We start from the raw sequence: 61921 nt of genomic DNA, 5'->3' as shown, positions 1-61921 counted from the left end.
CCTCGTGCTTAGGTTTTGATTTATTAATTATCTGAAGTTGCAGGAAGGAAGAGACGGATATAAATACGCTCCTTTCGAGAGGAAGCGAGCGCTTGCATCAAAGAGTCTCGTGCTGGAGGTGGTCTGAACTCTCCGAAAAGTTGATTTTATTTTAGTGTTTTTACTTCAGTGCTGGAGCTGCGGAAAGTTTTGCTGGAGTTGGGCGCTCAGGAGGAAAGAAACACGCAAAACAAACGAGCTTTCTAGAAATGATAAAAAATCCACCCATGAATGAACAAGTGATGCTCCCCTTGGTGTGGAGCCGTGTGGGGGTGTCGGGAGACGCCAAAGCAGAGGGAAAGCCAGGCATGTGCACGGGGCCGGAGCCCAGCAGGGACCTAAATTAGCTCCTGACGTAATGCATCCCCCCCCAAATGTTTGCCCGGATCCTCTCCACTTGTTAAATTAGGGATTGTATTAGAGGGAAGGAATGCAGCAGCCGCAGCGCCGGGGGAGAGGGGATGGTGCTCCCCGGGGGGCTCAGCCCCAACGCTCCCCTCCCCGGGATGGTCAAGACCTGTGGATATTCCAGCTGTTGCCTTCCCATTCCCCTTGGCTTTTGTCGCCCAGCCAAGCTATACGTATTTAGTTCCTTTTAATCTTCCTGCGTGTCAGCTCTTCCAGCCCTCTCATTATTTTTATGGCTCTTCTTTGAGCTCCTGCCAGTTTATCGGGGTCGGGTTTAGCGGAGCGGGGTGGGACGGGACTCGCTCCTCGTCCTCCCGTGCTCCTCAATGCCTTCCTTCATCCAGCCTCTGCGCTGCCTCGGCTCCAGATAAATTAATTTTGCAATTTTTCCACGTTGAAACCCTTCCCCTGCATTTTTAACCTGTTCCTCCCCGCCGTTCCTCTGTCCCTTCCTTATTTTAACAATTCCCAGCGTTAAAAAAATTACGTCTTGCCAAGCAGATTTTTTTTCTGTGAGTTTTAAGGAAATTTCCTAAAAATAAAGCTGCCTTGCAGTTCTGGGTTTCCCTGTGAGATCTCCTATGAACTTAAACGTTGCGGGGGGAGGAGGGAAGGGAGTCTGTGCCTTGGGCAGGGGTTAGCCTGCTCCACCTCTTAGGATAAATCCTGAAGGTTTTGTGCTGCCAGAGGGCAGGGAAAGGAGATTCCTGTGGCCTGCCTGGAGTTTCACTGAAGTTTTGGACATTGCTGGGAATTTGCAGCCAGTCTCTGGTTGTAGGATGCTGGTAGAAGCTCTTCAGCCATTAGTGAGCAGGGGGAAAAATGCCTCCCCTCCTCCCAGCAGCAAGGAGAGCTTGGAAAAAGGAAAAAAAAAAAATCTAGATTTACATCAGTATTTTCTGATGCTTGTAGGATTGCAGTAAATACCTCTTTGCCTTGGGGAGAGTTGGGATGAAACAGAAACACAGCAAAGTCTCTCCTCCTTAATTGTGAGGCTGCAGGTATCCATAAATCCTATGGACTCAGTCCTTGCCTGCACAGAGCGACTGCGGTCGGATTGTTTGGGAATAGGCAATTAAAATCTGTCTCTAATGCAGGCAGGGATTGGAAAAAGCCCAAGCAGCAGATAGGGATTCTGGTTACTCAAGTGAATTGCAATGACCTGTTGGCTCCCCTGTTATTCATCACCCGCTGGATTAAGCCACTTCGTTAATTGAGCCGTGCCAAGTTCTTGGCAAAGTCATCCCTGAAAAATAGGGAAAAAACTGCTGAGGTTTGAAGAGCAGTAGCACTCTAGTTGCTCCACACGGGTTGGGGTCTGTACTGGAAACACCCTGGTGCTCACCCAGGGTTTTTTAGGAATTTTGCCACTATTGACTTAAAAACAAACAAAAAAAAATGAGGCTTAAAATCACTGGGAGCAGAGGAAGGAAGGAAGTGAACGCAGCTTATTGTTGTTGTCAACTTAAGGCTGTTTTAAACACATGGAAGAAAAAAAAATCCTGCTGTTTCTAAATGTGCTAGGGAGGAGCTCTGTGGGATATGTGGAATTCTGTGGGATATATGAGTTTGGGGGATGTTCTGTATGGTCGTGGGAATAAAAGAATAGCTGACAGAAACAGGGCAGGGGGGACAAATGGTGTCTGGCAGAGGAGCAGCTTAAGACAGATGACCTAAATGTGCACTGAGCAGATTCAGAAGGTCTGTGGATGGAAGTTTTGTGATGGAAATGTGGATTTCTCTCCATGATTCTTTTACAGGCAGTGTAGGGGTGGCAGCCAGCTCCAGTTCTGGGGGCTTGCTGGGAACACTGGGAGAGGACTGAGCACCTTTAGGGGCTTGTACCTGAGGAAAAGAGATAAGTGAATGAAAAAAGCCCAGCTAGGTTTAGAATTAGAGCAGTCCTTCTGACCAAAAGGTGTTTGGGAGGTGCTGCCCTGTGACATGGTGACATCTGTATTTTATTGAGGTGGGATGGGCAGGAGGGCTGACATGGATACAAAGCAAACCCTCAGCCCTGAAAGAGAGTGACTGATAATGGCAGACAGTGATGACATCTAAGGCCTTGGGTTTTCTGTGAATCACAGCTTGGATAAGGGTTTGGGCAACTGGTTTAACTCCACTGTTCCCTTTGGCAGCTCCTCTGCTATCTCTTTTCCATCACTTCGGAGAGGGTGGGATGTCACCTGAGGACTGGCACAGGAGTTGTCCCATGCAAAGTGTTTTGTTTCTAGCACTTTAAGCTCTTTCTTTTTGTAGTTTTAGTCTGCAAATGTGTCTGGGATTCACCCCAGGGGCTCTTTTCACCATCAAATGGACTTTACTGTGTTATCTTTGAAGGATTTCAGCTCTACTCCTGGCAAGATCAATTATGAATATTAGTGTTCTTCTCCCTGTGAAGTCTCCTTTCCTTAATGGACCCCTGAAAGGGTTATGAATAAAACACCAACAAAGTGCAGCGTCATTGATTTGCCCAGGTTTGTGTTTGAGGTTTTGCAGTGCTTATAAACACTACAAGCCCTCGTGAGAGTTGCTGGGGAAATTCTTTGCCTTTAAACTGGAATGAACCCTTTGCAACAGCTTAAGGCTATGAGAGAGAAATTCAGAGTCCTTGTCCCAGCTCATTTCTGTTGTAAACCCAAGGCAGGATGAGGCTGCAGGGCTTGTCTTGCAGGTGGCTTGCTCCTTGTGCTTTGGACTTTGCTGGAATGCTGCATCCAGCTCTGGGGTCTCCACCACAGGAAGGACATGGACCTGTTGGAGCAAGTCCAGAGGAGGCCACAAAGGTGCTCTGAGGGCTGGAGCCAGGCTGGGAGAGCTGGGGGTGTTCACCTGGAGAAGAGAACGATCTGGGGAGACCTGAAAACCCCTTCCAGTGCCTGAAGGGGCTCCAAGAGAGCTGGAGAGGGAGTTTGGGCAAGGGATGGAGTGACAGGACAAGGGGGAATGGCTTCAAACTGCCAGAGCACAGGATTAGATGGGATATTGGGAAGAAATTCCTGGCTGGGAGGGTGGTGAGGCCCTGGCACAGGTTGGGTAGAGAAACTGTGGCTGCCCCTGGATCCCTGGAAATGTCCAAGGCCAGTTTGGACGGGGCTTGGAGCAACCTGGTCCAGTGGAAGGTGTCCCTGCCCATGGCAGGGGGTTGGAATGAGCTGATCTTGAAGGTCCCTTCCAACCCAAACCATTCCATGACTGTATGATCATAGCCACGCTTTCCAAAATTACTGATCTGATCATCAGTACTTGGTGCCAGGCCTGTGGTTGGGACCTTTCTCTGGTCGGTGCTGCCACGGTGGCACCTGAGCACCTTCCCCTGCGAGCTCTGCAGCCGCTCGTCTGTCCTCCGGTTGTCAGATGAGACAAGAGGGACGTTTCCTTTCAAAATCAGCACTCTTGTCACTCCTCAGTGTTGCTTTTCAGGCACGAGATGTTCACGAGAGGGCTCTGAGGGCCCTCCAGTCCGCCGGGAGCTGTTTGTGTTCCCTCAGGCTGGGTGGTGAGAGCTCATCTGGAATAACCTGATAAATGGTGGTGGTGTCTGCTGCTGAGGGTGGCTCAGGCTGCCGTGCTTTGGGCAGGCAGGACTCCTCTGATGCTTCACACTGACCCCGCTCCAGATTTCCCTGGAAAACTCCTTTCCAAGCTTTTGAACAGCAAAACTTACCCCGCCAGCGGGAGGTGGGATGGAGTGGGATCTGACACTCTGCTGAGCACCAAAGTCCTCCTGCTCCAGAAGCAGGCAGGATTCTGGGCCATTTCAAGTTGGAATTGGTACCCTGGAAGCTGCTGGATGCTGCCCAGCAGGGATGCTCCCAGCAGAGTTGCTCCCACTTCAGCAGCATCCTCAGGGAGACCTTCTAACGTGCCCTGCATTTCCATACTGACACTTGATTAATACCTTTTCTAGTGGGCTGTGCTGAATCCTGATTGTCCAGATAAGACATTTTTAGTGACATTTAGTGACATGCCAGTGCCTGTTAACACACACTCTGGCCATTCACATTGATCCACGTGGGGCCGACTCGTTTCTTTACGTCCAGCTTTGGACCCCAGGAAGCCTCTTCGTAGTAGGCTCACACCAAATTGCAAGATCATGGCTCAAATAATGTCTTCTTTGTGAGCCTAAGTGGAATATTCAGCTGAACTGCCAAAGACCAGCGGAATTTGGGGTGGGGGGGAGGCAAGAGCCATATAGAGGCAGCTCCACGCTGCAGTCACAGCAATTAATATTTACACTCAGAGCGGTGATGACTCTGAAAGAGCAAAAAAAAAAGAAAAAATTAGATTTTATTTTTATTTAATTTTTTTTTTTAATTTCTGTCACTGTGCAGTGATATGTTTCTGATTTGGCTTGAAAGAGCCCGGCCAAAGACACAGATCCCGCTCGGAGGGGAAGGAGAGCGGGGTGGGAGGCGGCGACGGCGTTCCCGCGGATACCAGAGCCTGGGTTTGTCATACCACAGACAGGAAATTGTTGGGTTTGCTGCTCCCACCCAGCCCAAATCAGTAGTTTCCTCTTCCAGCTCCCTCAGGTTTCGGTTTGACATAAGGCACGTGGGGAAGCTGTGTCCACGTCACTCTGAGGGAGCTAAAAACCATGGAAATCATCACATTCACACACTTCCCTTTTTTTTTTTCCTGTTCCTTTCGTTTTCCCTACTGTTCTCCATCAGGGCTTGTGTTGCAAGCATCTGGATGTGTCTGTCTCAACCATGTAAAAACTCAAATTGTATTCAAAATAGAATCCCTGGAAGTGTTCAAAGCCAGGTTGGATGGGGCTTGGAGCAACCTGTTCTGGTGGAAGGTGTCCCTGCCCATGGCAGGAGGTTGGAATGAGCTGATATTTAAGGTCCCTTCCAACCCAAACCATCCTGAGACTCCATGATTCAGCAAACCAGGCACCTGGATTTTAACCCTTGGTCTTTGATGGGATAAATAAAAAAAAAAAAAAGGATAACTACATGGAATTGTGGATGTGGGGAGTGTTTGCTGAGTTGGGAAAGGCAGGAGGGAGTATTTGCACTGCAAACTTTGGTTGTTTCAACATCACAGGTGACACCGACACCGCCAGCTCCTGGTTTGGGTGTTTGGGGGATTTTTTTTAGTGGTGTTTTTTCTCACAGACAAGAGGAAGGAAGGAGATTTACAGCCCTGGTGGAGCTCTTGGCTCACTTCAGCCCAGCATCCAACCCCCTGAGCAGGTTTGGGGGAAGAGTCTTGTAGTCCTAAAACATCTTAGAGAAGCTGCATTTCTTTGTTCTCATTCTGAAATGTGAATTAACTGATCACTTAGGAAGGGGCAGAGAAACAAAATCAAGGAAAACTCATCTGGTGGGATTTGGTTCTGAACATTCTCAGTGGTTTTCAGGGGTTTTCAGGTGTATAATTTGGAAAAATACTGAGAACCCCAAATTCCAACTGAACAGAGAAATGATGAGGTTGAGCAGAGTTGCTGTAACTTAGTTTTCCTACCCAGTTTTGCTTTTGACACTTTGGTCTTGTTGTCCAGGCCAGGGTTTCCACCAGGTAGAACTGATGGGACAGGGGATAAGAAATTCCCAGAAAACCAAAAGAAGGTCTTTTTGGTTTATTTTTTATTTTTGGAGAACTGCTCTCCTCAGTTTTTCTTGCACTCACCCATTTCCCAACGAGGTTGCAACACCTCTGGGTGCAGCTCACACTCTGTGGCCAGTCAGATATGAACCTCCTCTGGGAGCTGTGTGCAGGGCACATCCCTGTGTCAGCACTGATCCCTCTCTTCCAGACCAGGTGGGATCTTAGAGACCCCTAGTTTCTGGCAAAACGTGGCTGAATTTGGCCAACAGGCTGAGAATAGCACATAAAAACAAAGCCTGATTAAACCTTCCCCTTGATAACCTCAGCCGATTTTTAGCTTGCAGAACAGCTCGACAGCAACCCAAAAATCCATCTTGCCAGTGATTGCATTTTAAATCTCTTCCCAGCCCTTTATACGTGCTTGTTTGGTGGTTGTTTTCTCCTATTTTCCCCTCCTCCCTGCAGGCAGATGTACTTTTGGAAGGGTTAATTGCTGAAACTCCAAACTCAATTAGAAAGTCTGTTCTTCATGAAGTTGCCTGGAAGGAGCTCTGTCCCCGTCTTGCTCAGCTTCCCTTCCTCGGTGATGCTGCACAGAGCTTTGCTCGACACCATGTCCAGCTCCAGGGCATCTGCAGCAGGAATTGTCCCCACTGCCATCCCTCATGTCGTGCCCCGCAGCTTTAGTGCCTGGGCTTGGGCTGAGGTAGACCCGAGGTCAAGCTTAGAGGTGTTAAAAGCCTTTGAAAGTGTGTCGTGTTCGTCAGTGAGTTTGGGCCAACAGGCAGAAGCTAAAAATGATCACGGAATGACAGACTGGTTTGGGTTGGAAGGGATTTTAAAGATCATCCAGTTCCACCCCCTGCCATGGGCAGGGACACCTTCCACTATCCCAGGTTGCTCCAAGCACCGTCCAACCTGACCTTTAACACTCCAGGGATCCAGGGGCAGCCACAGCTTCTCTGGGCAACCTGTGCCAGTGCCCTCTTCTTGAGACCACAGTCCCATCTGCATCTGCAGGAGAGGGACCAACACTGGCTCACAGGTTTGGGATGGAAATGATGCTGCCCCAGGCATCCTGAGGGATCCTGAGGGCTCAAACCCTCACTTTCCAGGGGATTAAGCTTTAAACAGAGATTAAACATTGTTAAGGCACTTGGGGAGTTGCCTGGTGAGAGTTTGGGAATTCAGATTGCCCATGGTTCTCCTTTATCTGCCTTATGCATCCATCCTGATACACGTTGTCCTCTGGCTCCCATACTGGGAATGATGTCTTCTTGGCAGGGACCAGCTGCCTGTGGCACATTCCTTGGGGATGAGTCAGGACTGCAGCCTGCTGTCACTGTCACCCTGGGACACTTGTCCTTCCTGGAGAGGGAAGGAAGCCTGATCCAGAGTTGGAGGGTGAGGGAGGCTGGGCTGGTTGTCAAGGCAGATGAGTGCTCCCTGGGGAAGTGGTTTTCCTTCCTTCCTTCCTTCCTTCCTTCCTCTGCTGCTGCGTTTGTGTCCAATGCTTCCGATTTTGTGCTGGATGAATCATGGAAACCACCTTCCTTAATTGAGTTTTCTGCCATTTCTCACGATTCCATGGAGGCTGGAGCAGCCAGTGAAAGGGAGTGGGGAGGGAACAGTCAGTAAAATCAGGTGGTAAAGATCCTGTTTCAAAATAAATTAAATTAAAAAAATAATAATCCACCTTTGCTTTTGTTTATTCCCTTCTGTAGAAAAATGAGCAATCCAAATTTCTCAGGGGTGCTGGTGCAGGGATTTAAAGGAGTTCTGCACTGGCAAAGACCCTCCTGAGCCCATCAGTGCTGGGAGTGTTGGGGAGCTGAGGTGTCCCCAGCTTTCGACTCCTGGAGAGTTTCCTGGCATTCCAGCTGGGTTCAGCATCGCTGGAAAACTTCTCTTCCTGCTCAGGGGTTTAAACAGGGTTGGGTATGGCTGTGCAAGCATTTAAATGGAGCATAAAGCCACCAAATATCTGAACAGCTAAAAATTACAGGGAAAATTTTACAGGAAATCTTGATGCCCCTGGATCCCTGGAAGTGTTCCAGGCCTGGTTGGATGGGGCTTGGAGCAACGTGGCCTAGTGGAAGGTGTCCCTGCCCATGGCAGGGGGTGGAATGAGATGGGCTTTTAAAGTCCCTTCCAACCCCAACCATTCTGGGATTCTATGGTATATGTATAATAAATGTATTTGGTTTACACCTGTGGTATCCCACAAACACAAAAAGGGAATTTTGCTGTTCTTCCCACAGGTCAGTGGATGTTCAGGGTGAAGGTACTGGTGGGTGCGACCAGCATGACATAAATCATTTCAGGCTGAGGAGGAGATACTCGTGTTTCAATACTCGTGTTTCAATACTCACAGTGCAAGGATTAGATTCTGTGGGGGCACCTTAATGAATTAAACTTCCAAGTTAGTAAATTCAGTCCAAGTTAGGAAATTTTCAAGTGCCGGTTGAGTCATCCTGTTACCACTGAAAAGAGCTTCCTTCCTAGAGTTTACTTTAGAAAAACGGTAACTTTCAGGCCTGTTGGGATTTGCTCTTTTCCCTGATGCCTGTGTGTGGACCTGGCTCTGGAAGAGATTCTCCAAAGCTCGGTTATCCCCTGGGTTGAGCATCTCAAGCACAGCCCTGCCCTGGCAGGGGCAGCATTTTGGGGGTATTTGGGTTTGATGTATCAGCTCTTCACTGCTTCACTTCCCACCCCTGCCTCATCACGACGTGGACTTTCCATTGCCAACGTCACTTAGAATCCCAATAAAAGGCCGCTTCTTTTCCCGGCACGTCCCCTCATTAGCGGGAGACGCTCCGTAATTCTTCTGAGCAAGGACACATGGAACATCCACATGCAGCACTGCATCCCAATGTGCTCGCTCAGTGTCCTCCACGGGCTTTTTTTCTCCCCCTCCTCCTTTTTTTTCCTTGCTCTTGAATCACTCTCTGGGACAACACGGGGCCTTTGACGTCAGGACTCACGGCGACGATCCATGAACGTGTTCCCTGGCACGCCGGGACGAGAGGGAGGTCTCCTGCACTGGGTTGTGCTCATGGAATCACAGCATTGGGAACAAGGTGCCTTTTGTCCGTGGCTTTTTTTTTTTTTTTTTTTTTATTTTAATAAGTCAAACCATTTTTCGTGCAAGAAACATTCTTCTTAAATTTGAATTCCAGCACAGGTCCGCCCTGTTTTGGACTCCTCCGCGGGGGTGTGTGTAGATGTTCTCCTGAACGTTTTGTTTTCCTGAAAATAGGGTAGGATAAGATTTTTTTGCACGGGCAGATAAGGATAGGAAAAAGGGGGAGTGGTTTTAAACTGAAGGAGGGGAAATTTTTTCATTTCTGTTGTAAACACAAGGCAGGATGAGGCTGCAGGACTTGTCTTGCAGGTAATTTGCTCCTTGTGCTTTGGACTTTGCTGGAATGCTGCATCCAGCTCTGGGGTCCTCAGCACAGGAAGGACATGGACCTGTTGGAGCAAGTCCAGGGGAAGCCACAAAGATGCTCTGAGGGCTGGAGCAGCTCTGCTCTGGAGCCAGGCTGGGAGAGCTGGGGGTGTTCACTTGGAGAAGGGAAGGCTCCAGGGAGACCTGAGAGCCCCTTCCAGTTCCTAAAGGGGCTCCAAGAGAACTGGAGAGGGACTTTGGACAAGGAATGGAGAGACAGGACAAGGGGGAATGGCTTCAAACTGCCAGAGCACAGGGTTAAATGGGATATTGGGAAGAAATTCCTGGTTGTGAGGGTGGTGAGGCCCTGGCACAGGTTTTCCAGAGAAGCTGTGGCTGCCCCATCCCTGGATCCCTGGAAGTGTTGGAGGCCAGGTTGGACAGGGCTTGAAGCAACCTTGGAGTGGAAAGTCCCCCTTCCCATGGCAGGAGGTGGAACTGAATGATCTTAAAGCTCCCTTCCAACCCAAACCATTCCATGGTTCTATGAAAACAGTGGTGATAGTTTCCCATGGTGGCAGCTACAGGAGAATTTGAGGTTCCACTTTGTGTTTCTCCGTGGATAAAAGCCCTTTCTGCAGGTGGTTTCTGCAGAGTGGCTCCTGTGGATTGTATTTCCCACAGCATGGAAATGTCACATTCATATGGGAGGTGCCATTAAAACCCCTCTTAACTCCCATTAGCTCCGGGAGCATCAGCTTGTCGTGGCTACAGCTTTATTACACCAGTCTGATAATAATTTTATAGGCTGTTTATTGTCCTCTTTCAAAGTATCATTTTTCAAGAGTCTTGACCAGGGGCTGGGAGGATTTTTGTTCCGTTTTGAACTTTGCTCTGCAATTAAATCCCCTCTGGGGGATGGAGGGGACTCTGCTCTGGTGCACTCCATACCCCAAAAGACTCATATTTTCATTAAATCGCAGATTCTGCCCCAAGACAGAGACTGGCACCCAGCAAAACACATCAGCAATTCTGTTGGACTCGAGATAAATGAAAATAGCTCTGGTTTAACATTTTTTGTCTCTGTAATTATCGTGGAAGGAGTGGCTTTGGCATGTTTAAAGGAATCTGGGTTTCCAGAGGTCAGTGGGAGCAGCAAGAAGGCTGAAGGGAGCCTTCCTTGGGAACAGTAGGTTCAACTATAAAGATGTGTGTGTGTATGTGTTTGTACATATGCATTTATAAAATATACAGTTATATAAAATAAATATATGGACAAATATGTATAAAAATCATTTTTTTTAGATATAAATGTAATGAAAAGTCTTCAGCGTCTTTGAGACCCTCATCAACTCTCTTGGCTATGGGGCTGTCTCTTGGCAGGGCCAGGAGTTGGACTTGATGATCCTTGTGGATCCTCCTGGATCCCTACCAACATGGGGTATCCCTTCCCTTCCCTTTCCTTCCCTTTCCAAACCTTCCCAAACCTTCCCAAACCTTCCCTTCCCTCACCCCTGTTTTCCCTTCCCTTTTCCCTCTTCTCTATTCTTGCCCTCCCCCAGCACCACTGCTCTGCTCCATGCACCAAATTAGCCATTTTTTGGCACTTCTGAATGTTTTGGGAATATTTGCCGTATTCTCTGATTTCATTGGTGCTGTGAAGCTGTGCCTTCATCCCTCCTGGACACATGGAAAAGGAAAACCCACCAAAGCAACCAGAGTTGGTTCTCTGCAGTGATTTTTGGTGGTCGGTTTCTCTTTTTTCACTCGTAGTCCTGATTTTCTCTCCTTTTCAAGTTTTTAAATGTTTTTTTTTCCTTGTTTTCCATGCATGGTGGCCATGCACTGCATCCTGAGGGAGATGGAGGAGAGGGTCCATCCCATCCCTGAGCTCACCCAGGGCACTTCCCAGCTATTTCTGGCTGGAAGTCTCTTCTCTGAGGGACTTTTCCTCCCCCTCCAGCTTCCCAGGAGGGGCTGGGATCCAGCCAACACCCATCCTCTGGCTTGGAGAGCTCCTGGCAACTCCTTGGAGCTGGGAGTGCTGGATTAAGGTGTTATCAGCAGGAATTTAAGCTTAAAGGTACTTTAGCACCCCTCTTGAGCTGTCAGCTGCCTGCACTCGGGGGGTTGTCCACGTCTGTATTTTTTCAGTTAAATGTGGATTTCATATTAATTTTGAAATTAAAAAATAACAAATAATAATGTCAACCACTTTTTTTTATTATTATTATTATTTTCCTATAAAAACCCTTGGGCAGTTTCAGCCCCTCTGCACCAAACTCATTGAAAAGCTGGAAATGTTTGGGTTGTTGTTTTTTTTTTTTCCTAGGTAGATTATAGGGTAAAAATTCACTTTTTGCAGGAAGAAATGCCTGGTTTGTGAGTTATTTTGAGTCCTTGCACTGTATCTTGGATATATAGCATTTATATATGTGTATATATCTGTGTATGTGATGTATATATGCACATTTATTTTATATATGCATATATTTTCTGTGTTTATATATTATGTGTGCATATAATTTGGTTTTGTCTATATTATATATGCATATATGTTATATATATGTATATATATGGTGGAAATGTATATATATGTGTGTTTACATGCCTAATATTTAAATATAAACATATCTTTATATTATGTATTATGTAATTATATGACATACATTACTTATAATTATAATATATGACATATATATAGTGTATCAATATAATATGTACTTATAATGTGTATTTTATATTATATTTATATATATAAATATTAGGCATATAAACATGCATATATACACATTTACATTGCATGTATATATACATATAAAATATATAATAATATTATATATTTTTTATGTATATATAAAATAATATATATATATATAAAAATTTGAGGGATGGTGTAATGGAAAGCCATTTTTCCATGTCAGCTTCCCAAGCTTTTACTAGACCAGAGCAGGGATGATCCTCATTAAACCCACCTCTGATGGGTTTAATCATTTGGAAAGAGCCAGGACCAGCTAATTCAGCTCCTATGGAAAAACACCCAGTGGGATGGATGGCCTTTGGTTCTGCCACGTTTTATTCCGGAGGAGGAGGATCCTTTTGGATTGCTCCTGTGGGAATGCTGGAGGCTTGAATCCTGTTGCTCTAAAAGCCATCATTTATAATTAAGGAATGAGCTGAAACCTCTGCTGTGGCTGCATCCGCTGCTGCTCCGAAGGTGGAGAGTATTGCAGGCAAACCAGCTTCAGCTGCAAATCTTTTGTCTCCAAAAATCCATCAGAAATCCATGATCCAGCCCAGGCAGGCCTGCAGAATTCCCTCTGTACCTACTCAGGCTTATGCAGGAGATTTTTAGTAATCTGTCTCCAGTGTTAATGTGGTGGAGGGTGTTTGTAGGCTCTTTGCTCTCCTGTGGATTTAATCCTGGACGTGTGTGTGAAAAGGAGTCTGGTCCTACCCTGCAGAAGCCTTTCCCAAAGGTGGAGACCACCCCTGCCCTCCAGATATCCATCCAGTGGGGTTTAACTGCACACTGGGGATGGGGAAAAAAAGAGATTTATTCGGTGTATCAGGGCTCCATTGTCCTGAGTGCAGGGAAGGAGAGCCCATCTGCAGTAGGGGATATCCCAAAATAACAAGGAAAATACAGTGTTTATACAACGCTGGAGACTTGTATACTACTGCTGCTGAGTCCTAAGCTCGCCCGGAGAGCTGCCAAGTGTCGGGAGTGCTCCTGGAGGAAGGAGCTGCAGTAGCTGCTGGAGCAGCAGAGCAGAAAAGGGACTTTTAAAAACCATGGATTGGCAGGGGGAAAAGCATTTGGAGCTCTGGCTCCTGGGATAAATGGGATAAGTGGGCTATCAGACGGGGCGGATGGGGCTGCCTCGGTTTCCTTTGCCCTTCGCCCAAATTCAGCTTTGTTGCTTGAGTGGAGGTTGGGGGGGGGTCCCTGTGAATTAAAATACACTCCATGTGCATCTCAATTAAGGCTGATTTTCTGCCTTAATTGAGATGTGAATTCTTGAGTTGTAGATGTGAATTTAGTGGTTGCTGTGGGAATTAAAACCTGCAGTTGGAACTGAATTCTGGAGACAAGCTGGTGGGATGTGACTGCGGCGAGGTGCCGGCATGGGTTGAAAGCTAAGGATGTGTCTTGTTTAAAACACTTTATTGAGCAGTCTTTCATTCCTTCTCGTAGTGTTCTGCCCTCACAGAGGTCTCTGCAGCCTTCTGTGTGATTTGAGATGCCTCTTGCATTCCCAGGACCATCTGAATGAATGGCTTTCCAAGGGGAACAGCTCCGTGGGGTTCGTGGTACAAAATGTCCTGAACATCACTCGTGCCATGTCTCTGCCTCTTGGCACGGTTCTGGGAGGCAAATGCAAACCCAGGTTCTTCCTGGAAAAAAAAAAAATCACAGCTGTGTTTCCCAGCCCTCCCGGGCTCTCAGGAGCCGAGGTTTCAGTTCAGGCTGCACGGGAAGGTGGGGGAAGCAGGGAGCAGGGATTATTTTTGATGCCAGGAAGGAAATGCCGTGCTTCCCTTTCCCTGCTGGGATTGGGCTCCTGGAACTCCCTGTCCCCAGCCCATGCTCCAGCTGGTGCTGTGTCAGCTCCAGCTTCCACATCCCTGCTGCCTTCACCTGGCAGATTCCTTGCCTGGAAGGGGAGCAGCAGCAGCAGTGATTTGTTGTGACCCTTACAAAAGTGTGCAGCTCATTTAATAGAATCATGGAATGGTTTGGGTTGGAAGGGACCTTAAAGACCATCTCATTTCACCCCCTGCCATGGGCAGGGACACCTTCCACCAGCCCAGGTTGTTCCAAGCCCTGTCAAATCTGGCCTTGGACAGTTCCAGGGATCCAGGGGTAGCCACAGCGTCTCTGGGCAACCTGTGCCAGGGCCTCACCACCCTCACAGCCAAGAATTTCTTCCCAATATCCCATTAACCCCTGCCCTCTGGCAGTTTGAAGCCATTCCCCCTTGTTCTGTCACTCCAAGCCCTTGTGAGTTGTCTCCCTCCATCCTTCTTGTAGCTCCTTTCAGGTACTGGAAGGTCACCCCCAAAGCCTTCTCTTTTCCAGGCTCAACAGTCCCAATTCCCTCAAACTTTTCTCATGGGAGAGGTGCTCCATCCCTCTGATCACCTTGGTGGCCTCCTCTGGACTTGCTCCAGCAGGACCACGTCCATCACATTTAGCAGCTCAGAGGAACTTCTGGATTTACAAACAAAGATTTTCAGCCTGGCTTTAGACTTGTACAGCCCTTCAGATTCGAAGTCTGTATTCTCTAAAGTGATTTTGCAGTGCTTGGAGCCCTTACCTGAGCCCTGATGAATATGAAATGGCCAGTTGATGAATTGGTAATAGTTGATAAATATGAATAAATTGATCAGTATGATGAGGTGATAAATATGAAGTGACCAATGACTGACAACAGTAGATGGGAAAAGCCTGAGCTGAAATAACAAGCCTTGCCATAAAAATGTAACCCCCACAAATCAGTAACTCGCGGATTGGGACCCTGGTGAAGATTTGTAGACCTTTAATCAGATTTAACCAGGCTCCTGGCATTCCCTGGTGTGCAAGGATTGCTCCAAGCAATCCTGGATCCCTGGCAAAGCACCGAAGGTTCTTTTCAGCATGTTAAACTCAACCCCATGAGGCAGCTGCTAAACATTTGCCAACCTCTTTTATATATAACTACCCCGTGGGACAGGCACAGACCTTTACCTTCCTGGCTGTAACCAACATCTCACTGTTAATTCAAAGTGTTAATTACTCTCAGGCCCAAAGAGGATGCTTTGTGCCATGGGCTGAAAGGTTAATCTGCAGCATAAACCCAAACCCCTTCTGTCAGGCATAAACATTAGTGATTCAAAACATCTTTTTTCTTTCCTCCCCCTGATTTTCAGTGCCAATTGGTTCAGCTTTCAGTAGGGCAGAAGTTGGACTTCATTACCAGAGTCCACTGTAATGATTTCTCGGATTTTTCTCTGAGTAGCCAAGGCTTGTGCAAGTTTGCATGCTTTTCTATATTTGGTTTTGTTTAATTTGATTGTACAAAGCTGTTGAAAAGCCCAGCTGAACGTTTCCACTGTCTGGAGTCGTGATCATGCCATTAAACCAGGAGTTCAAAGAAAAAAAAAAAGAACAGCTCCTGCTGGGTTTTCTCAGTGACCCCGAGCTCGAGATCCCATTTTTAGATAGGGACAGAAAAAAGTTCACTTATCATGTTGTTCTCATCTCAGTTAAGTTCAAACTTGGCTTATAGGGATAGTCTTCACCATCACAGAATCATAGAATATCCCAACTTGGAAGGGACCCACAGGGATCATCCAGTCCAACTCCTGGTCCTGCACAGGACACACCAGCAGTCCCACCGTGATGTCAGTGGAGTGTGTTCCTTGCTGGTGTGTCTGCTGGGGCTTTGCCCTTGGATTCTTCTGGATTTGCTCCTGGCTTTCTGGCTGGTGCCCTGCACGAGCATCACTCCTGAAGGATGGAGGCAGGAGCTCTTGGAATAAATGTCAGCTGGTGGTGTTAATTTAGGTTAAACTGATGTTTCATGTTGGGAATCCAGGATCACAGGCGGATCTGGAGTTGAAAAATGAACTATTGTATTAATTTTAATAATTATATATTAAATATAATATTTAACCTGGAAAGTGCTTCTTTTTTGTTACGAAAATTCAGATAATCCATAAGCTCAAAACTCACTGCTAACTCTTACCATTTCCAATACTGAGTGTGGAAGTGACCCTGTAACTTATCCTTCAGCCTCTTGAGGTTCTCCTGTGCTTGCCTGGATGACATCCTTGTTTTTTCCTTTGAAATGAGAGTTTTGACTGGTGCCATGGACGCTGACATGTTCCCTGGTCAGTATTTTTGGGTGTGGAGGGTTTAGGCTAAGCAGAGCTTTGCAAAATGCTGGATCATTCATTTCCTTTCCTTCTCTCTCTCTTCTGGGGTGCTGCATCATCAGTGGTTGTTGGAGTCGAAGATGCTCTGCAGGAATGGCACAGGGCCGCTGGGAGAGCAGGCCAGGTGTTAGCAAAGAACATTCCAGGTGTTAGGGAAAACACTGCACAGTTTCTGTCTTTTGGAGTTATCACCATGCTTTGTTTCCCCAAATGGTTCCCGACTTGGGGGTGACCTTCAGACACCCCATGGTTCCATCCCTCCATCCATTCCCTCCCTCCGTCTCCTGGAAGGAGACGTGGCTGTTGGGTTTTGCACTGTTTTTCCTTTGGGAGGTAACTCCTAGTTTCATTTGGGGATTTTCCAGGGTCTCTTTGTAGAATCTAGAAGAAAATACGGAGTTTCTATTGAATTCTCTTTGCAAACGTCCTCCTAGTTGTGCTTTCCATGTGTGCCAAGGTGGCTGGGCTCACCTTTGGATAACACAGGTGTCCTGGATGGTGGGGAGGGGGAAAACCCTAGAATTGAGAGTAAACCCAAAAAACTGTGCAAAATCCCTCCTGGGGAAGTTGTCAGGTCGCTCGTGACCCCTTGGCTTCATGTTCCAGCCACGATCACTGTTGGGCTGAGCGATCCATGGACAGTTGTGTTCATCCTTACTCCCCTTGGCTTCTTCCCTGCTTTTATATCCGTGGTGGCTTCAAAATAGCATTGAGTACAAGCAGTCATTTGTGTCCGAAAGGGGCTGTTGGAGTTTTTTGGGTCGATAGTTGCCTCTCAGTTAAACACATTTAAACTTCTTTTGTCCTTTGAAGGCTAATTCTGGTCCCGCTTTTAACCGGGGAAAAATGGCTCCTTTGTTCCAGATGTCAAGAAGGACTGGTCGGATCACGCGCTGTGGTGGGAAAAGAAGAAAACTTGGCTCCTTAAAACGCACTGGACGTTGGATAAATACGGGATACAGGCGGATGCCAAGCTCCAGTTCACCCCCCAGCACAAGCTGCTCCGCCTGCAGCTGCCTAACATGAAGTACGTCAAGGTGAAAGTCAACTTCTCCGACAGGGTCTTCAAGGCTGTTTCTGACATCTGCAAGACGTTCAGTAAGTGCTGCAAAACGCTCATGGGGAGGTTGGCGTTTGGTTTGGCTCCTGCCTCTGCTTCGGTGCACGGGCTTGTCCCATAAATTCCCTAAATCGTCGGTGTTTTCGGGTTTCAGACACCCACCAGTCACTTGGGCATCGACCAGCCTGGGTGTCCACTCTTTTTCCCTTCCAGATCTGCCGTTTTATGTGCAAATACTTAAATAGCAGGACCAGTTGAACCAAAAACTTGCAAAGAATACATTTTTTTGTGCTGATTTCCCTTCCATAGCAAGGCTGTCCTCGGTTTTGTGGCAGGCGAGGCGGTAGCAGCTCTACTTGATGTTGAAGCTGCTGGTGTTGGGTCGTAATTTTTTTCCCTGCAAATTTATGTGCTGGATGAAAAGCAAACCCTGAAATGGGAAACCTGCCAGCCCTGTGGGTTTTCTTCTAGTGGAAAATCACATTAGGGATTAAGTGATGATGCTTCACTGTAAAACTGTCTGGTGGAGGGAAGGAACCGAGTCTTGCTGTCTCCTCCCTGACTCCTCTTCACCTCCTTTTCCGTGTTGAGGAGAAGCCCAGAAGAAAGGAGGGGTCATTTTCTGCCAGGTACACAGGGCTTGAATCAATCTGCTGCTTTAATGCATCGCTTTTTACCCACCTCCACAAACTCCTCATCCCAAAATCCGGTGTTTCTTCCTCCCCACCAAAACAAAAGAACCCCAACAAGGAGACGGTAATTCCACCTTGAGGAACTCAGGTGCTCGGGGCTGGAGTCCTCCCTTCCAAAAGGAGCCTGCAACCCAACCTGGGCTGTAGTAAATCTATTTCTGCCCTCAGGAGGCAACTGAGGTTACTCTTGGCTGACCCAGTTGTTTGGTAAGGCAGGAAGAGCTCGGCAGTACGTGCGGTGTCCGGTGCATCCGTGGTTCGCTCGGTATTTATAGCTGCTTACAAATCTTCACTGCTTCTTTCCTGGTTCTTTTGGTGTTTTTTAAAACATAAATATTGGGCAGCCTCTCCTTAAAATAGAAAAGGCTTAGCCAGCATTATTTCCGAGTGGATTTGGCTTTTCCCCCTGTGTCCCACTGGCCTTTTTGATGTCGTGCTAGACAGGGAGGTCACTTGGTCGCTGCTGAATCTCTCCAGCAGTGAGTCACGTCAGGAAATTCTGATACATTTAATCACACAACAGAAGATCTGTCACTGATGCTGCTGAGCACTCAGAGCCTTACATCGACCTCAGGCAGCTTTTTCTTCAGCTCTCGGTGTATTTATGGACAAACCAGCAGAATAATCCTAATATTTAAAGATCTGGAAGGGGGAAAAGCTGCTGGGATAGTGGCAGCCCAGCCGTGGTAGGAGGTCTCTGAGCAGGCAGCAGGAACACATCCATGGCATCCAACATACTGAAATTAATGTTCCTGATTTTCAGGAAAGCAAGATTTTTACTGGAAATTTCACCTTCCTTTTAGTGATTCTTACCATCCTGAGCTATTTGAGGAAGGCAGAAACTACATGGCCAAATACAGTGATTTAATCTTGTTAAGCCGTGGCCCTTGTGTTTACTTGGAGTCAGATGTTCAGCAGAGCTACTGGGAAGGTGGTGACATCAGCTCAACATCAGCTTGAGGGAAGAGGGGATTGGGATGTGGGGAGGCAGCACTGCTGGAGCTGGAGGGGCTGGGAATACTCTTCCCTGGACCACAAAGGATACCTGTACAGATATATAATATATAGGTGTTCAAATACCACTATAGATGTACAGATACTATTATTTATAGTATATCTAATCTATTTTAACTTTTATATATCTAATATACATAATATAAAAGTGTAAATTATATATTAGGAACAAATTCTTCCCATTGAGGGTGGTGAGGCCCTGGCATAGATTGCCCAGAGAAGCTGTGGCTGCCCCATCCCTGGAAGTGTCCCAGGCCAGGTTGGCCAGGGCTTGGAGCAACCTGGGCTAGTGGAAGGTGTCCCTGCCCATGGCAGGGGGTGGATGAGCTGGTCTTTAAGGTCCCTTCTAACCCAGGCCATTCAATGGTTCTGTGATTCTCCTTTTTTCCCTCCCCAGTTCATCATGCCCTGATTTATTCCATGACCTTCCCCTGCCCTCTGCAGCACCCCTGCACGGGTTGGCTGCAGAGAGCTCTCATACCCCATATTAATCAAGCTAATTGTCTTCCCAAGGAAAACCGAGTAGATATATCAAGGTGGAAGGGAACAGCAATGATGCCAGCACAGTCCTTGTGTCTGCAGCTCCCTTGATTTCTGAATTTGGGGCCCAGGGAAGTTAGGACAGAGCTGTACCTGTGAATTGCTTGTATTTTGGCTGTACCTGTTTGCTGTCGTTGCCCCCGGATCACTTAATTACACACCTCAGTAATTTTAGCATAAAGCATCATTAATGAGTAATTGAAGCAATTCCTGGTGTTGCCAGGACTCTGGCTGGTTGTGTTTATAAAATACTCGAGGCACAAGCAGGAACACACGTGGGTGGATTATTTAGGGTCGTCCTTCGCTCATATTCCCTTGAAATCGTACCCAGAGGTGTCACCCTTGCAGTGCGTGGTTGATTTTTAAAGAGAAGTCTCTGTTCTTGTGCAGAGGGAAGTTATTCCAAAGGGCAGCTCCCTGTGGCTCCCAGGAGGCAGCCCGGAGGTGGCTGTGGGAAGATGCCGGAGCCACTCGCACATCCCTCACTTTCTTGGAGGTCGTGTGAAGCCGGAAAAAAACCCAGTCTCATTCCCAGTGGCTGGATTGCAGCCCCTCCATTCCCACAGCAACCAGTCGGGAGGGTTAACAGCATGGATTGAACCCTGCCTGTGGCAGGAGCAGGCAGGAGGAGAGGAGGGGAGCGGGTTTTGGATGGGATGGGCAGCCCTCATCCAAAGGGTGGCCTGGAATCCTGCCCGGGAGCAGCTGCTGGCAGGCGACTCCAGCCTGAAGGGCCAGTTTTGATCTGCAATTAAAGACCAGAGAAAGAGAAAGTAAAACTTCCCTTTTTTTTTTTTTTTTTTAGAGCAGCAGGGATCTGTGCTTCCTGCCCAGCTGGCAGCAGGGCGTGGAGGTTGGGATGGGATGCTCCTGTGTCCCTCCCTCCTGTCATCATCCCAGTGAGGAGATATTTCTACCCAGAAATCAAATATCCAAGTGGGATTTGATGGGGCTGCACTCGACACTTAATTGGTGTGAGTGGGAATATCCTCACTGGAAAGTGGGATTTGGGGAGGTAGGAGATATGGCTCCATTGCAGAGCTCCTGCTAACCCATCATCTCACATAACCACAAATGGAAAAATCCCCTTTTCCTCCATGATGAGGAAAAAATTCTTCCATGTGAGGGTGGTGAGACCCTGGCACAGATTGCCCAGAGAAACTGTGACTGCCCCATCCCTAGAAGTGTCCAAGGCCAGGTTGGAAAGGGCTTGGAGCAACCCAGGATAGTGGAAGGTGTCCCTGCTCATGGCAGGAATGAGGTGGTCTTTAAGGTCCCTTCCAACCCAAACCATTCCATGATTCTATGATTCTGTGATGCCTTTGTTTGATTCCAGCCCAGCAGACCTTGCTCATGCCCTTAAGCTGTTTCTTTCCATCATCCCCTTTCTCCTACTACTGCCTGTATTTTTTTCCATGTGTCCTGGGAGCACTGAGGGACTCCAGGCAGGCTCTGCTGCTGCACTGTGGGCACGTGGGAGAGGAAAAGCAAACAGCAAGTGTGAAAGTTTTTTCCCATGCCTTGGCGTTTCCTGCCCTGGCGATGCTCCTTCTCCTGGGGAAACGACATATGTTGGATCCACAGGGTGAGGGGACATGCTGTGACAGCATAAAAGCTCACATCCTTCTCCTCTGCCTCTGGCTGTGAAGATTTGGGACCTACACTGCCCTCCAGCCTGAGCAGGGAAACAGGGATCATTCCAGATGATGCTGATGGGAGCTGGGAGCGCAGGGAGGAGGACTCAGTGCCAGAGCTGGGAGGAGGCAGCTCTGGGAGGAAATGCTCCAAAATTCATGACTGCTCCAAAATTCATGACTACTCCCTCCCTTACCCACCCTGAGGCTGTGTAAGGCTGAGAAATTCCCTTCAGGCCCTTTTTTTTCCCCAGAGCCTCTTAGAACATCACACCCAGCTCCTGCCTCCTAATCCTCAAAGAGCTCCGTGTGAATTAGTCACCTGTTTTGGAAAACCAAGTCTGGGGAGCATCCTGTGCCGAGCAGTGGCAGCTTCCATGCCCACATCCCATCTTAATCTGATCCCCAGCTCCCAGGGGGTGAGGAATGCTGGAAAATTGGGAATCCTCTTACATGGGGTAAGGGTGGTCCCATCTCAGGGAGCTTGTGGAGTGAGGAGGGATGGGATGCAGAGTCCCGTGAGGGTGATGAGCTGCTTCCCATTGCCTCTCCAGCCCCAAAATAAGGAGGTTCCCGAGACTGTGCGAGTGATGGGAAGGTGACAGCCAGCCTTCCTTTCTTCAGCCTCCAGCCACCAAATGCAACCCGAGCCGAGGTGACAGTGGCATTTGGGAGTGGTGGGATGCAAGCCCAGCCCAGGCAAGGAGACACCGGCCTGCAGTCCCGATGCCAAATGTGACCCTACCTTTTTTTTCCCTTTCTAAATGGTCTGTGCTCCAGGACAGAACGTCCTGTGACTCCTGAAGTATTTGTAACATTTCCACGCCCTCTCTTGCCAAAAAGACTTCTATAAAAAGCCACTGTTTGTTGATTTTTGGGGTTGTTGGTTGTTGTTTTTTTCTTTTTTTCCGCAAAACTGAAACCCTTTGGTACTGAGAGATGTGCAGCGTTCCCAGGGCTTGAGCCACGTCCCCTGCATGGTTGCTTTCCAGGAGCAAAGCTGTCTGGAGTTCATGGAATCATATAATATCCTGATTGGAAGGAAACCACAAGGATTGAGTCGAGCTTCTGGCCCTGCACAGGACAACCCCAAGAATCCCACCCTGTGCTTTTCCATTATAAACACCTTAAACCTTCTTTTCTTCCTTCACACCCTGCTGATAAATAGTGTTTCTCCTAAAATCATGGAGCCAAAATGGAGTCCTGGTAGATGCACATGAGCATCTTGGGGCAGGGCAGGTGGATTTGGGGAGCAACACCAGCATTCAGGAGGAATTTCTTCACAGAAGGGGTTGTTAAACATTGGAATGGGCTGCTCAGGGCGGTGGTGGAGTCCCCATCCTTCAGAGTGTTTAAGGAGCAACTGGACGTGGCACTCAGTGCTCTGGTCTGGGTGACAAGGTGGTGATCGGTCACAGGTTGGACTTGATGGTCTTGGAGATCTTTTCCAACCTAAATAATTCTGTGATCACAGGGTACAGTCAGTGGATGCTCAGCAGCCTCACAAAGATGCTTGGGGGGGGGTGGTGGCGTTCGCGTGCAGACGGACGCGCCGAAACACCAGGGAAGGGTTTGCTGCCTTTCCCCGCCACGAGCAGAGAGGTTTGGCAGCAGCACAGCGATTTCTAAATATGTCCAGGGGATGGGTGTGGAAGGAAATCTTACCATTTCGAGAGCTGGCCAGATTGCAATGTACTCAGCCCTTTAACTGCGAGGCCCAAGTGTTCCGCTGCCAACGGCGGCGTCTTCCCCTTTTATTGCCTGCCCGTGTTCAGCTGTCGTGTAGGATCCAGACCAACCCCAGAAACTGGTGTCAGGGAAATAAGGAGATTTAATTACAAAGTGTCCAAAATGGAAAAAAAAAAAACCCTCCATTCTCCCCCCTCTCTCCACCCCGGTCGTGTTCTGCCTGTCGAGCAGCATCAGGTTGTGTCACCGTGTGAGTCAGTGAATTTTTTCATCCTTACTCTGCTGTTGACAGAGACCCTTTAAATAGACTTTCATCCTGAAGACATTAGGAGATGCTGGCAAACCCAGTGCTACTGCCTTCCTTGGAATTATTGGGATTGCTCTTTATGGGCCGATGCAGAGGGCGTAAGTGGATTGTTTTCCTCTGGTTCGTGAGGCTTAATTTAATTGAGTTTAATTTGACTTTCGCTGAAGTTCAGCCACTTCAGGGCCAAGGCTTGTGGTTAGTGCTGCCTGTGCTCTGAGAGGCATCTGGATGACGGGAGTCTGGGGATTTCGTCCCACTTATGGAAAAAAACATCCAGACATTCAGTGTTTGTTGACTCTGTGTTTCCAATGGCCCTTTTTACTGGCCTGGCAGTAATGCTTGGCTCCATCACTGCTGCCTCCTCCTCTTCCTCTTCCTCCTCTGTCTCTGGGTACCGCTCACATGGACATTCACACCACTACAAACCCCGCTGACCCCGTTTTTGGGTGGTTTTGCAGATCGTTGCTCCCTCAGCAAATCAATAAGTCAAGGGGCGCTTGGATTTTACCCCCAGAATTTGGGAAGGCTCCAGCAAAGCCCCTGCCAGGGGAAGCCCAAGTTGATCCTGCGCCCGTAGAGCTCACTGAGTATCTCAGGAGGCTTTGTGGGATGTCCTGACAAAGCTGCAGGGCCCCGTCAGCAAGTGGAGAGCTTGGCTTTTGCCCAAATAAATATTTAAATTCCTGGGCATCTGAAGAACCCATAATAAAATGTTCTGAATGTACAAACCCGGTAAACTGTGCTGGAGGGTGAGGACCTGCTCCATCAGATCCTGCCCAGAGTCCAGTACAACCACAGCCTTATCTCCAGGCACTTCAGAAGTTATGCAAGTCTCTTTTTTTTTTTTTTTAGGTTTCTTTTTTCCCCCTCTGGTCTGTTTTGCAAAACTTTATCTCGAGTGAATTTATGTTGAAGATAAGTCGGATACTTAATTCTGTAAACTTACACTGTGAAAAACGACCCACAGGATTCACTCCTTCCAAAGAAAAATACTTTTTTGTTGTTGTTTTTAAGTCTGAAGTGGAAGAAAAATTGAGTTTGAGGTCTCATTTTTCTAAGGCTCATCATAGTGATGCACAAGGGCTGTAATTTTTATGAGTCATTGGTTCAAGGCAGCATTGATCCAGTGCAGAGATATCCCACTTCCCAGAGATATCCCACTTCAAAACACATTTCCTGGCGGAGGGTGGCTGGATCAGCATTAAAGAGAGGATTTCCCCTAAATGCTGTCTGTGCTACAAGTAGAATAAGGGAGTTTTTATGGTTCAAGGGCTAACCGGTTGAACCAACCCTCTGGCCTTTAAGGGAGCTGGAAGTGGGGTGGGAAATTGACTGCTGAAAACTTCTTTGGTACGTTAATTCTCCTTCTATATCAAAATATTCTTTATATATCACATTATTTTCCTTATGTATCAGAGCTGAATGTTGAAATTAGCGTGATTTCCCATAATTTTAATATTTGGGGAAGTTGATACATACTCGGCCCATTCCGGTCAGTGACGTCGTCTCCCATATGTGGGTGATGCAAGAAATCCATGAATCTTAATTCCTTGTGGGAGGGAGAGCCCATCCCTTGGAGCACAGAAATCATAACTGTGGGTCCCCTGACCCCTTGCTGAGCTGACTGGTGGGTTCTGGGGACTCTGCATCTTAGATTAGGACAAGAAGTAAAATCACCCTTTCTTCCACCCTGAGACACATGGATTTTGCTCCCATCTCTTCCCACCACTGCTTTCCAGTGCCCAGAGAAGCTGTGGCTGCCCCATCCCTGGAAGTGTCCAAGGCTAAGTTGGACAGGGCTTGGGAGCAACCTGGGATAGTGGAAGGTGTCCCTGCCCATGGCAGGGGGTGGGACTGGATGGTCTTTAAGGTCCCTTCCAACACAAACCATTCTGGGATTTCCATCACAACACGCCTTGGGGGTTAAAGAAGCAGCAGCTGCAAGATTTATTTGGTGGAGTTAGTGCAGAAGAGGATAAATTGGGAATTTTGCACCCTGTGAAGCAGGTGTGGTTTTTTTAGAGTAATTTTTTTGGGTGCAGATGGTTCTCTGTGAAGAAGGAAGGTTTAATCCCAGCTCTGCTGTTTGTCTCTGGGTGGGAGATAAATGGGAACAGCTGGGCCAGACAGGCTGTGCAGGGACTGGATGAGAAATGAGGGATTACACAGGGAAGGGGTTTCCCTTCAGCCAGAGGCAACACAGGCTGTAAAATGGCTTCATTCAGGAGTTGGAAAAAGTTCTCTTGGAGATTGAAGGTCTCCTTCACAGTCATATTTCAGGCTCTGAAACTCTTCCTTCCAGGCTCAGGCATGACCTTTCCACAGAATTCTGCAATGGTTTGGGTTGGAAGGGACCTTAAAGATCATCTCATTCCACCCCCTGCCATGCACAGGGACACCTTCCACTAGCCCAGGTTGCTCCAAGCCCTGTCCAACCTGGCCTTGGACACTTCCAGGATTGGGCAGCCACAGCTTCTCTGGGCAACAGATCCCCTAAATTTGATGAGGGACACGGACATGGATCTGCAGCCACAGCTGCAGCTGGTCCGGCATGGGCAGGAGATGCCATAATGCAGAGAGTTCCTGCTCAGGTCCAGCTGAAAAATGGTTTTGGAGCAGTTTCTGACTGGTGCTCTCCCCTCTGTGTGGATCATGTTGTGGATGGTTTCTGCTGGTGGCTGCCACCAGCAGTGCCAGGGACATTCAGTGAGAGGCTGGAGAGCTGGGTTTCTACATGCTTACACAATAAATAGAAATAAAATGCTAAAAGGCTCGTTCACAGTCAATTCTAGACCTTGCCAGTGCCATCTGTCCCCTGTGTACAGACAAGGAACCTCTTGGAAAGCAAACACAGCCCCGACCAACGCGTCAATTGAAGAGTCAACACATTAGCTGTGTTCAACAGGTCCCTTCTGCTGGCCCACCCACATCTCACTGACCCCTTTTTCCTTCAAAGTGACCTTTGGCAGCCTGGCTTCAGCTGGAAAATGTGGATGAAGCGGGTAACAGAGGATTTGGTGTGGGAATTTGAGGCCGGAGTCAAACCCTGGGGAGATGTTTTACCTCCAAGTGAACAACTCTAGCAAATGGGCTCCTCCAGGTTCAGTGGCACTTAGTAAAAACCCATAAAATCCCAAACCTGTATAAAGGATTTGAATTTTTTTGCACCACTTGGACACTCTAAGGATCTTACTCTTGCTTTCATGGCCAGAAAACATGGATTTCGGCCTCTGGTGCAGTTCCTTGTCCAATTTTTAGTTAACAGAAGCCCCACCATCCACCCTAGGATAGACTCTTACTTCAGCTGCAGAAGTCAAACACCATGTTTTCTAAGCCCAACTCTATTTAAGACTGTTTGTACACTTGTGGATCATAATCTGGGGTGGGAAATAAAATCAGTGTTGCTCTTGATGCTTCTCTGCTCTCTTGTTTTTAGCACAACAAGCTTTATTTTTAATTTTTCCTCACAGAACCCTAGAATGGTTTGGGTTGGAAGGGATATTAGAGATCATCCAGTTCCAACACCCCTGCCATGGACAAGGACACCTTCCACTAGCCCAGGTTGCTCCAAGCCCCATCCAGCCTGGCCTTGGACACTTCCAGGGATGGGGCAGCCACAGCTTCTCTGGGAAACCTGTGCCAGGGCCTCACCACCCTCACAGCCAAGAATTCATTCCCAATATCCCATCCAAACCTTCAGTTTAAAGCCACTCCTTCAGCTGGCTTCAGTGAGGTTGTAAAGTCTTGGAGTCCGTGGTACATCCCCCAGAATGCTGTTGGGGAGGAATTCACGGCTTATCCCAGGGAGCCGCGCTGAGCTGCAGGGATGCTCCGGCATCACAAGGATGTGCTGCCTCTGCCGTGCCCTGCAGCCATGTGCTGTTTGGAAGCAGCTGCCTGTATCCTTGTAACCCTCTTGACAGCGTCAGGAACAACTGAGGGACTATAAAAAGTCTCTTTTGATATCAGATGGTCAAGCCTTGGGCCGACTCCAAGAGATTGCTTCCAGGAGCCAGGCTTGGCCCGGAGCCCTTCTCCCGGCCTCCCTGAGTGGTTCCAGCTGAGAGGCTCCATCAGTTGCTAATGCACCATAAATAAACATCAGAGTCTAAACCTTGCTCCAAAATACCAGGGGAACTCCTCGTTTTAGGCTCTGCTGCCTGTTGTCCCCCGCGCGTGACCCCGGTTGTCCCAGCAGATTCTTCCTCCATGAGGTAAGCTGGCTGGGATAAATGGGAATGCGTGGAGCTGGCTGGATTCATGCTCTAGGTATTTATTGCTAGAAATGGTCAAAAAAGTTGGGCAGTGAAACTGGTGGGTGCAGGGATGGGGTTTAGTGGGGTGATGTGTATGTAGTAATAATAAATCGGTGTTAAATTAAAGCTGAAATTAAATAAAGCTTATCTGTAAAAAAGAAATAAAATACATAAATATTATACGAATAAATATAAAACAAAAAATAAATAATGCAATAAATTTGGTATATAAAATAAAATATAAATATATATATAAAAATCCGACTATAGAATATATAGAGATATTTATATGTATAAAACATATATATATAATATTGTATATATATTATATATATAAAATATATTTAAATCTATATATTTTAAATCTTTTTATAGATTTTTAATCTCTGTATATTATAGAGATAAAGAGATAAATCTACGTATTTATCTATATTATTATATTATCGGCATATAGAGATAAATCTACGTATTTTTGGCCTGGAATTGTTCAAGGCCGGGCTGGATGGGGCTTGGAGCAACCTGATCCAGTGGAAGGTGTCCTTGCCCATGGCAGGGAGTGGAATGAGGTGAGCTTTAAGGTCCCTTCCAACCCAAACCATCCTGGGATTCTCTTATGTGATTGAAATAAATATATATAAATACATAAATAAAAATAAAGCTTAAATTAAATAAAGCTTATATAAAAATAAATAAAAATCTTAGTAAGCATCTCTAGATATATAAATAAAAATAAAGCTTAAGTTAAAGCTGTGCTGGATTATGGTTTGTGATGGGAGACCTGCAATATAAAAGCTGTTTAAATCCAGATGTGCCCAACCTCTGGATTCAGGAACACCAGGGCCAGTGGGATCCATCACTGGAAGTCACCTGGATGGGGCAAGTTCACAGCTGGATATTTTCCAGCCTGTTTTTAGCAAAGAAGGATGTTGGTGTGAGGAAACACGAGCCAGCACAACCACATCTGCCATGGGGGTGTGTCCTGCTCGGGTCACGTGCTGGCAAACAAATTCCAGTTTTAATTATAATCCTGTGCCTGGGAGTGCACAGGGAACTCCCACTGCTGCCAGCACGTGGTGAGATCTGAGCCCTGTAACTGCCCCTCCTTAGGATAATGACTTATTGTCTCCTTCAGCATTCCTCAGGGTGGGAAAATACAGCCTGGCTGCAGCCAGCTCCTGCTCCTCTGGCTCCTGCCCGTCTTTTGCAGCAGGGATGGGATGAGGGGCTGCTTTCCATAGGGCATCCAGAGGCAAAGCTTGGCATGTCTCCACACAGCTGAGAATTTTGGGGGGATATGTGCGAAAACCAGAGCGAGAAACAACACAGGGGCTTGAACATGGACAGCCACCTGCAGAGGAGATTCCAAAACTCCTTCCAGGCTCAGGCATGTGCCGTAATCTCCTTTCCATAGACTCGTCATAGAATCCCAAACTGGTTTGGGTTGGAAGGGACCTTAAAGCCCATCTCATTCCACCTCCTGCCATGGGCAGGGACACGTCTCACTAGCCCAGGTTGCTCCAAGCCCCATCCAACCTGGTCTTGAGCACTTCCAGGGATCCAGGGGCAACCACAGCTTCTCTGGAAAACCTGTGCCAGGGCCTCCCCATCCTCACAGCCAAGAATTCCTTCCCGATATCCCATCTAACCCTGCCCTCTGGCAGTGGGAAGCCATTCCCCCTTGTCCTGTCCCTCCAGGCCCTTGTCCCAAGTCCCTCTCCAGCTCTCCTGGAGCCCCTTTAGGCACTGGAAGGGGCTCTGAGGTCTCCCTGGAGTCTCTCTCCCCTTCTCCAGACTGAACACCCCCAGCTCTCTCATCCTTTCCTTTCTCAGTCCAAGCTGTATTTCAGAACTCTCCACCCTTTTTGCAGCCTTTCCCCACTGCAGTGGGATGGCTCCATGCCCAGGTCAGTGCTTTTCCAGGTCAGTTCCCACAAATCGACCGAGCCCAGTTTGGAGCAGACAGAGGGTTTTCCCCCATCCTGGTTTTCTCAGTGCCAGTGAGGGACCCCTGGCCCTGCTCCAGTCCCTTGGTGGTTTCCTTGGTACAATGGACAGTGGGCTTTGCTTTCCCAGGGAGCTCCTTCCCCCTTGGAAGCGACTGCAGCAGACCCAAGGTACAGCCTTAGTGGGAAATGACCCTAAAATCCTCTTTTTCATTGCTCCCCATGGCTTAAAACACAAACACACTGAGATGCTCCTCATTTTAAATGGTTTTTGAATTATTCAGGCTGGTCCTGGGCAGGGAAATGGGACAGATTTGCTGTGAAAAGGAAACCCTTTGGTCAAAATCTCTTTAAAAATTGGGTGCCTTAAATACAGGCTTTAAGGTCCAGCCTGTAACTGTGTAAATAAATTGCTTAACTCTTGGGTTGCTCCTGTGGGAGGGGGAGGACCTGGCCTGTTACCTACATGCTGATTTCCATTTCAATTTCTGTATCTATTTGTATTTCTACTTCTATTTATTATTTATATATTATTATTTATATATTATTATGTATTATTATACTTCTATATTATTATGCATTGTATTTATATATTATTGATATTCATATTTTTATATTATTTGTGTTTCTATTATTTATATTTAATAGGTGGAAGTGGTACCAGGCTCTGCCACGGCCTCTACCAGTGCTTATATTTACATTTGAGTGTCTGTACCTGGGAAATTCCACATTTTATCCAAATGTTGTGTTACCTTACCAGCCAAGGACAGTGCTTGTTTCCAAAAGGCTTGCAGGGAAAAAATCTCTCAACTTGATTTTTAACCATTGCAAAGCAGGAAAATCAGCCAAGGGAGATATTGAACATTGCTGGATGTTGTTCCTAATGGAAGGATATTCTTTCTGTCCTCCTTTTTTTCCCCTTTTTTCGCCTTTTTTCCCCTTTTTTTTCACTCCTGCTGTTATAAAAGTGGTCCATTTTCTCCCCAGACATCAGACATCCAGAAGAACTCTCCCTTTTGAGGAAACCCAGAGACCCATCAAAGAAAAAAAAGAAGAAGTTGGATGATCAGTGCGAAGACGACGCCTTCGAGCTGGAGGGTCCTCTGATCACGCCGGGGTCTGGTGAGCCAGGAAAAAAAATGGGAGGGGGGAAGAATGGCACTGCAATACCAGTCTGATTTAATTCCTTGAGGTCTGTGCAAGAAGCAGACCCCAAATAAATGGCACAAGTCCTGCAGGGCTGCAGCACTCGGTCACGGATGCATGTCTGGAGCTGTCACGCATTTCGGGGAGCAGAACAACACCAGGCTTCATAAAATAAACCAGAACACGAGTGTGGCCACTTTAACACTCAGATCATTTTGCTGAGAGGTTTTCTTAAGGAAAATCGTTCCTAATGTCAAATTCCAGGTGTGTTTTAGGCTGTACCACTGTCCTACTCCCTATTTATAACCCAGGAAGAGCAGTGTTTTATTAATTGCATTAGCGTTGCCTTATGTTGTGTGTAGCTGCTAAAAGACACCCCTTTTATTGCTGTGTGGTAGTTTGCCAGTCTGAATTCCAGAACCAGAACAGCACTGGGAAGAGAATTGCTGGTGAGGTAACGTCCCTGATTGGAATAACATCCCTGATGGAGGAATATCCTTGATGGAGTAACATCTCTTACCCAGGGCAGCAAATTGATGCAGGTGTTTGCAAGCAGAGGGTTTTTCAGCTCTGTTCTGTGGCTGCTGGAAGTCTGGTGTTTGAAGGCAAATGGCAGGAGTTTAAACCATCATTTTGGCCAAGTGGGAGCACTTTATCCCAAATGGACTTGCGGAGTCCGTGGCGCTGCCGGGCGGGCGAGACGTGTCTGGCTGCCAAAGCTCTTGGGTTTAAATCTCGCAATCTGAGGGTAGCAGGGCAGCTTTGATTTAAAAAAACACCTTGGAATTCAGTAAACTTGTATTAATTGGTATTAAGTGAACTGAAGGGAAGGTCATGAAGTGTGGTTAATGCCAGTGGTGGCACTGGGCTTGCAGGCAGAAAGGTTTTTGCACCACGATCTCCGCATCAAACCATCAGCACGGATCTTGGCAAGGGAAAAATAATCCCTGTTTTGCTCTGATCCTGCACTTTCTCCTCTCAGTTACTTAAAAATGCTTCTGGACTAGTCCCTCTCCCACTCCTGGCTCAGAGATATTGGGCAAGGCTCCAGCCAATTTTCATTTCCATTTGGCTTTTTCATCCTGAAAGTCTGTACGAAGCCTTTCCAAAAGCCAGTGTTCACGGAGAGAGAGCATCTCTGTTGGATTAATAGGAAATACTTGGCCTGCTTTGGGGGAAATGTAGGCAGAAGAGAGGGTTTTATTTTAATTATTTATTGCTCTTTCAGTGAGTCACTTTGCTGGTTTTGCTTTCCCTGTGAATGAAATCACTTGCAGCAGGTTGAATTCTTGCGTGTTCAGGTGCCATTAGATAAAAGTCATGGTTTTAATCTGAATAAACTGTTCCTAGCGTTGTTCCAACGCCAGTCCATGTGCTGAATGCTTCTGAAAAACAAGTTAATAATTCAGGATGTGCTGGTTTCAGTGTGTGGGGATGTACTGGGTGTGTTTTGTCACTGAGCATCCCAAACCTGGCAGTGAAACCATTTAAACCCCAGTCAGCAGGGCTGCCAACACTCCCACAGGCCGTGTTGCCCAACACTTTCCATTAGAAGACCTGTTTTCACTTGTTTATATAAATTAGCCAAATTTGTAGCTATTTCTACTGGAACTTTCCATGACATTGCCTGGCCTAGGGCAGATTTTCTAAGGGAAGCTTCTTTTGAGATGTTTCAGGTGTTTGGAGAAGTGGATGAGGAGAACAGTGGAGGGGAAGCTTTGCTCTGATGGAGCGAACACTCAATCAGAGGAATGGGGGGGGATATCTGTGGAAAAACCTGCCCAATTTGAGGCAAGAAGTGGGATTTTTCTTTTGTTGGTCCAGTTGATGCTCAGCCCTGTGTGCTTGAGCCACGTGAAGGCTGAGACTGAGACACTGCAAGGATGGATGGGGAGGAGGCAGGAGCATCCTTCGGGATGTGGTTGACAGATGGTGTTGGTGGTTTGTTGCTGGTTCTTGTTGGACTGCTCTACTCCAGTGTTGTAACAACCCATGGGGAGAGCACCTTTCTGCTGCTTTTATAACCATAGAATCATAGGATATCTCAAGGTGGAAGGGACCATAAGGATCATCGAGTCCAACTCCCATCGTGTAAGTACCTGGTCTGAGTACCTGGCAAATCATCCCTGGCCTTCTCCTTGCAAGTGTGAAGCCTGAAGGGCGGTATCTGCATCCCTTCATCATTTCTGCTGCTTTTTTTGCTCATGCCTGGATCTGTCTTGATGGAGGTACCCACAGTGCTCACTGGTCCCATCCAAACCGGGATGCCAGCAAAACTAGGAGGGGCATTAAAAGCATCCTGATGGTTTTCTTTTATTTGGTGGTTTTCACTTTTATTTTCCATCCTGTCAGGCAGTTTGGAATCCCATTTCTATATTATTTGGTGTTTCCTAGCCAGAAAGTTGGCAGTCATGGGCATGATGCTGCTGATTCAAACAGTTCCTCCTGCTCCTTGAGATACCCGTCGTGAAAAATGAGGGTTTGGAAAGGTTTTTTTTTATTGGTTTGGTCTTGGAATTTTCCAGTCTAGCTCAGCTGTGTGCCATTCCTTGTGCAACGAGGGAGGAGGGATGGTTTGGAGTGAGGAGGAGGTGGAGCATGGCCCGAGGTGGCGGTTCAGAGCAGCAGGAGGTGGCACAAATGACCTTGTTTGTGGCATCTCAACCCTGTCACTGCCTTCAACACTCTCAGCAGTGCTCTGGGAGGGAGGGTGATTTGAAAAGGACACGGCCCTTTCCCAAAAATCCAGTTTGTTGTCGGACCTTCCAGGTCCTGGTAGGCAGATTTATGTCCAGCAGATGCTGCTGAGTGAGCTCGTTGCCTGGTGTACGTACGCAGCGGAATTCCTGGCGTTAGGACATGGTGGTTGATCCTCCCTTCTTTTGAAAATCTGGATTTTATATAAACGTAAAAGTCAATGTTCTTGTGAGATGAATAGGGGCTGTTTCATTGAGTGGTTTAGGTTGGAAGGGATATCAAGCCCATCCAGTTTCCACCCCCTGCCATGGGAAGGGACACCTTCCACTAGACCAGGTTGCTCCAAGCCCCATCCAGCCTGGTCTGGAACGCTTCCAGGGATGAGGCAGCTCTCTGCTCAGCTCTCAGCTATTTTGGGGTGTGAGATACCAAGCTGTGATTTGCTTGTTTCTCTTCAAAAAGACTCATTTTAAAAGGTTTGGGCGGGTTTTTCGAACGCTGTGAATCCGTACAGAGCCGCAGAGCTTTGAAAGGCCCGTGAGTAACGTGTGCTTTGGGATCAGTTTTGCACCACGTCGCACCACCCGCTCAGCACATTAATACCAAATGTGTGTGGCCATCTCAGCAAGCTTTTCCATCCAGGAAATGCCGCGTTCCCGTGCCCGGCTGTTCTTGTAACATGAGTAAAATAACGTGAAGTCACTCGGGTTGCTTTGCTGCCGAGTCCACCAGCGCCGCTGCCAGCACTCCATTGGGGTGGTTCAACCTCACCTGTGCTGTTCTGCCTCCTTCTAAAAATGCCCATTTTTGGCTTCTGTCCTTTCCTGCTCTCCGGGTGACTTTCTCTCGCCTTCTCACTTCCCTCCTTTCTTTTCCCTCTCCATAGGCACTGATATTCTTTACATCGGCCCCGTCAAAGGTGAGCTCCACCTCAGTAGGACTTTTACCCTCTGCCTCTGGTCTCTTTGGCTGCACCCTTAGTTTATTTTCCTGCTCCTCTAAAACCTTTGACTTCCAAAATCTTTAAGCAACAGGTAATACCGGTAAGTCGGGGGCCACTCATGTCCCAGGTGCCACAGAGACTCAGGGGGCAGGATTTTCCCGGCATGGGAGACCTGTGTCTTTTCCCACCGTGTGGGATGGAATGAGTTTTCCATCAGTTTTGCTCTTGGAGAAGAGCCGAGAGAGAGAGAGGAGAGGAGAGGGACGGCTTTCCGTGGGAGAACAAGCAGCGCAGTGTTTTCCCACTGTGGAAAGATAATGGTGGAAAAAGGGAAGGTTTTTTTTCATCCGTTGGCTGGGTTGGGAGCAAGGCAGGGCTCGTCCCAAAGCTAACTCCCGACTTTTATTCCCCTTGCTGGTAGGAAATATCTATTCAAGCCCAGGACTGTATAGCAAAACGATGACGCCGACCTACGACGCCCACGACGGCAGCCCCCTGTCACCCACCTCCGCCTGGTTCGGTGACAGCGCCCTGTCGGAAGGGAATCCGGGAATCCTGGCCGTGAGCCAGCCCGTCACCTCCCCAGAGTCCTTAGCAAAAATGTACAAGCCCCAGACGCTGCTCGATAAAGCCAAAATCAACCAAGGGTGAGTGGAGGAGTCGAGGATTTGGGGGGGGGGGGTTTTTTCTTTGCTGATTTTAAATTGTGTCGCCGGAGCGTTTTGTGTGTGTTATCCCGTGTTGGCAATTCACAGGTGGCTGGATTCGTCCCGATCCCTGATGGAGCAGGAGGTGAAAGAAAACGAGGCTTTGCTACTGCGGTTCAAGTACTACAGCTTTTTTGACCTGAATCCAAAGGTACAGAGCTAGTTGTTTCACTTGCATCTTGCAGGCAAAGGCTTGGAGCAAAGGATGCCTGGATCTCTTAACGTGCTTTTGTGTTGGTAAACCTTCCCCCCAAAAAAAACATGAAAATTTGAATGGAGTTTGAAAATGAGTCGTGCAGGAATCAAACACAGGATTTGTGCTCCCTGTATATCAGATTCCTAATGTTTAGGTGTTGCTAGAGATGCTGTGAGGGGTCTTAGAGCCACTTCGCTTCGGTGGCAGAGGATTTTCAGTCTCGGATTGAAGTGTTGTGTTGAGAGGTCAGAGAATCCCGGAATGGTTTGGGTTGGAAGGGACCTTAAAGACCATCTCACTCCAACTCCCTGCCATGGGCAGGGACACCTTCCACTGGATGAGGTGGTTTGTCCTGAACTGGGCACGTACGTTTTCCGACGGTTCCGTGTTTCTGTGCTGTGCCGCAGTACGACGCCATCAGGATCAACCAGCTGTACGAGCAGTCCAAGTGGGCGATTCTGCTGGAGGAGATCGAGTGCACGGAGGAGGAAATGATGATGTTTGCAGCACTGCAGGTGGGACAGAGCCTTGAGACGCCGATGGTTTGGGTTAAACTTGATTTTGTGGCTTTGCGGGTTTCTCCGTTGATTAACCTGATAAGTGAAATCATGGAACCACAGACTGGTTTGGCTTGGAGGGCACCTTAAGACCATCTCGTTCCACCCCCTACCATGGGCAGGGACACCATCCACTAGCCCAGGTTGCTCCAAGCACCATCCAACCTGGCCTTGGACACTTCAGGGATGGGACAACCACAGCTTCTCTGGGAAACCTGTGCCAGGGCCTCATCACCCTCACAACCAAGAATTTCTTCCCAATATCCTATCTAAACCTACTCTCCTTCAGCTTAAAATCGTGTATTTTAAGCCTCACCTGGTCTTTGGTGGGAGCTTGGCCTTCTCAAGCTGGTAGAAGTTGGATCGTTTCCCGTCTCCTAATCCTCAATTGAGTTTACTAGATTTATTTTGAATTTAAATGTTTGCTGCCGATTATTTCTCGTGAAAAATAACTTCACCTTCTTTTACCAAACGTGTTTATATCTATCTTAACTTTTAGTTTTGCACTTTCTTAAACCCACCCAATACGTACACGGTGTTACTGAACTGTGCCTTTCTGGCCCTGTGCCCCCTAAACAGCTGGGGATAATCTGTGGGTTTCCCAGAACTATTTATTTATATCTGTTTCATGAAGTATTCGGTGTGATTTGGCATAAATGCTACACCTGCTATTGACTTCTGTGGGACGGATGGCAGACATTTATTCCGTGTGGTCTGGCACGACTCGTCGCTGTAGGATGCAGGAATGTCCCCCTCAGGAGCAGGGCTGTCTGCTCCAAGGGCCCCTCCCAGGAAAAAAAGAGAGAAAACAGAAATATAATGACTCAGTTTACATCCCAGCACTCCAGAGTGGGTTGAGCACAGTCCTTCCTGTGAGATTTCATGAATGTTTTTGGTTTTCTGGGGCAAAAACAGATGCAAAGACACGGAGTCACGGAATGGTTTGGGTTGGAAGGGATTTGGTCCATCTTGTTCCAACCCCCTGCCATGGGCAGGGACACCTTCCACTAGCCCAGGTTGCTCCAAGCCCTGTCCAACCTGGTCTTGAGCACTTCCAGGGATCCAGGGGCAGTCACAGTTTCTCTGGGCAACCTGTGCCAGGGCCTCCCCACCCTCACAGGGAAGAATTCTTTCCCAGTATCCCATCTAACCTTGCCCTCTGGCAGTGGGAAGCCATTCCCCCTTGTCCTGTCCCTCCAGCCTCTTTGCCAGCTCTCTTGGAGCCCCTTCAGGCACTGGGAAGGTGCCCCTGGAGGGAACAGCCCCATCCACCAGCAAGTGTCCTGGTTTGTACTGGGCAAAGCATCACCAGAGGTCAAGAGAGGTGATCCTGCCCCTCTGCTCGGTGCTGGTGAGGCCACACCTGGAGTACTGGGTCCAGTTCTGGGCTCCCCAGGGCAAGAGAGACATGGACAGACCGGAGAGAGTCCTCAGTGATGGGCCACAAGGATGATGAAGGTCCGGGAACATCCCTCCTATGAGGAAAGGCTGGGATTGTTCATCCTGGAGAAGAGAAGGCTCTGGGGGTCTTACTAAGTACATAACTACCTGGTGGGAGGCAGGGAAGGAGCTGGACAGAGGTGCCCAGTGGCAGGACCAGAGGCCGTGGACACAACCTGGAACACGGGAGGTTCCCTCTGAACATCAGGAAACACTTTTTTACCGTGAGGGTGACTGAGCACTGGCACAGGTTGCCCAGAAAGGTTGAGGAGTCTCTATCAAAGTTACTCAAAATCCAACTGGACATGGTCCTGGACAACATCTGGAGCAGGGAGTTAGGACCAGGTGACCTCCAGAGGTCCCTTCCAATCTCAGCCAGTCTGTGATGCTGTGGAAAGAGCAGCTCTGCCCTGTGGGGTCCGGAGAGGTCCTTCAGGGGTTGTGCCACCAACTCCTTGAGCTGAAAACATCCAAGATGGTCATTCCTGTGCCTTGCCTTCCAGTACCACATCAACAAGCTGTCCATCATGTCCTCGGAAAACCACCTGAACAACAGCGACAAGGACGTGGATGAGGTGGATGCTGCACTCTCGGATCTGGAAATTACCTTGGAAGGTGGCAAGACATCCACCATCCTGGTAAGGGTTACAGGCACACCATGTGTGTCCCCTCCTTCCCTCCTGGGAATCTTTCCAGACCTCCAACCTTTTTTATTTCCTTCCTCTCCCTTTTTTTTTTCTATTTCTCTTATGAGAAAGTTGCCCCCGGCCCAGTGAAGTGACACAAAACATAGACCCCCAATAATATTTGCTTTAAAATAGGGGATTTTTTAGATACTGAGGGATAGTTCTGGGGGCAGGGAACCACAGAAAGTGTCTGGAGAAGTCCTGGAGGAACCAGAATCTTACTGAATCCTCGCTACAGCAAGCCACCTTCCTGATGAAATAATGGAAAAGTAAATTTAAATGGATGTGATTTCTGTCCTCACTACTGACTTTCCCAAATACTGAGTTCTCCACGCTGAGGTTTCTCTTCCTCTGTTTCTAATTCATGTTTTACAGCACCTAAAACGGCTGCTGTGATTTTCAGAACTAATTTATGCTTATGAAACCTTACTTTTATTGCACTGGATTTTAGCCTATGTCTCTATTTCAGAGGATTTGGGGGGGGGTGTTTTCAAATATGCTGTTTTAACGCTCGTTTTCCACCTTTAAAAATGTAAGGGTTTAAAATTAAAATGCATTAAAAAGGCTCAGTCCTGTCAGCCTTGGCCCAGCACAGCTTTTCCAGGCTTTCTGCACATTTATACCGTCTCTAAATTTCATTTTAAGTTCTTTCCAACCCTAAAATCCCTGAAATTTTCCGGTTCTACACTTCATATAATTTTTTTTTTAAGTGTTTATGAAGGGTCTTTTTGAAGTTACATCCATGCTTAGATGCTGTATTGGCATTAACAACAGCAGAGCTTTGCAATATAAAGCAGTGGCTGCGACAGAAACGACGACAAATTTTTATCACCGAGACATATTTTCTAATTTCTTCTCAAAACCAGATTTGGAACACACCACTAAGGAACAAACCCTGCCAGATAAGAGCGCAGAGGACAATGATTCATCCAAAAAACCCCCATCCCTTTCGGTAGGGCTTGCAACCAGGAGCCATTTCCAGATGCATTCGAGTAATTGAATACGGATAATGGATTGTTTGTTTAGATTCTGCTTTTTTTTTTCCCTGTGGTATCTATAAACAGTTCACTGCAGACTGAAAGTAAACTGTCCTGCTACTGGAAGCTGCTGGAGCAATCCTTCCTTTTTCTATCCCTCGAAAACCCTTGAGTTTCAGCTCCCGGGAGTTGCAGGTGCCCCCCTGTACGTTTTCCTCATGCAAAAAGGGAATTTAAACTCAATATCTAAAGATCCATTGGGGGAGGGGAAAGTCCTTCTAGACACAGAGATCCCTTCTCCAGTCAGATTTCTGTGGAGGTGCATCTTTTCCTTTTGTTTGGAGCATAGGGAAGTAACTGAAGGAGGAGAAAAATCCCCCGTGCGAACACGAGCCGCTGTGACCGCCCGTGACCTGGCGGGTGGGAATTGGCTCCAGCAACAGCAGGAATTCCTCAAAGGAAAATAAAACCTTGTCCTCTGCTTTCCAAACAGCCCTGCTGGGCTGTGCCATAGGTTTTTTTCACCGCTTGATTCTCCCGGGAAGCGGCTCTGAGGCTTTCTCAGGAGCAGTTTTAGTGACCCCTGAGCCGCGATGTTGCCCCCCCGGCTTCCTCCCCTGCACCACATCCCTTCCCTCCCGGATCCACCGACCCGGCTCCGCTGGGGCAGGCGGGTGAATGGGATAATCTTTGATTTTCAGGGTGACATCACTTCCATCCCGGAGCTCGCCGACTACATTAAAGTCTTCAAGTAAGTGCTGATGGGAAGAGCTGCTCGTGAAACTGGTAATGGCAATGAATAATTAATGGTCCTACCTCTTAACATACTTTTTTTTTTTTTTTCCATCTCCTGGCCATAAGATATTCAAAGTATTCAATACTTGAAGTTGATTAGTTCTTAAATAAAAAATTCGGGATGTTCTCCTACTGGGAGGGTTTGCTGCAGCCCATAGCCATCAACATGTGCTGGGTTATTTCTTTAACACATTTACTGCCCAGGAGATAATAAACCATCCTGAAAGATAATAAACCATCCTAAAATTAGGAGTGAGACCTAAAAACCCTCCTCAAACACTTCTCCTCGTTTGCTGGATGGATTCTAAGCCAGTCTCTCCAGCCTCTCCGTGCCAGAAGGAGCAGGTTAAGTTGACTCTGCTCCTCTTCCAGCTCACTCAGGATTTAGGGATTTTTTTTTTTTTTAGTTTGCTTTGACTCGGATGGTGGAACGTGGAAACCGGGAACAGCAGCATCTGGGCTTGGAGTAACATTTTTGGCAGCCACGACTGTCTTTTGCAATTTATTGCCGGCTGAGGCGAGGGATACAGTGAAAGTTCTGGAAACTGGGAATTGTGATGAGATTTCACAGCAGAACTGCAGGATAGAGGGGGGGGGAAAAAGGCTGTAGGAAGCAAAATAGCTCTGGAACAAGCCTTTATTTTATTAATTGTTTGGTTCTGGAGCCAGAACCTGGCACTCACAGCTCTGAAAAACTCCTTCTCCCTCTCCAAAGGCAAATTAATGAGGTCTCTGCGTCTGTCTGGGCTTGTGGTCTGGCTTAATCAGGGCAAAGTTTCAGGGCTGCAGCCCCTCAGTGGGTGTTTCTTCCCTCCCTTGAACAAACAAACAAACAAAAAACTTGTTCTTCCCTTTGATCTGCTGATTTGCCAATAAAATTAGGCAGGACTCAGGGAGCTAATTGCCTGCAAATTGGAGCACCAGGAGATGGAGCAGCCAGAAGCTGCCGGTTCCTCGCCCAGTGAAAGCCTAAAACCCCCTGGGGTTTGGACTTAAAGCTGTCAAACTGAACAGAGAATTCCATTTGCTCCCAAAAATGGGGGTCAAGAGGTATTTTTAGTGTCAGTAGTCCAATGTAAATGGCACGATGTTCAGAGCTGTCCCAGCTTTGGATGTGCCTCTTGTCACACTTCACTTGGAGAGGAGCTGCAATACATGTCCCTAATATTCCATAGATTTAGCTCCTGTAAATATGTCCCTGTATGTGCCTGGTGTTGCTGCAGAGAGTTGGGATGTTTCTCTCTCCCCTGCAAGCCAAAATCATAGAATTCCAGAATGTTTTGGGTTGGAAGGGACCTTAAAGCCCATCTCATTCCAACCCCCTGCCATGGGCAGGGACACTTTCCACTATCCCAGGTTGCTTCAAACCCCATCCAGCCTGGCCTGAAATGCTTCAAGGGCAGCCACAACTTCCCTGGGCAACCTTTGCCAGGGCCTCACCACCCTCACAGGGAAGAATTCCTTCCCAATATCTCCATATATTATGTCCAGCATCAAAATGCCCTTCCTGCAATTTAAAGGAGGCCCCCCAAAAAATCCAAAGGCAATAAAGATGCATTAAGGCATCTTTAACGAAGGATGGAAAAACCTGCACGTGTGGGATGGCTTGGCTGGAGGCTGGTGACTTCTTCCATAGTGGGAAGCAGCTTTCAAAGGAAATTGTGGTTGTATAGTTTTCCCAGGGCAGGGCTGTGTGTGTGCCAGGGCTTTTGGAGGAGGAGGAAATCCAGCAAGGGCAGGAGGAAGCAGCAGATGCCCCAGCTCAGGTGTCCATCACAGGAGTGGGAGCAGGGAGGTTCAGGCAGACATTGTTTCTCCCCCACGTCCCTGATTTCCTTCTGACCTGAGCAGCCTCCAGCTTGCTTTTGCTTGGAAATGGAAGTGCAGATCCCTGAGGACAAGCAGTTGGGGCCATCACATATTTGATCCCTGCAGATGAGAGATCAGCAGCTGTTTCCGGGATGGAAACATGAGAAATGTGTGAGAGGCTGCAGATCCAGCCTTAGAATAAGGTTTATAAATTAGGGAAGGTTAAAAAATTCGAATACTTGGAGCTCTGCAAAGGCCCTGGGCTCGTGGTGGGATGAACTCAGGGTCCCACCCTGCCAAGTGGTCGCTTTGCTTTGCTGCAGGTTTGCAGGGCCATCAGTTCTCCTGCAGAATCAAGCAAAATCCATGCTTTCCTTAGAAAAGAAGTGAACCTTTTGGAGTGTGGAGTGTTTAAATACAAAACAAGTGCACTCGTGCGTGCATGTGGCTGACGAGTCCTTGGAAGTGCCGCTTCCCTTTGGAGCTCCAGCAAAGGGGTTCCAGTTTCGTGTGGTGGGTGGAGAGGCAGGTTTTGCAGCGGTTCAGGGACGTGTCTGTTTTTGTAACAGAGTTCTCCAGCTCCCCCCACCTTGCCCCAAATTACCTCCATGGGATTGAAGAGCCCAAACTTGGCATTGGAGCTCAACTCGGCAGTGAAAGGATGGCTGAGCCCCCGGGCAGGGACTATCCCAGGGGTGGGGGAATAACCCAGGCTGCTGACAGCAGGTTTCCAGGGGTGAAATAATGAGTTTCCTGGTGCAGCAGCTTGTTTTTAGGAGCTTTAGCCAAGCGTGATGTCCCTCCATGTGTCTGGCAGGCCCAAGAAGCTGACGTTGAAAGGCTACAAGCCCTATTGGTGCACCTTCAAAGATACCTCGATCTCCTGCTATAAAAGCAAAGAGGAATCCAACGGGACTCCTGCTCACCAGATGAACCTGAGAGGTAAGAGAAGAGTGAGGTGAGGGAAGAGAAGCTGCTTTTTATTCCAGTAATAGGCTGCTCCTCCTGCATCTTGCTTTCCCACTGCTTTATCACCTCGGCGTGGCGTCCCAGGGTTGGGTAAATGTGTTTAAAGGAATGAGGTGACTGGGTTTGATGGTGTGGCACAGACTTGGACTTCTAGACAGTGTGATCCCACAGGGAAGCACCAACAGCTCCCCAGTAGCATGAGGAGACAACTTTCAGAATCATGGAATGGTTTGGGTTGGAAGGGACCCTCAAGACCATCTCATTCCAACCCCCTGCCATGGGCAGGGACACCTTCCACTTGCCCTTGTTTTTGTCATACTGAGTTCAGTCACAATCTCCGTGGCAAAAAAAAGAGTTTAAGCTGGGAAGAACAGACCATTCTCCTCCTCTGCTGCCTTATTTTCCCTCCTCTGCCCGGTGCTGGTTGGGAGCAGCCTCACTGCAAGCCTCGGGTTTTTAAATTCCTACAGTTGCTGGCTTTCCTTGTGTCAAGTTAAACATTCCTGCTCCGGCAGCCACGGAGCTGCAGAGAGAGCTCATTTGTTTTCCCCGTGGAGGCAGGAGCAGATGGGATGCCAAGCGACCTCGGGCTGCTGTCGGAGCGAAGCCCGGCCCGCAGGACCTTTTTGGGAGCTTTTGACAGATCTGCTGTGACGGCACTTTTAAAAAATCTTGGAGGCGGCGTTGAAGCGGCGCCTGGGAGGACTTGGCTGCTTCAGTTCATCACGCTCCGTGTTTATCCAGCCACTTGGAGTTCTCTCCAGACTCCGGGAGCGGGATGCTCACACCTCACCGCTCACTGCAGCAGCCAAAATCATGGAATCACAGACTGGTTTGGGTTGGAAGGGGCCTTTGAGACCATCTCATTCCACTCCCCGGCCATGGGCAGGGACACCTTCCTCTATCCCAGGTTGCTCCAAGCTCCAAGACCTGTCCAGCCTGGCCTGGAACACTTCCAGGGATGGGGCATCCCATCCTTGCATAAATAACATAGAGGGGTTTCAGGGTGGGAGTCAATACCAATCCAGTCACCTTTTTGTATCCTTTCACAAAAGGAAATATCAGGGAAAGGCTCTTCCCCCAGAGGGTGGTTGGCACTGAACAGGCTCCCCAGGGCAGGGGGCACGGCCCCAAGGCTGACAGAGCTCCAGGAGTGTTTGGACAACGCTCCCAGGGACAGGGTGGGATTGTTGGGGTGTCCTGGGCAGGACAGGGAGTGATCCTTGTGAGTGACCTCAGTGATCCTTGTGAGTCCCTTGCAACTCAGCATATTCTAGGAAAATTTTGGGGTATTTGCCAGCTGTGGGATCCACTCACAAGGCCAGGCAGGACCCATGAAGTTAATTCTCTGGGCATACGTTAGCTTTGGCTTTGTTTCTTTCAAATCAGGTCTTGCTTTTTCCCCCCCAATTTTCCCGTCACTTGGAAAAAGAGACAGCTGACAATGGGTTTTGTCCCTGCTGTGTGGAGTGTTCATCCCCTGGAAGATGTGGTACAAACATTTGGCAGCACTGAGAGACCCTCTACTTGGAGAACTTTGCCTTTTCTTTCCCTGTTTTTGCTTTTCCCCCCTCTTTTTCAAGCATAGTTCCTCACCCCCCATGTTAAACACTGGCTCCCTCATTGCAGGATGTGAAGTTACCCCTGATGTGAACATCTCTGGTCAGAAGTTTAACATCAAACTCCTGATTCCGGTGGCTGAGGGGATGAATGAAATTTGGCTGCGCTGCGACACCGTAAGTATCGCTTGGACTTGGCCACCTCCTCACCCTTTCCCCACCATCAACTCATGCTGAGGTGCTGTTAAGTAAAAAACAGGTAGAAAATGCCCTCGCCTGTGTCTGACCTCAGCATTCCAAACACATTCCAACTCCCTCACCTGTGAGCGCGGAGCAGAAAATCATTCCCTGCTCTTCCTTGGCTTTGTCCTGTGGTTTTAGCCTACGCATTGGCTGGATTTCTGGCCGTCCTGGTGCACGTTTGAGTCTTCTGGGGGGCTAGAAGGGGAATGGAGGCTCCCTTGAGCTTCATCTGGGGGGTCTGGTGGTCGCCCCACGGCTCTGACGGGCGCGGGTCTCTGTTTTTGGGGGGCCAGGAGACGCAGTACGCCAGCTGGATGGCCGCCTGCCGCCTGGCCTCCAAGGGCAAGACCATGGCCGACAGCTCCTACGGCATGGAAGTGCAGAACATCCTGTCCTTCCTGAAAATGCAGCATTTGAACCCGGACCCGCAGCTGATCCCTGAGCAGATCAACACCGACATCAACCCCGAGTGCCTGGTCTCCCCTCGCTACCTGAAGAAGTACAAGAACAAGCAGGTACGTGCTGGCCCAGCGCAGCGTTGGCCTTGGCGTTGGCTTTGGTGTTGGTGTGGTCTGGGCTGACCGGGCACGTGTTTTGGCAGTGGCTGGTGTCTAACACGACGTGTCTTTTGGATGTCTTCACTTTCGTGGGGTGCACGTGGTTACTAAAATGAGATGTGACTGACCCGAAGGGCGTGGTTTGGATGCAGCACCTGGGGATGGCACCCACCACCTGAGCCGTGCCGGGTGCTGTGTGATGTGCACGTGCACAGCCCGGGCAGCGGGGAGTCTTTAATTGTAAATACGTTTAAAATTGGGTTACATTTATTTTAAATGGATTTTGGGAGTGGTTTGGCCCCTGCTGATGAATGCTGGTGGAGCAATGGGGTCAGCTGCCCCATCTCTCCCCACAGCTGGACTCAATCCCCGGTGCTGGGATTAAAACCCCATTCCCCTGCACAGAATCCATGGAGAAATCCCCAGGATCAGCGGAGTTGCAGTTGCTTGCAGTGCTTTATCCACACTTGGCTGAAATGCAGTTTGCATATTTTCTCTCTTTGCTTTTCCACTGCTTCCAAATGCCAGTCCTTGAAACATTGCTTCATTTTTGAGTTGCTGTGACTCGAGCTTGAACTCCACGCTCCATCCCATCCCTGCAGGACAGGGCTGAACTGTTCCACGCTGGAAATCAATGCCTGACTCTCTGAAAGACATTATATGTCAGAACAGCAGCAAAAAAATAAGTAAAGCATTGCTCTGTGGCCTTCTGGTGACTTAAATCCTTCAGCCTCTGGCTGGATGCGATTTCTCCGAGCCCAGAAGAAGGCTGCAAGTCAGAGAAGCAGGAAAAATGTAACTTTTTATTGGCACAGCACAGTGATTTCCTGGCAGTGGAGTTATATTTTATATAGCCCTTATTATTCTTCTGAATAAGCCTTTATATCCACTTGGATGGAGGAGAGGCTGCATAAATATACTGTTTTAACATATATGTGATACTTTCTGGGTTTCCGGTAAAATGGAGGCACCTGGAAAAATATTAGCTTGAAAAACTTGCTTACTTGTGCAGGTATCCTGGTTATAAAAATAAAATCCATGGGATCGTGGGGATGGGCACGAGCCCTCGTCCTGATCCCAGTTGGAACAGTGGCCACGATGCCGATGCTGGTCCCTCATAGACATCAGCTAAACAGAGGATTTAGGATTTTCCTCGTGGCCAGAGGCAAAGCTTGGAGCAGCAGAGGATGTTTGCTGGGAGGAATGAGGGATGGAGGCTGTGGGAATGCAAGGAATTTGACCGCAAGGGTCCCTCCGTGGCCGGCACAGGGAAAGAGGAGGAGGAGGAGGAGGAGGAGGAGGAGGAAAAGGAGGAGGTCATGCAGCCCACAAACAGTGCTGGAATGGGAATTGGCAGTGGGCCTTGCTGGAGGGTTTACTAGAAGCTCTTGGTCCTCTCCAGCCCCAAACTCACTTGGTGATGTTTGTCTCCATGTGCCCGTGCGGCAGCGTAGGATTGGCAGGCTGGGTCGGGAAGCACCAAATCCTAAATGCAAATAAACAAAAAACAACCCAAAATAAGCATTTTCACAGCTCTCAGGTGCCTTTCTGGAGTTTGGTGTCAGAGCCAGCAAGGGCAGACACATCCCTGGGAAGCCCAGCTGATGTTATCCTACATCTGCTTGTTCCCTTGGGCAGCATCCCCATCATTTCTCTGCATATCCCAAATAAAAGGAACTTTTGAGCTCATAGTGAGCTCTTGAACTTCCTCTGTCAGTGAGCAGCCTGGAGTTTGTTCAGAGATGTGGGGAGGAATGTGAGGACATGAATTCTCTTCCAAGCCAGCAGCTTCACCCTCCCCATAGAATCACAGAATCCCCTGAGTTGGAAGGGACCCACGAGAATCATCCAGTCCAACTCCTGGCCCTGCCCAGGGCACCCCAACAATCCCACCCTGTCCCTGAGAGCGTTGTCCAAGCCCTCCTTGAGCTCTGTCAGCCTTGGGGCCATGACCACTGCCCTGGGGATCCTGTTCATTGCCCCACCATCCTCTGGGGGAAGAACCTTTTCCTGAGATCCAACAAAAACCATCTCAGGACCAAAAGCAATGCCAGGACCCAGCTGGGATCACACCAATGCTCCAGCAGGGCCAGCACGAGCGGCAGATCTCTGCTCGCTTGTCCCTGCTCACATTCACTTTGGCTGCTTTTCCACCTAAGGAATTGTGCATGTGTTTTGGTTTGGTTTTTTTTTTTTTTGGCTTGAACTTTGGTTTGCAGTTAATTTACACTTTTTCTTTGCTTTGTTGCCATATTTCTGATTGCTTTTTTTTCTTTCTGCCTCCTTTTCCTTTTTTTTTTTTTGTTTTCCATTTCGCCTTGCCATCTACAGCCAGGCTATGTAAGAGACTTGGTAAGTGACAGCAACAATAAAATTAAGATACGTTTAAAATAAAACTTAAAAATAATCTAGAACCCCTCTGGTTTAGAGAGCAGCGATGAAAACACTAACAAAACCTACACCCTCCCTGAGAAACCTGGGCCCTGCTTGGTTTTTTTATAGTGGTCCCCAGTGACTTATGCTGCGAAACTGGAAACCCTACACCACAAATTTGCCTTGTTGTTGTTCGCTCGCATCCTGCGCCTTAAAATTCCCTGAGAGCCCGAGCGGCTCTTCTGCCTCCAGACAGCCCAGATCTATATTTGCTTTGATATGTCTGGAGATGGGAAGCTCCACGTTTATCCGCCGTGGTCGCAGGCTCTGAGCAGCTGGGGCTGAAATAAGACCTCGGGGTAGAAATCGTTGATTATCCACGTTCGGATCCGCGGCGGTTCCCGAGCCGTTCCCGTTCGCGCGAGGTGCCGCCGAGGTGCCCCCCTTCCCTAAATCCGGTGTGTTGGCCGCCCGCAGATCACGGCACGCATCCTGGAAGCCCACCAGAACGTGGCCCAGATGAGCCTCATCGAGGCCAAGATGCGGTTTATCCAAGCCTGGCAGTCGCTGCCGGAGTTCGGCATCACGCACTTCAACGCAAGGTCGGTGGGGCCGCTGGGCTGGGCGGGAGGAATTTTCCTTAATAAACGTGTGGGGTGTGTTAAAAATCACCGAATCATCATGGAATGGGTTGGGTTGGAAGGGGCCTCGCAGATCATCTCGTTCCAACCCCCTGCCACGGGCAGGGACACCCTTGTGCTCATCTTTAGCTGGGGAAGTCGCGCTGGAACTGAAATTAAAAGCATTAATGGCATCGACTTATAGAAATTATTTTATGAGTTAACTCAGCTACTGAATTTGCATTTATCACAGGTTCAATTTTATTAATCCCTCACCCTGTCACAGGTTCCAGGGTGGGAAGAAGGATGAGCTGATCGGCATCGCCTACAACCGGCTGATCCGGATGGACGCCAGCACGGGAGACGCCGTCAAGACCTGGCGCTTCAGCAACATGAAGCAGTGGAACGTGAACTGGGAGATTAAAATGGTGAGATGGCGTTTTACAGCCTGTCCTCTTCCCTGGCTCCTGTCCCTGAGACAGGCACCACTCCTGGGATCATGGAATCCCAGAATAGTTTGGGTTGGAAGGGATCTGGAAAGGATCTCAAAATGGTTTGGGATCTTGTAGTTCCACCTGCCGTGGGCAGGGACACCTTCCACTAGCCCAGGTTGCTCCAAGCCCCATCCAACCTGTCCATCAACACTTTCAAGGATCCAGGGGCTGCCACAGCTTCTCTGGGCAACCTGTGCCAGGGCCTCACCACCCTCACAGCCAGGAATTTTTTTCCCAATATCCCATCTAACCCTGCCCTCTGGCAGTGGGAAGCCATTCCCCCTTGTCCTGTCACTTCATGCTCATGTCCAAAGTCCCTCTCCAGCTCTCTTGGAGCTCTTTTAAGTACTGAAAGGGGCTCTCAGGTCTCCCTTGGAGCCTTCTCTTCTCCAGGCTGAACACCCCCAGCTCTCCCAGCCTGTCTCCAGAGCAGAGGGGCTCCAGCCCTTGGAACATCTCCATGACCTCCTCTGGACTTGCTCTAGCAGCTCCATGTCTTTCTTGAGCTGGACACAGTGCTCCAGGTGTGGATGTTACTATATTGATGTAATACAGTTTTTCCTCCCTCCTCTTCCACCCTCCTTGGAGATCAAGCAGAGCTTGTCCCAGCTGCTGGTGGAGTAGAGTGTGACCCTTAAAATAAAGAAAAAAAACATGAATCTTTCTCTACTGCAGCCAGGAATAATTTTCACTGGTCTCTGAACACCCATTCCAAGGCAGTTAAGTAAAATCAAACCTCAGCATTGATGCTCAGGCTTCATCCTAACCAGTAACATAAATATACAGGGCCTTCTCCATACCCAAGTTCCTTTTATGTGCTGTACAGCTCAGGCTTTCATTTAAGTAAGTAGTGAAAAGAAAGAGTAGACACTTCCCCAGGCTCTGAGATGGGCTTTTCCCTCACTGTTACGTTTGGATGAACAAATTTTTGGTCTCCTTTTTGGCAGCACACCTAATTAAAATTGCCAGGGATACATGAGGGCTGTTGTCCTGCGGTTTGTGGCTCGTTAAGAGTTGTTGGAAAAATTATTCAGCTTCCCTCTGCCTCAGAGTCATTGTTTTGACCCAGTTGCAAGCCCCAATATCCCAATTATTCAGCTTGGATACTCTGCTGGGAATCCCCCACCCTCCCACAGAGCTGTCAGTGATGGGGGGACAAAAAGAGAAGGAGTATCAATAAATGGTTGGTCTGTTCAGTGCCTCCAAAACGACCTCCCCCAGCCCCCATAAAGTATTTCTCAGGCAAAAATTCAACTTAGAGAACCAGGGAAAACTGGAAAGAAAGCCCAGACTTCAGTGGGTCTGTGCCTGGTTTCTCTGGAAGTAAAGAAAATCTGGCCATGTGCCCACCACTGAGAGGTGGAAACATGCTGGGGGATTGTTTCTGAGTCATGGGGGAATAAAAGGTGTAATGGTAATTTAAATAAATAAAGAGGCAAATAAATAGAAAATTAATAAAAATAATAAAAAAGGCAATAAAAGGTATTTCTGTATCTAAATATTTGACTAGCAGTCATCATAGAGTTAGTTATAGGGTGTGTAAAGGTGGAAGGAACCCATAAAGATTGTTGAGGCCAAATCATCATATATAGAATCACAGAATTATGGAATGGTTTGGGTTGGAAGGAGCTTAAACATCATCCAGTTCCACCCCCTGCCGTGGGCAGGGACACCTTCCACTAGCCCAGGTTGCTCCAAGCACCATCCAACCTGGCCTTGGACACTTCCAGGGATCCAGGGACAGCCACAGCTTCTCTGGGCAACCTGTGAGAAAGGGCCTCCCAACCCTTCCACAGCCAACAATTTCTTCCCATATCCGCATCTACCTGCCCTCTGGCAATGGGAAGCCATTCCCCCCTTGTCCTTACACTCTAAGCCCTTGTCCCCAGTCCCTCTCCAGCTCTCCTGGAGCCCCTTTAGGCCTGAAGGGGCTTCTCCAGGCTCTCCGGGAGCCTTCTCTCTCCAGGTGAACCCCCTCAGCTCTCCCAGCCTGGCTCCAGAGCAGAGGGGCTCCAGCCCCTCGGAGCTTCTCCGTGGCCTCCTCTGGACCCACTCCAGCATTGACATCACTGGATTTTACTTAGGCATTGGAAAAAGCATCTGAGTAGACAGAAAAATCAGGGAGAAAGGAGGCAGCAGTTCCCTCGGGGAGCCCGGGGGGGGGCTGACGCTGTGCTCTCGCGCTCCAGGTGACGGTGGAGTTCGCGGACGACGTCCGGGTGTCCTTCATCTGCACGGAGGTGGATTGCAAAGTGGTGCACGAGTTCATCGGCGGGTACATCTTCCTGTCCACGCGGGCCAAGGACCAGAACGAGAGCTTAGATGAAGAGATGTTCTACAAACTGACCAGTGGCTGGGTGTGAGCCCCGCCCGCCCCGCACCCGGAGGAAAACCCCCCATGGCCATATTAATTAATATTTAACTTTCCAAAGCTGTTCTTCTTTGAGATAATGCTGCTTAATAAAGTAAGCTTGAAATGTATCTTTTTTTTTTTTTTTCTTTTTATCATTGGAATTTTTTTTTTTAATTTTTTTTTTTTTTTGCATTACCAGACCAGTTAATCTGTGTGCACTAATGAGCACTTCTGTTAATTCGCTATAACAAGACCATGTCTGGGTCGTGGATCCAGATTTCGGTGGGCAGATCAGGATAAGGTTTAACTGACTTAAAACAGCCAATTTTGGAAGAGAACTCTAAGCCATCTTCTTGTAAAGCCATCCAGGGGCTTAACCTATATGAAGTCTATTTTTCATGTTTAATGCATGAGTGTTTTATTTCCTTTTTTTTTTTTTTGTGTGTTTTTATTCTGTACATTTGTCCTTTTTGGAAGTTTTTAATTCCTAAACAGAGCTGCCATCTCTCCTCTCACACTACACACACCAGGACTGCGACAGGTGCCTGATGTGACTTTTGTGTGGCCTTGAAGATGATCTTCTGTTAGTCTGTTATAGCTTGGTTTTGTTTGTTTAACTTGCCTTTTGATAATCATTTATATTGTCCTTTTTTTTTTTTTTAATTTTATTTGTACACCATATTGTATTATGACACTTTTAGTATTCACCAGCATAGTCACTGTTCTGCCTCTGATATGCAAAGTTTTTCATTACGATATGAAGTAAAAGGTCTATGAAGTAAAGGTTTTGTGTAACTAATGTAAAAAACACAAATTTTATAAAATTGTACAGTTTTGTTAACTAGTCTCACAAGCCAGCTAGAATATTGCATAGATCCTGTGTATCAGCAGTACCTATAGGATGTCTGGAAGGGGTATGGGGAGAAACCAAGGAATAAAAAAAAAAACAAAAAACAAAAAAAGCAAAAAATACAATTTCAGTGAATTTTTACCTTAAGTTAAAGGGGATTTCAGAGCTGTGCCACAACACCCTCAATAACTGATACCTGGGGCCAGGTTCATTAAGCCATTCCCACAGTAATGCCAATGAGGAGAATCCCGTCCCCCACCCAATGCCGAGGAATAACCAGTGTTGTGTTCGAGTACTCTGTGGTTTCAAGACTATGTAAAAATGCATTTTATTTTAAATAAAAGTCAAATCTTTTATTTAATATTCGGCTGCCACTCCTGGTTTTTGTGGTTTAACTGAGCTGTGGAAGGGCCATAAGTAACTCCCATAGGATAGATCCATCCTGTGCCAGCCCTGTGCTCCCTCACACTGCTCTATCCTGAGCTTGCCGAAACAAATGCCACCAAAAAGCAGAAGAAGTCACAGAATCACAGAATATGCTGAGTTGGAAGGGACCAACAAGTCATAGAATTATGGAGTGGTTTGAGGTGGAAGGGATCTTAAAGATTATCTTGTTCTAACCCCTGCCATGGGCAGGGACACCTTCCACTATCCCAGGTTTCTCCAAGCCCCATCCAACCTGGCCTTCAACACTTCCAGGGATCCAGGGGCAGCCACAGCTTCTCTGGGCAACCTGTGCCAGGGCCTCACCACCCTCAGAGTCAGGAATTTCTTCCCAGTATCCCATCAACCCCTGCCCTCTGGCAGTGGGAAACCATTCCCTCTCGTCCTATCCCTCCAGGCCCTCGTCCAAAGTCCCTTTCCAGATCTCTTGGAGCCCTCTTTAGGTCTCCTTTAGATCCCAATCCCTGGCCAGGCAGGCAGTGGGGAAGCAGCCCAAGGATGCAGGGAATCACAGGATCTAGGCCAAGCCCACTATTAAACAATGTCCCCAAGTGCCACATCTACACATCTTTTATATCCCTCCAGGGCTGGTGACTCCACCACCGCCCTGGGCAGCTGTGCTGGTGCCTGACCACCCTTTCCATGAAGGAATTTTACCCAAAACCCAACCTAAACCTCCCCTGGCACAAATGATGCATTCCTCCATTTCTGAGTTTCACACCAGGAAAGGCTGCACCCTTGCTCCATAAAATCCAAGGGGAGGGGTGGCCCGATGATGCCGGGCGATTCCTCCCACTCCCTGTTCCCGCCGCAAGTGGGACCGCAGCCGGGGCGGAGGTGTGCTCAGGATGTGCCAGGGATGCTCCCAGTCCTGCCCCACACCCGAGGGCTTGTTCTTCTGGGTGCTGGCAAGTCCAGGCAGCCCCAAGAGGCACACGAATGGAGGGGTGGCGTGTGCGCTCCTGGCAGGCAGCGCCAGGATTTCGGCTGGATGATTTTGGGAGCGGGTGAGGCACGGCAATAACTCTGGAATAGCTCCAGAGCTGGGCGTGTGATGGGGATGGCTCGCTGAAAAATATTTACCTCCCATTTCCCAGCCTGGGGTTGTGCTGGATGGGGAGGTGTAACGTGGATAGGAAAGATGGAGGGAGAAGATGGACCAAGTCCCCTCGGTCCATCCATCCCACAGGGCTCTGTTACGCTGCTCCAGGGCCTGAATTTGCAGCTGGGGGAGGTGATAAGGCAGGAAACGCTGAGGAGAAAAGCAGAGGAGGTCGGGAAGGGGCATGGGAAGGCAGAGGCTGCTGTCGGCTGCAGCCCTTCCCTGCATGGCCCCCCGAGGACGGGAGCTGGGAGAAGCCGGGTGGGAAGCACTGCAGGCGCTTGCAGGAGGCTGGGAAGCAGGGAGAGGGTCTCAGGGGGTTTGAGGTGATCTTTCCTTTCTCCTCAGATGAAAAGATGCAAGTGAAAATGAGCTGTTGCAGCTTAGGGGGATTAAAAAAAAATAATGCGGTTTTCCTAAAATCTGGAGAAACACCAGATAAAATACAGCACACGGATGGGAATGACCACACACAGGATGGACATGGGAGTGAGGAGGAAGCACGAGGAGCACATTGGAAAATGGATCAAGGAGGGAGGTGGTAAGAGCTGGAGCCCGTGGGAAGGGATGGATGATCCACCTCAGGGACAGGCAGCGAGGACAGGGGGGTTATGGCCATTTGTTCCATGCTCCTTATCCAAAGGAAAACCAGGATGTGGTGGGCGCAGAGGGTTTCCAGTGATGTGCTGGGGAGAGATGTCACAGACCAGGTGGTTTTGGGGGTGTTTGGGCATTAAACCCAAAAGCAGACGATGAGGAAGGTCTTGGCAAGCCAAGGCACTGCAAATCCCAATTCCCACAGCTCCAGCACTGGAGGGAGACACGGAGGTTTATTCTGCTGACGCAGCAAAATCTGGCCGTGGTTGTCCCTTTTGGAGCAAACCAAACTAAAACCAAAACCAAATCCAGGGAGAAACCAGCCCGTGGGTGTCCACAGCCCCCGGGAGTGACTCAGCCTCGGGGAGGAAGAGCTGTGACTGTCTGGCATCCACAGCTGTGCTGGGGAAAAAAGGAACTATTTCCAACTATTTTGATAAGCACATGACGGGGAGGGAGGTTCAGAGCCAACAGGGCTGCTCAACCCCCAGTTTAACCAAAGTAAGTGGCAGGGATGCCTGAAAATGGGACAACTCCAGCTCTCCAGCAAGCAGCAGGGCCAGGGGGATGATGTTCCTCACTCGCTGACCCCGTTCCTGGCCCTTGAGGGCGGAAAAGGAAAAAATAAATCACTTTTTGTCAAGGTACTGATGCAAACCGGCTGCCAGGGTGAAAACCCACCTCTCTGAATGCAGGCAGGGGATTTGGATGCCTGTGTGAGCCCGGCATGGGCTGGGGGGTCGGCTGGGATTCCTATGGAGTTTTAAGCCCCAAGTAACTTAATACCGTGCAGATGGGCAAGGCCTGGAGCGGGTTTAAAGTGGGATCAGTGGAGTTTTGAATGGGGGAGAGGTTTGCAGACCCATGGAGCTTTTAAAAACAAAGCAAACAAGAAATATGTCCGAAACAGGGCTGTCCCCTGCAGCAAGCAGGGGGTGAGAGCCGGGTATGAGGACATCCCGCTGACAGGAATTGATGGAAAAGGATCATTTGGGGAAGCTGTTGGTTTGGGGAGGCAATAAACCTCCATCCCTGGAAGTGTTCAAAGCCAGGTTGGACAGGGCTTGGAGCAACCTGGGCTAGTGGAAGGTGTCCCTGCCCATGGCAGGGGGGTGGAATGAGATGAGCTTTAAGGTCCCTTCCAACCCGAACCATTCCATGATTCAGTGATTCTGTGATAACACAAACTGACCCCAAACCACTCCAGAAGGGTTATTGCCTACAACCAGGACAAGTGGGTTTCCAAAAGCCTTCCCATTCCTCCTGCTGTGGGATGGCCACCCCAGGCACTGGGGCTTTCCTGTGGTGGGCAGGGGCTGTAGAAAGCTCCTTAAATTAATCCATAGTAAAACCAAGCTGGATGAGTCACTTAAGTGTCTCAGGAAGCACGTTGGAGTCTCTCCAGCCTTCAGGCCAGGAAGGGGCTCCTGGGTGGCCAGCACCAGCTCCCTGTGGGGCTGGCTGTGTGCAAAGGCACAGTCTCCCAAATTCCTGGCTCACACCACGAGGGAATGCGAGAGCTTTGTCTGACCTGGTCCTGCCTTGTCCAACCCCTCGTGGGTTGAGCATCCCAGGGCTGGGATCAGCAGCATCGTTCACCCTGCCCTGCCCCAGGAGAGGGACCCTCTGAGGGCACTCAGGACCACCAGGCATTTACCTGGCATTGACTGGGGATGCAGGGAAGCCAGACCTGGTGTCGGCACATCCAGCCAGGATGCAGCCCAGAGGCGGAACCACGCACGGATGTGAGTTGCCTGCTTCAATCTGGCTGCACTTCCCAGGTGTATTAACCCTCATCTCCAATGCAGGAAGGGATGGTGAAGATCCAGAGCCCTCAGTGACAGCACCAGGAACAGTTTAATTGGTCTAATTAAATTCTGACTGATCAGTGACTTTGCTCAAAACCTTTCTGGAAACCAGCGGAGGGGTTTATTTGTTTGCTTTCAGTCTCACAAAAGCCCTGTGTGCTTTTATTTGTGGCACCGAGGCACTAAAGAGATAAAAGATCCATAAATATCTGCTGGATGTTATAGATTTTTTTAAAAAAATTAAGTTCCTCCCTGCTTGCAGCTCCTTCCCGTAAGCACCAGTGCAATGCAGCTTCCATCGGCATCCCAGCCTTCCCTTTGAAATCCCCTGCATCCTTCCAGCTGTTCCACATATTTCAGGCTTGAGTGGCCCCCCAGAAACTGCTCCTTTGGTTTCCTTTAAGCTCTCCCTGTCTGGTTTTTGTAACTCCAGAATGCAAACGGGGACTTTTCCCAGGCTGCAGGGCTGTGATACCCTCGGGATGCAAACCTGGACCTCCCTCCCGCGGGGAGCCGGAAACAGCCGGTGGGCTGGGGAGGGAGAGGGTGGGAAACACCAGTTTAAGGAGAATTTAAAAACCCAACATGCCAAATTCATCCCCAAAAAGGCTGCCAGGGAGCTCAAGCCTTTGATCAGCATTTGATCTGATCCGTGGAAGAGGCTGCGGAGCTGCACTTCAGGAGTTTTCCTTTTTTTTAGCCTGACACAGGAGCAGCAAAATATTTTCCTAAATCCCCAGTGGCTTGGAAAGGCCAATCCTATATTTCACAGTGGCTCAAATACGCAGGAACCTGTCAGACACTTAAATAATTCAGGAATTTTTCCCTTTGATCCCTAGTTGAGACAAAGACCTGGTAACAGAGCTCCCATGTGCTGTCGGCTCCTGGTGAAGCTGCAGATTCCCAGCTGGTGGGAAGCCTCTGGCTGGAGGAATCCCACTCCCCCTCCTCTTGAGAATGCAGCAGTTTGAGCAAACAAAGCATTTGCTCTGGGTTTTATTTTTGGCTTGTGGTCAACAGCTGGTCAGTCCCTAATGAGCGAGCTGGGCTTTGATTTCCTGCCTGGAAAAGGGGGTGAGAAGTGGGAGAGGATCTGGGTTAGAAATCTGACTCACATCAGTGATCCCGGCTGGGAGCTGCTACCATTAATCCTTTGCCTGGGGACATGTTCCAGAGGGAGGTACTGGATCTGCTTAGGGACAAGTATGAGGGAACACAGGGGAGTTTCAGGGGTTCCCAGAGAAAGTGAATCTCCCTCATCCCAGGCTGTCCAAGGAAAGGCACCATATCCCACAGCACTGCCCTCCAAACTGGGCTCATGGGATGGGATGACAGTGGCTCTGTTGTTCCTTGTGTGTAATTCCTTAATCATTTATAGAATCCCAGGACAGTTTGGGTTCAAAGGGAGCTCAAAGCTCATCCAGTCCCACCCTCTGCCATGGGCAGGGACAGCTTCCACTAGACCATGTTACTCCAAGCCCCATCCAACCTGGCCTTGGACAATTCTAGGGATGGGGCAGCCACAGCTTCTCTGGGCAACCTGTGCCAGGACCTCACCACCCTCATAGGGAAGAATTCCTTCCCAGTATCCCTCTAAACCTGCTCTCTTTTCCACATCTTCTTTCCTTTCAGAGCACCTGGGCCCTCTTGAGTTCCCCACAGTGGGAGAGGAGATGCTAAATAAGCCCATCTAATTCCTGCTCACCCAGAAGGCAGGGATGGACAGACCTCATGTGGGACACTCTGCAAAATCATGTTCCTGATTTCCCTGACGGCTCTCAGCAGATTTAGGCAGGAGGGCAAAGACCTGCTGTTCTCCAGCAGTGACCCTGAGGAAAGTTCTGTGTGTTCTGCTTTTGCCCTGACAAAGAGGGCAAGGAAAGCTCTTGGGAATGGCAAACCTGGGAATAACCCTGCCTGTCCTTCCAGAGGGACAGAGCTGCCCCAAGGCCACCTCCAGCCCCCATCCATGCTGTGTCCCATCACAAGGGACCACATCTGATTCACATCATCTCACAGCTGAAAATCCCATGTCAGGCACTTCCAAGGAAATGGCCTTACATCCGGGGGACTCTCCTGGAGCTCGGGGTGAGCTGCAGGGTCCAGATGATGGCTGTGGGCAGCTGCTTTATCTCCTGAATGTTCTTCCTCTTCCCATAAACAGGAGGAGCGGATGGGAACGTGTCTGAGATGGATTGGGAAACGAAAGAGGGGGAGGAAGAGGGGTGTTAAATCTTCAAAAGCACTGGAGTGCCGGATCCTGGAAGAGAACTGAAGGGAGAACAGGGAATGTCACTGGTGAGGGAACGAGATGAGCACCAGGGAAAGCACCAGGTGAGAGCTTAGAATATTTTCCAGGGCAGAGCCCAGCCCCAACTACTCCCTCAGCACCCACAGCCAAACCCTGCATTGTCCCAGACATCCACACAGCCTGGGAATGAGAACATCTGGAACCTACGCTTCAGGAATTGTCCTTCAAGCCCTCTGTGACCAAGCCAATCCCCACCCCTTAATGACATCGTTAATTAAGCAGAGTTCAGAAATAGCCCTGCAGGATTTCCTGCCTTCCCTCCCCTCCAACTACAGCACAAGGTAAGGGGAAGGAGGAGAAGCTCATAAAGCAGAATTAAGGGAAGATGCTCCATGGAGCCCAAGGTACATCCCTGATTAATTCTTTTCCTTTCATTTTGAGTGACTCCTGCCTTCCCCTGCCCAGGCACACCCAAAGCACAGCTCACCTTTCCCATCCCAGGTGTGTAAGCTCTCCAAGATACACCGGGCTTCATTAAATTCAGGTCACTAAATTCCCAGGAAGAGCCCAGGCAAGGGGGATGCGGGCAGTGGCAGGAATCTCACTGTCTGCCTGGGTGCAGGAGCAGATCCAGACACGGAACAAGCTGAAATCTGATGTGTAATAACTCCACCTAGAGGGAAAAGGGATGGTCGGGAGAGAGGGACACGGCCGAGCATGTTCCCAATTGCCTGTCTGGCACCGAGGGGGAATCATGGGCTGGACACAGGGATGGCCACTGAGACAACCATAGAATTATGGAATCCCAGAATGGTTTGGGTTAAAGGGACCTTAAAGACCATCTCGTTCCACCTCCCTGCCCCATCCAACCTGGCCTGGAACAATTCCAGGGATGGGGCAGCCACAGCTTCTCTGGGCAACCTGGGCCAGGGCCTCCCCACCCTCACAGCCAAGAATTTCTTCCCAATAGCCCACCTAAATCTGCCCTCTGTCAGTTTAAACCCTCAGTCCCATGGGTGTATCCACCATCATCAGTTCCCAGTGAGCCCAAAGCTAGCTTGGATCTGAAAGCCCATCCCCAGGTCCCTTTCCATCCCCAGGACCAACCTCCACTCACTGGTCTCACATAGGAGATTTGTGGCCATTCCAGAGGCCTTGGCAACTCTCCAAGTCCTTCACTCAGGGCATTTTCCTCCATGCTGGTACCTGGAGTTTCACCCCTCCTCGGCACTTCCTAGGGCATGGACATCTCCATGGATGGGTCACATAGCTCAGAAACCAGAGGGGGGAAATCAGAGCAAACATGCACGGTCACAGTCCCCTCCCAGAGCTCTGACACACCCAGAGTTAAAATATCCCCCAAATCCAAGTGTTTGCTCTCCACAACCACCTGCTCTGCCTTCATTTCCATTTTTATTTCTGTAGCAGATCCATCTGCAGTTGGGTCAGAGGTAATAAAAGCCGGGAAGTGCCTCCTGTCTCATCCAGATCCTCTGCCTATCTCCAGGCAGAACCAGCTCCATCAGAGCTGGGGTAGGTTGGACACTGTCTCCCCACTGCATGCAACGGGAGGGGGGTTCCTTCAGAGGGAAATTTGGGATCGTTCTCCCTGCTCATGGCTTCATCAGCACTAAGGGATCGGGGATGGAGCCCTTCCCGCTGCTCATCCCACCAAGGTGGCAATTTTGTCCTCAGGTTTCAGCTGATCTGATGATGCAGGACAGGCCCCACGGCTGCAGAGAGGCCAGTTTTGTCCCTGACATGTATCCCCCAGCAGCCATGGAGGGAGAGGATGAGAGATCAAGGCTTTGTTTCTTTTGGGGAAGCTTCAATCCCGAATTTAATGGCGCTCATAGAAACACAAGCTTTGGGAAATACAAGAAGATGCTCCTTAAGTGTCCCACTGATGGGATGTTGGGTGACAGCACGTCTGCAGAGACAGTCACCAGACAAATGTCACCTTGGTGGAAGGGAAACAGATAAAACCTACTATTCAATCCATCCGGAAAAATGGCTTGTGGAATCCACAGTGTGCTCATTTTGTACGGAAAGGTCTGTCACTGGGAGTGCTCTGCCTGTGGCTGGTGAGAAAATATCCTTTTACCTGCAGGGATCCCAAACCTCTGGAGTCACCTGCAGTGCATATACCTCTGTATTTGCAGCACTTTGGGATCAGAAGCACCATTTGGGCTTCATCCCCCATATATCAGCCAGATTCGTGATCTGATCTCAGCACCAACTTTCTGGGACGAGTTGATGCTATCTCACTTCCTATAAAAAATGTGCAAAGGAGGGTGACAGCCATAAATAAGTTTGGAGCTGGTTTTGTGTATTTTTCAAGCTCTGACTTGGACTCTAGGCCAGGATATTTGAGCACTAATGAGGCGAGATGTTGTCAGCCTCAGGCAGGGATTTTCTCCATGAAAAAAAAAAAAAAAAGTGGGTTTGGGAAATGAAGAGGAAAGATGAGAAACCCTGAAGACACTGAACACTTCCAGCCTCCATGGATGGCAGGCTGGGGCTGCAACACACCTGTGGTTCCCAACACTTCCCCTGCAGTTAAATTACATTTGGCTGCTTGGATAATGATGGGATAATTACTTCCAGCGAGGCAGACACAGTCCAGATGCACTTCTCCTTCCATAACTGCTCTAACACCATCCTAAGCCCCAAGGAAATGCCATTTCCCAGGTCCCAGGGGGCCAGCTGGGTGGCAGCAGAGCTTTGCCAGGTTTCCTCTTGACTTTATTTTATCCATCTGCAGGAAACACTTGGGGACACACAGCAGCATCTTTCTTTCCAGGGGATAAACAGGAGTTGGGTCCTCTTCAAAATCCAGGTGCTTGGACCTGGTTTGTGCAGCTTTTCGCACATTTCCACCCCCCAGGATTTATTGGTGGTTGGATACAGCCTGTTTAAGAGAGGTTAAAAAGAACCAAAGAGTCTGGTCCCTGGGTATTCCAAGCCCTAAGCATGTTTCCAAAACAGAATGTAAACAGTTTTATTGTGGCAGGGGTTTATTCGTTCTTCCTGCCTTGTGTCATGGAGCCGAAGGAAAGGAGAGCACTTTTTCCCCCCCTCATAAATAGCAGGGTGTGTTCAGGCTCAGACATTTACATCAAGCAAGTGCATGCATGGCTCCTTTCCCATCCTTCTGACTGTCCTGCTGTCAGGAATTTTCAATTTCCCTGCTTTGTGACCGCCCTGTTCCACTGCTGGCAAATTCGGAGCAGCCAGAAGATATCACTTGGTTGGAGGGGTTTTTTTTTTTCCCCTCTGCAACAGAATATGCCGCAGTGGAATTGTCAGAGAGGACACGTGGAAATGTGGAAACCAGTGGAAATGTGTTAATTCAACTTTCCCCTTGGTCTTCAGCAACCAAAGCCTGGCCTCAGAGGTATCGGGAGGATTTCTCTGTTGGCTGTTGTGGATCCTCCCTGGCCCTGGTAAGAACCACAGGATATCCTGAGTCAGAAGGGACCCACAAGGATCATCCAGCCCAACCCCTGGCCCTGCACGAGCACCCCAACAATCCCACCCTGTCCCTGAGAGCATTGTCCAAACACTCCTTGAGCTCTGGCAGCCTTGGGGCCGTGCCCACTGCCCTGGGGAGCCTGGTCAGTGCCAACCACCCTCTGGGGGAAGAACCTTTTCCCAATATCCAAAGTAACCCTCCCCTGACACAGCTCCAAACATTCCCTCAGGTTCTGTCACTGGTCACCAGACAGAAGCAAAGCACATTTCAAGTGTTGACTCAGCAAACTGGCTGATCTCTGATCCAGCTTTCCCATGCTGGACAAACCAATCAATATAATTGTCCTGTTGAAGCGAGTCCAGAGGAGGCCACCAAGGTGATCAGGGGGATTGAGCACCTCTGCTGTGAGGAAAGGCTGAGAGAACTGAGATTGTTCAGCCTGGAAAAGAGAAGGTTCTGGGGTGACCTAATCGTGGCTTTCCAGTACCTGAAGGGAGCTACAAGAAAGATGGAGAGGGACTATTTACAAGGGCCTGGAGTGACAGGATCCAGATCATTTCCCCACTCTGGTTTAAACTCTTGGTGCCGCAAAATCCACAGGCAGAAATGTTTGTCAGCACCTGTTGTGGTAAATAGGACAGCACTGGTCTCCAGGACCGACAAACCCAGCCCTGCTGGGGCAGGACAAAAGGTTTAACTGGGAAAAAAAAAAGGATTTTTTCATCATTTTTCAATATCCCAATTGCAGCACAGGAGCTCTGGAGGTCAGGAGCTGAGATACACACACAGAGGATTGTGCTGCTCAGCTGTTAAATCC

At 48.7% G+C, this 61921-nt stretch overlaps 1 protein-coding gene across 1 annotated transcript; it reads left to right on the top strand.

Moving 5' to 3' along the window:
• Window positions 1–16254: 16254 nt before the first annotated feature.
• On the top strand, window positions 16255–51539 carry FERMT2 (fermitin family member 2). Its single transcript, XM_018088466.2, has 16 exons — window positions 16255–16276; window positions 17186–17419; window positions 30444–30578; window positions 34186–34218; window positions 34664–34889; window positions 34998–35100; window positions 35553–35660; window positions 37646–37780; window positions 39507–39556; window positions 42227–42351; window positions 44008–44114; window positions 44474–44695; window positions 47069–47089; window positions 47588–47712; window positions 48017–48158; window positions 50414–51539. The coding sequence occupies exons 1-16, from the start codon at window positions 16255–16257 to the stop codon at window positions 50585–50587; spliced, it is 1962 nt and encodes a 653-aa protein (XP_017943955.1). The 3' UTR covers window positions 50588–51539.
• Window positions 51540–61921: the final 10382 nt, after the last annotated feature.

The sequence above is a fragment of the Manacus vitellinus genome, unplaced genomic scaffold (assembly GCF_001715985.3).
Source record: "Manacus vitellinus isolate BGI_N305 unplaced genomic scaffold, ASM171598v3 scaffold_103_pilon, whole genome shotgun sequence".
NCBI classification, from domain to species: domain Eukaryota; kingdom Metazoa; phylum Chordata; class Aves; order Passeriformes; family Pipridae; genus Manacus; species Manacus vitellinus.
The sequence above is the reverse complement of the archived record's forward strand: the minus strand, read 5'-3'. Positions and strand labels throughout refer to the sequence as shown.

Excerpts from the sequence above, each read along its gene's own strand:
- FERMT2 (XM_018088466.2), top strand. The coding sequence starts at position 16,255 with ATGGACGCTGACATGTTCCCTG. Across the intron at positions 17,420-30,443 it reads TGACATCTGCAAGACGTTCA|ACATCAGACATCCAGAAGAA; the intron begins GTAAGTGCTGCA and ends TTTTCTCCCCAG. Across the intron at positions 35,101-35,552 it reads TTTTTGACCTGAATCCAAAG|TACGACGCCATCAGGATCAA; the intron begins GTACAGAGCTAG and ends GCTGTGCCGCAG.